The sequence below is a fragment of the Haemaphysalis longicornis genome, unplaced genomic scaffold, assembly GCF_048455015.1.
Source record: "Haemaphysalis longicornis isolate Haplotype H1 unplaced genomic scaffold, Haemaphysalis longicornis Haplotype H1 scaffold_1, whole genome shotgun sequence".
NCBI lineage: Eukaryota > Metazoa > Arthropoda > Arachnida > Ixodida > Ixodidae > Haemaphysalis > Haemaphysalis longicornis.
Window position 1 is genome coordinate 460,987,875 of NW_027526203.1, and position 72,089 is coordinate 461,059,963.

At 45.7% G+C, this 72,089-nt stretch overlaps 1 protein-coding gene across 3 annotated transcripts; it reads left to right on the forward strand.

The window, feature by feature from the left end:
* Nucleotides 1-3,104: 3,104 nt before the first annotated feature.
* On the forward strand, nt 3,105-57,254 carry LOC144173447 (oxytocin-neurophysin 1-like). 3 transcript variants are annotated; one of them, XM_077701876.1, is made up of 4 exons: nt 3,105-3,239; nt 44,767-44,880; nt 48,943-49,144; nt 57,019-57,253. In XM_077701876.1, the coding sequence occupies exons 1-4, from the start codon at nt 3,234-3,236 to the stop codon at nt 57,114-57,116; spliced, it is 420 nt and encodes a 139-aa protein (XP_077558002.1). In that variant the 5' UTR covers nt 3,105-3,233; the 3' UTR covers nt 57,117-57,253. The 3 variants fall into 3 exon arrangements, with proteins under 3 accessions (XP_077558002.1, XP_077557997.1, XP_077558006.1); XM_077701871.1 differs by lacking the exon at nt 3,105-3,239 and adding an exon at nt 6,869-6,998 and having other exon boundaries at nt 57,019-57,254; XM_077701880.1 differs by lacking the exon at nt 3,105-3,239 and adding an exon at nt 40,488-40,599.
* Nucleotides 57,255-72,089: the final 14,835 nt, after the last annotated feature.

Genomic DNA, 72,089 nt, shown 5'->3' on the forward strand with positions numbered 1-72,089 from the left:
TGCGCCTGCCGCAGAGTCTCCTGCCTACGGGGCAGCAGCCGCTTTGGCCACGAAGCGCGATCACGTGCTCGCATCGTCGATGCCAGTCTCGTTTGCCTCGAATCACGCATGTCTGCGCGCCTCGTAAATCGACGTGCGGCCTTCTGCCCCGACCGCCCACCGTCTGTGCTGCACGGCCGCTCACTGATAACGAGTCAAGAATGCATAGGAGACGCAACATGTATGGACGGAACTTGGCAGACAGGCCAAACGACGCGCTGCGGGACTAGTCCGCACTATTGAGCCAATGGAATTCACAATCACGTGACAAAAGAGCTGCGCGGAAGCCACGTCCGGCCTTAAGGTTTCATCAGCTCTTTATTTTTTTTTCGGAACCACTCCACTCTTCCCAGAAGTAAAGAACTCGACCAGCTGGTTCTAGTTATTTGCTAAACCATTGCAACAAGGAAAATGAAATGAAGAGCGGACAACTTGGGCGCGTATGAGCGGTTAAAAGCAAGGGAGTTTTACGGTCTCAATTTGCTACTTAATAAAAATAACGCGCAAGCGCGTTAAATGCGCTTTTACTAGTTCCATAAACGCACCAGCAGTGTAGGAGTGGGAGTGAATATCTGGGAGGATGGGAGTGATAAATCGTTTGTATACCACCACCTGTGTGCTTCCCAGGGGCAAGACACGAATTTGATTATTGAATAGTATAACGTGACGAGTTTCAATTATATTGCAGCTGGCGGCAGCAACTGTTTAGCGAACAAGAATGTGACCAACAAGTAACGATAATTATTTTGAGCTTCCCCTTCATGTGGGAGCGGTGACACGCAACAGCTTACCACTGTGACTGGCGCACGTACTTTAAGAATTATCGTTCAAATTCTGACGCTACCATTAGCGGTGGGCCCGAGGAGGTTAATTTTAAGTCGCGATAGGTGACAGTTGCTGCCTTTTTCTCCGCCAGTATTCGAGTCCTATTTCAGTCACTTTCAAGGCCCTGCCGTTTACTTTGTGATTATTGTCTTTTAATACCATGGCTTCTCTGAATTGGACGTTTACACCACAAAAGACTGGATCGATACTGTCACGGTCTTGAAATATCTCTTGAATAGTTCTAGCTTCGTTTCCACAGACGACAGAAGTGTCGTCATTTTGTGCATAGTTCCTAGTAGAACTCTCCCTTCTTAACCCCCTCGTGGTATTTCTTTCGCCTCCATACCGTTTGGCTTACCTTTCATTTTTAGGTACTTTCGAGATTTCCAGACGTACTTCCTAAATTAATCTGAATGTGTTATTTATTTATTCTTAGTATTTCGTCACGCTGTATTGAAACTACCTCGCTGCGGCGCTGGCTGGTGCCGTGGTATACGCTCGGCTGCAATCGCATTTAATCCATCTCAAGTAATTCCGCCTAAACGGGCCACGAAGACAAAATGCAAGTTTCGTTCATTCCAAAAATTGCCTCGTCGGAATAACACTGACACCACTTTTCACGAAAAGTTCACTGTAATCATCTGCATAATGAGGGAAACAGAGAATAGGCATGAGACACCCTAGCTACTTTAACGCACTGAACTGATGACGTATTATCACCAGCTCGCTGCGATTGGCTGAGGCCGACAAAATCCAACCAAACTAAACAGGGATTAAAATCTTGCGGAACGAGCTATTAGCGCTTAAATTTAGTGCACATTTTTTATAGCAGTAAGAATGGAAGGGAAGTTATGAAATAGCATGTAAGCATAGAAGCACCAGTGCGTACTGCACGAACTGTGCCGGCCGAAGCTGCACAGCCATCCGGCGTGTTGGGCTTGTCTGACACGACACTGGCCAACTGGCATAAGCGACATTGCCCTGTTATTCGAGCAAATCCACTGTTTCACGAAATTATTGCTATCAACCGTTACAAAAATAGGCCAGGAACAAATCCGGACAAGAACAAAGCCAGTGCGGACCGTGGTCTTGAGCTGTATAGCTGCGCCATCTAGGAGGACGGACGTTAAACAAGGCAACAAAACGACATTTCGCCGTTCGCTCGTTCGCTGAAGTCTTAATAAACATACTCATATTAGTTTTAAGTACATCCCTTGGATGGATACGTCATCGCTGACGTCACAAAACACATGATGCAGTGGGAGATTTTGGCTTTAATTGTTGAATTTCTCAGCGAATAAACTATCGTTTCCTGCCGGACAAGCTCTGGGGGTGCTATAAAGCTCCGAATCTTTCAAATAAAACAAACTTGTATTGTGTCTTTATGGACACTTTAAAGGGGATGCGGCTCAGAAACCTAGTAAACCGTTGCACAACAGTGTTATTATAAATACAGCAAAATTTCATCTGAAATACGAACCTTACAAAAGTAATTTGCGGAACGCCAAGTGTTTTTTTTTTCTTTTGGCCACCGAGTTATGGCTGATAGCTCCCAAGACTGTGGAACAATGGCAAAACAATCCCACGAACTGAAAACTGCACACGAAGTCGCCGTCACCTTCAATACCATGTGTACAAAAACACCTCGCTAAAACTCAGAAACTGAAAAGTAACGAGAGCGGAAAAGAATTGTGATGACCCGAAAGATACACGTGGAGTATTTTCGCGGTCATTGTCGTTGTGTATTTGTGCGCATTTTCTGTATTTTTGTGTTCACACTATGCCCTTCTGGCACCATCAACTTCGGTGCGTTGCGCGCAAGAACCTGGAGCCTAGTGGTGCCACCGGGGATGAAGCATGCGATTGATCATCGATGCAAGATTTTGTTGTTTATTACGTCAAATATATAAAAAAACGCATTAATAACTTAGATAGCAAAGCTTATAATGAATAAAGATGCGATTCGCGGGTCTGCAGCAAGAACTTCGGTTGCACGTACAGTGACATAATAGCTCTGACAAAACAGGATAACTCAAAAATCATGGCGACAATTGAGAACAGCGGCAAAGCGGCCCATCGCAACAGCAGGTCAATGCAAGAGCGTAGCAGGCTGCTGCGGCTTTTTGGCCGACTATTTTCGCTGACGCACAATCATATTTCCGTCCGTATCTCGAAACAATCCCTTCGATAACAGGAAATAGCTTCAGGCTCCAGCATGTGGGGCTCATTCTCCCTTTTAACGTGGAACGTCGGACAGTTTGAACCTACCAAGCAATTACTTTTTACCGCCGTAGTCTCTTCATCATTTCTTGCTGCGTTAGTAGTAGAGCAGAAATCATTTTTCGACCGCCGCTTCAGTGCCAGGCCCGATGAATGTGAGTTTTATCAAGCATCTTTATCCGGTCTGGCAAGGTTTTAATTCCGTATGAGAAAGACAGTTTTGCTAATCTAAGGTTAGGATGGCCCGTATGATTCCGTATCAGGTCTTTCGCTATATGAGCGCACCGTTGCAATGACATTTCGGCAGACATTCATTATATGCGCGTTGTTGTAGCTAAACGATAACCTTGCAGTAGAACTTGCGCTGCGACGCGAAGAGAGGTCAGAAACCAACCAATACTTAAATTTAAAAACAAACAAATTTAAAAACAAAAAACAATACTTAAAAACAAACCAATACTTAAACAAACCAATACTTGTTCGCTTAATTGTCCCCATTACCTCAGGGCCGGGATACAAAATTAAGTGATCGATAATTCTTGAGCTGAACCCCACTGATATGATGCAAGCACTGTATGCGTTGTGCTCTAGGACCCCCTTTCTGTAAACGAGTCGAATAGAGCGCAGAGGGACCTCTGACTTCCATTCTTGACAAAACTGGAAAGAGCTATGAGGCAAAATGTCGAGTGGCAATGTAGCGCTTAGCTTATGGCGTCGAGCTTTAAAGAACACAAAGCGTTCTCTTTTATTTACAATGGCGGACACTGCGCTGCACCTAAATAAAAATAAATGTCTAGTCAAAGCACTAAAACATGTACAGTAAAACACAGTGACGAAGAAATAGAACACAGACATAAAACCTACGCGCGAGAGCACAGTAGAACCACAATCGATAAAGGGCGAAGCACCGCAATCGTTGTCCCTGCTCTTTGTTCTTGCAAAGTAGTTGTCATGTGTGCATAGCCAGACCCACCTATCACAGAAATGATTTCAATGAAGGCTTCGCGCACCTTTTATGGATGTTACTCTATGAGGAAAATGTAAAATATATCGCGTGTGAGGAAAATATAAATGAACAAAAACAACAAATAAAGTGGGATGAAGCCTGCTTGGTTCAATATATATAATAACAAAACATACCAGTGAGCCAAATATAAATTCCAAATTATCAGGTCCAGTACAGGTAACTTAGAGGGATCGAATATATGACTAGAAAACATGCCAGTCAGCCAAATATAAATTCCAAATTATCAGGTCCAGTACAGGTAACTTAGAGGGATCGAATATACGACTTTCCAGCATAGAGTCCCCGTGCAAGATGTGGGACTTTGTCCAACATACTTCTGTATTTCTGTATTTCTGGGTTGCCCCTAGAACCCAGGAATGTGTTGGCTGCCTTCGTCGCTACTGATTGGACACTTGTACTTTAGTACGGCGCTGTTAATCCCAGACACTGCGCCCTAATATACCTTTGAATGAATTCTCTTTTCACCACATTGGGGTGATATGAACTAGGCCTACCATGCGCGCGCCTGTTTGCTTGGGGTGGGGGGGGTTACCGTTATTACAAAGGAAAAAGCAGTAAAGTGCCCAAGATAGATTTTTGGGCCACTCTCGCATTATGGAGAGGCTCTCGCTTTATGTTAGTATAATCCTGAAACTCATGAAAGCGTCGGCGGATCTACACCACGGAACATACGTTTTTTTTAGTAGTGACGCATGATGCCTCGTGTTAAAAGAAAGAGAACTGTAGTCCACAAACGAGGCTTATACAACACACACAGCGTCTGCTTTCCGTTGCCTCCGTCGTAAAGGAATTAACTTCGTGTCAGGTGGGGTTAAGTAGTGCGGCCCACTGCGGTATTTGCGGTTGTTAGTGTACCCTATATTGGCTCGGCACACAAATAAAAAATAACAGGCGATCACCCCAAGATGATACACCTACAGCAACAGGGACAAACGGGGAGCTACGTGATTACAATAATTCTCAGACAGTGCGTAATGCGATACATAGTAAAGATGTAGCGCGAAAACGAAAAAAAAAAAAGAAACCAATAGTGGGCTCACACCTGTCAGTACACGCGGGTGTTGGCCTTCGGCGTATGACCCCGGAATGGTATTGGCAATGCCAGTTTTTGCTGTATTCCTCGTATATGCCTCGTGTAATGCGAGGGCGGTCATGGGTCTGGAGCAGCAACGTCATGTGTTTCCTATTAGAGCACTGCACGGGCCTGATTTTAAGGCCCGAGCCCGGCCCGAGCCCGCTTTATGAAGCCCGCGCCCGACCCGGGCCCGTATCACCGAGACCGGGCCCGGCCCGGGCCCGGGCATTCATAAGTGAGCCTAGCCCGGCCCAGGCCCGGGCCCGTCGTCTCAAGCCCAGGCCCGGCCCGGGCCCGGTAATTTATTTTTGAGCCGAGGGAGGGCCCGCGTGTGTGTGACCAGGCCCGGTATTGGACTATGAAGAAAATTTGTTTGTTATATTTGGTTCATTGTCCTTGCAGCGGGAAGTCAGACGGAGCATCTAGTCTGTAGAAGCACGTCCTGGATTGAAACGCAAAAAATCAGTGTTTAAAAGTGCACGTAGTTTAGCTTACATTGTCTGAAGTTCACGCCATATCAGCGTAATAATAGCTCGTATTCTTACACGAGAGACACCACCACCTTTGATGACCAGACTCTTGGAAACTTCACGTAATTATCTCGGTCACAAGTTGGTATTGTTGAAATTTCTTGCTCCCCATTTGAATCCACGAATATGTGCGTGCGTTGAAATGTTTTCCCTGCTGTGGTTGTTAAGCGATGGCGCTTCTCTAGCACACGAGTTTGATTTCCAGCCACGGCATCCGCATTTAGATTGGTTCGACATCTAAACACACGTACATAGACATAGGTGCAAAGCTCCAGGGTGTCTTAATTAATTCCTTCCCCGCTAGGGCATTCCTTGTAACCGTAACTTGTATATGTTATACACCAAAATATAAAATCTTGACGCAGTACATGACATTTTATTAAAATTACAGCATAGTGACTATCAGACCTAGCAAAACACGTTTTTAAAGCAATGTGTACAACTAACATCAAGAAGCGCGTAGAAGAAAACTCAAAATATTCATTTTTATGCTCTTTTCTACACTTCACGTCGGAACTATTAACGGCCGGGCCTATGAATTCAAGCCCGAGTCCGGCCCGGGCCCATGGTGTCGAGCCCGAGCCCGGCCCGGGCCCGCGGCACTGAGCCCGCCGATAATCGACTTCGGGCTGCCCGGCCCGGCCCGCGGGCCAAGTCGGGCCCGGGCTTTCGGCCGGCCCGGGCCCGTGCAGTGCTCTATTTCCTATGTCCCTATTTCCAGTTGCGGCGGAGTCTAGTGGCCATTACAATATTTTTTCTGTCTCCGGATTGTAACGTCTGATGATTGCATGTCCTCTGTCTGTATAAAGCCTCTTCCAGCTCGCCGCTCTCGTATGCACCGATAGTGCTTGGGAGCCATGAGGATCTCAGCGTATGAGGTCGCTCGAGTGTATTTTTAACAGTACATCGCGGGAAACTAACAAGTTGCAGTGGTGGTGGACTGTGTGGGGACCGAATGTATGCTTGCCGTTGTACTTGCGTCTGAACAAAATTGCAGTGGCTTAGCTCGGCTATGCCAGGATATACGTAGCGTGAGCTAAGGTTCAGCTCGTTATTATTAGGTTTCCTGGTTGTCTAGGATTAGCTGATTATCATGCTTACTGCTGCTAAAACGATTTCCAATCCAATCCAGTCCAGTCCAGTCCAGTCCAGTCCAGTCCAGTCCAGTCACTGCTCCTCGCGCATGCGCAGCACGGCTCTCCAGGAGCCACGCGAAACGGCTATCAAGCGGCTCCGGCGCACCGTCAGACTTGGCTACTGCGCAACGGAGGCGCACAGCTGGGTACGTGCCGGCGCCAGTGCGTCTGCCGCGGCTATGACGTCACTCCTCTGAAATGCACAGACCGGCGAATGTACAGACCCAATTCTGTACTCACCCGCACTCCGATTGGATTGGATTTCCAATCAAATCCAATACAATCCAATGCAATCCAATCCAAATCCAACCAATCCAATCCAATGCTCCTCGCGCTTGCGCAGCACGGCCCTTCAAGGTCCACGGGAAACTGCTCAACCTCTGCCGGTGTAGCTTACGGTACAAAAGCTGCCTACTCCCCGGTAGATGTTCATACATGCGGTGTGATGGCGGGGAGGATAATGAAATTGCGATTGTGGGGTTTAACGCGCCGAAGCTACACCCGGGCTGTGAGTCACGCCGTAGTGGAGGGATCCGGATTAAGTTGGACTACCCGAGATCTTTAGCATGCGCCGAAATCTCGACACACGGGCGTTTTTGCCTCCATCAGGAGGAGGAAGAATAAACGTCTCTGTGGAGCAGTTAGCTTTGAGGGGAATATGGTCTTCGCTCCAAGCGGTAGTGCTGCGTGATTTCTTTGAAAGACTAGGGGGGACAGACCTGCAATTGCTCGCCGAACGCCCGGCTTGCCCGCGTCAGCTCTCGGGCATGCTGGTGGGCAGCCTCGTCGTCGGGCACATCGGCATGGGCTGGAGCCCAGATAATTTTACGGATAATAAAATGGTTGTAATGTCCAAATAAGCCCAAGGACGCGGGTTCGATTCTCGAACGAGGCGGCCGCTTTTCTGAAGGAGGCGAAAAGAGAAAGCGCCCGTGTGTCAGAGATTTCGGCGCACGTTAAAGATCCCCAGGTGGTCAAAATTAATCCGGACCCCTCCACTACGGCGCGCCTCATCACCTGTTTAGCGTCGGCGCGTTGAACACTGTAATCAATCAATAAATGACCAAATAAATCCTGCTAGCACGCCGCCTATGAAAACGTTAGAGAGTCATAGCAGGGCGGAGAACCGGTCCCGGTACGGCGCCCGGCACATGGTCGGCACCCCTGCGTCCGCGCCCAGCCGGTCTCTCCCCCTCTGTGGCCGCGCAGTGGCGCCGGTCGGCTACCGGGTACCGTACCGGGACCGGTTCTCTGCTCTGCTATGACTCTCTATTGTTCTATCAAAGCATCAAAGTTTTTATTTTGAGGATTTACCGCGCCAAAGGTTTACACCTGGGCAATGAAGCGCGCCGTAGTGGAGGGCTCGGGATTGAATTGAAATCGTGACGCAGGGGTGCTTTCACTTTGCGCCTCCATCTGAAACGCAGCCACCGTGGCCGGGATCGAACCTGCGCACTTGGGCTTAGTAGCGCAACGCCTTAGCCACTGATCCACCGTGGTGTGTCTATCAAAGCATCGAACGGTGCTTGGAAGCGATAACACAATCATATCTCAACGATCGACCCGTTAATTAATGCTTACTCCTTATTACAGTGACCAACCCGCTAATGATACCGTACGATTTTGTTGAGAACCGATATCAAAATGGGTCATATAATGGAGACATCTGGGCAACAATTTATTCAGATTTTTGTGGTTGAGTTTGCTCGTACTATGATTCCGACCTTAGCTTCAGCGAAGCCCGCACGACGTTTATCACCGCCTTTCCGTAGCCTTCCCATAGACGCATCGAAAGCGAATGCGAGGCGAATGGGTGTCAAACCACTTGCTCCGGCGCTATCTTGACAGCGGCTGAAATTGATGATCGTCTGGCACCAGCACCGGCGACTGAACGCATGCCCCGCTTCTTTCTAGGCCACCTCACCTGTTTTGTACACCCTAATTTAACGCCTCATTCGCGTCCTAATCGCCAACTATTTCGAATCCGCACGCCCCTACTTCTCACTCGCAAAAACATGCTTAGGCGTAACATTTGCGCCACTAACAACTTCTGAATCCTCAGACAGGTAATTTATCGGCCGCACTCCCGCCAACACCAACCTTCTGGCACTAGACAGACGGAAAGCCTTTGCGCAAACCAACAGCTGTCCTCCAAGAATTGTCTGAGGTCTTTCCCACTGAAAAAGCCCAGGCCTGAATTGAAACTTCCCCGAAGTTTCCCTGAACCTACCCCGACTGGTTTCCCCCCGTCTCGTATCTTGCAAGAGATGTACCACAAGGTTCCAAACTCGGCCCAAGTGCCTTTAACCTGGCCATCACGGATTTACAAGGCTGGTCGAAACTGAGTATTGGGGCAGCGGAAGGGTGGTGTGGGGGTGGCGTACGTTGCCGAGGTTGACTGCGGTTGTAGGGAGCCAGGGAAGTGTTGTCACGTGCAACTGGTTGACTTTTCAATTACCCTACAGCCCGGCATCGTTAGTACCCAGTAAATCCTAACGTTTGCTTTGATGTGTTTAAAGAGGCTATGTCGTGTGAGTGGGATGTGATCGGATAGTGTGCGGGTGCATGTTCTGGTGAATCTGTTGTGAATCTGTATTTAAGAGGCCATGAAGACAAAATACAACTTTGTTCATTTCCAAAGAACTGGCCTTTGATAACTCACTCATCTTCACTCGAGCCACCACTGGCGTTTTTTAACCGAAAAAAAAAACGAAAGAATATTGAAAAATTCAAATTTCATGCTACACTGACGAAATATGAGCATGAGTTACGCAGTACGGGTCAGCACTAATTTCACACTTATCAGTGTATAAACTGCGCTTAGCATTCAAGTGATACAATAAAACAGAACTAGAGGCCACACTACAATAGCTCAGTCGTGTTTCTTGGTGGTGGCTTGGGTGCTCGGGCGCCAATCGCACAAACAAGATCTGTACCTGGCTTACTTTCGTTGCGGTTGATAGTAATCGTTCGTGAAAGATTAGGCATGCTCGACAGAAAGGGTCACGCAAGTGGCGATGTGGCTTACGCCCGTAGGGGCAGACAAGCGCAACGACGGATGTGCAGCTTCGGCCGGCAGTGTTCGCGCCGTACGCACCGGTGTTTCCGTGTTTACGTGTTTCTTCGTACCTCCCGTTGTTTACCCCAGCATTGTTACTGCTATAACCAGAATTGCACTAAATCTAAACGCAAATATCTCGTTCTGGAAACTTATAATCCGTGTTTTATTTGCATTGAATTTTGTCGGACTCAGCCAATCGCAATGAGCTGCCCAAATACATCATCAGTTTAGTGCGGGAAAGCAGCTGGGGTGCGCATGCGTACTTTCTGTTTTCCTCATTATGTAGCCTACTTAGGTGAAGTTCGCGTTAAAAGTGGTGTCAGTGTTATCCTAAAGAGGCAATCTTTCGAATGAACCAAACTTGTATTTTGTCTTCATGACCTTTTACCAAATGCATAATTTGTTTGAAGTTCACCCGCCGCGGTGGCTCAGTGGCTATGGCGTTGTGCTGCTGAGCACAAGGGCGCCGGCTCGATTCCCGGGCGCGGCGGCCGCTTTTCTGATGGAGGCGAAAAGCGAAAACGCCCGTGTGTTCGAGATTTCGGCGCACGTTAAAGATCCCCAGGTGGTCAAAATTAATCCGCAGCCCTCCACTCATCGCCTGTGTAGCGTCGGCGCGTTAAACCCTACAATCAATCCATTTGTCTGAAGTTTGAAATAAAACCAGTATAACTGGTATCCGGATTAAGCAGCCTTTTTAATGAACGAGCTGTCGTCACGATCTCTTTAAGGCGAATCTATAGGGCTGCGTATTGTAAAATGGCTTTTCCGGTATTGTGTGTTTCTGGTTCTGCACTGCTCAGGTAGGGTATGTGTGAGGGAAACCTCATTGGATTGGGATCACGTGATCAGCACAGTTATCCAAAGTTTTTGGTGTTGATGGTGGAGTTGATGACGAAGAGCCGAGAGTAAAACTTAACTGCTTTACTGCATGCATCGAGAGATGAACAGCGACTATACAGGAACAGCACCGCTGCAAGCGAGCTTACAGCCTGACTTAGTCATAGCAACGCTCCTTACGGAGGTCCAAAGCGATGTCACGGGGGTCACTGAAAGGGCATAATTTATACACAGAAGTGCCAACGGTTCCACCGCCTTCCAGCGCTTTGGACACTTCCCGAACAAAGTATAAACACACAAGAACTCCCTCCCCCGGTCTCGTGATGGCCGGCACACGTTGAGTCTGAGAGAGGGGGTAAAGGAGACATCAGCGGGTGGAGACTGTTCGCAGAGTCAAGTCTGAACACGACCCCACTAGAACCAGTTTGTTTGATTTTGAAACTTCCGCGAGCGTGAATCGTCGCCAACGAGGACCTGCGCGGCAGACACGCTCCGGCTTGTCGTAACTTGTTTGAGGAGGGAGGGCTTTGCCGCAACGCACGAAAACTTCACTGCCCTTCACCAAGCTTGCATTACGCGCGCACAGGGTAGTGGCGCGCTGAATCGTAACAACCCTCAGAGTTAAGAAGATTAAGGCATTAAGTTATATGCTGCAGTGATCTAAGTAGAACATATTTCCATAAACCTTTCGGGCTCCTTATAAGATTGCTTTCTATGCACGTAATGAATGCAGCCCGATCGCGATCATATGTTTTTTTACAGAGTAACCGGTATTCGTCAAACTTTAACTTCCATTTTACTTCCACACTCTTTTGAGCTGTTCTGTGGGCACGCTCTTCGCCTTTTAGTGACGACCGGAGTTCAATCAATCAATCAATCAATCAATCAATCAATCAATCAATCAATCAATCAATCAATCAATCAATCAATCAATCAATCAATCAATCAATCAATCAATCAATCAATCAATCAATCAATCAATCAATCAATCAATCATGCTTATTTACGTGCCCAGGAACACCCAAAGGCCTGAGTGCTGGCACACGGATAGTTACATAAAAACAAAATACAAGACCCATATTGCAACAAGCAAACGATCGACAAGACACACACAAATTGAAGCAGTGAAAATGACATAAATAAAACACAGGCGGAGTGAAAGGTGGTATAGGTAAAAAAAGAAAAAAGAAAGACGCTTGTGTGGCTCTGCTTGTTTTAAGGATTGCACAACAAGCAGGATTGCACAACAAGCACAACAAGCACAACAAGTTCTGTCAAACAAAGTTTGGCAGAAAAACGACAAAAACAATGGCAAGAGTATAAAGTCAAATGATAAGACGAACAAATCACAGGAAACAGTCTAGAAAATAAGCAAGTGTCAGTTGGTTAAACAGCACCGCGGAGAAACTAAATACCAGCAACCGAGAAAAAAAAGAACGACAGAGACATCATAGAAGCTTAACATACTGTATTGCACAGTTCAGTACAGTGAATTTTAAAGGACTTTGAAAAATGTCAAGGCGCCAATAATAATAATATAAATAATAATAATAATAATAATAATAATAACAATCAATCAATCAATCATGTTTATTTACGTGCCCAGGAACAGCCAGAGGCCTGAGTGCTGGCGCACGGGTAGTTACATGAAAACAAAATACAAGAAACATATAGCAAGAAACAAACAAGCGACAAGACACACACAAGTTGAAGTAGTGAAGATAACAGAAATAAAGCACACGCGGAGCCTGGGTACAGGTAAAAAAAAAAAAGATGCCTATGTTGCTCTGCCTGTGGTAAAGGCCACACGACAGGCAGAGCAACAAAGTTTGACAGTAATACAACAAAAACAATGGCAAGAGTGTAGAGACAAATGATAAGACGAACAAATGACAGTAAACAGTTTCAAAAATAGGCAACTATCAGTTGGATAAACAACCTCAGAGAAACCAAATTCAAGAAAAAAAAGAACGACAGACATATCATAGGTGTTTGACATACTGTATTCAACACCGCTGTACGGTAAATTGTAAAGGATTTCTGAAAGATGTCAAGGCGTTCAAAGAAGTGGTTGTAACAATTCTGTATTCTGCGCATAGGAGAATGACTGGAGTTGCGCGCAGCGGTCAAGAACGGGCGATGCGACCTGGTGGGCCTTTGTGGTACACTAAACTCTAAACAGTTAAGCAGGTCTGCGCAAGAAAGATCACCATGAACAATTTTGTGAAGAAATGTAAGGTCTGCACGCATACGTCTGCAGTTCAAGGAAGGGATGGAAGGGACTATGGGTAAGTAAGAATCAGGATGAAAACTGTGATTGTGATGACGGTGTTTAAATATGGATAAAAACTTTTTCTGCACACGTTCTATTAATTCACTACTAGATTTGGAGATGCCGTTCCAGGCAACAGAAGCATATTCTAACTGGGGGATACATATTGCATTGTATAGCATTAGAAATGGATGCGGAGAAGAGAATTCCTTTGTAATCCGACACACATTTCCAAGGCTTCGGAGTGCTCGCCGGGTGATGAGCCTAATATGAGGAGGAAAAGCGAGGGTACTGTCGAAAAGCACCCCTAGGTCCCTAATCTCCTCAACCCTTTGCAGAGGAGCTCCCTCAATACTGCAGGAAAACAGCAGACGGTGGGTTTTCCGGCTGTAGGTGACAACGTTTGTTTTAGTGGGGTTTAAAATTAGGCAGTTTTTCCTGCACCAGACCGATAATTCCGACACATCCCTCTGCAAGGCACAGCAGTCCTGAACACCGCTAATGTGTCTAAATAGTTTGACATCATCAGCATAGAGAAGAAAAGAAGAGTTTGTTAACACTGTTGAAACATCATTGATAAAGACAGAAAACAATAATGGACCCAGCACGGAACCCTGGGGTACACCACTTGTTGCAGGGTAAACACTAGACTTTTTGTAGTTAACATCTACATAAAAGGACCGGTCAAGGAGATAGTTGGACAACAAGGAAACAAGGCTTGCGTCTACACCGGACTTAGCAAGCTTGGTAATTAATAACTGATGGTTCACTACATCAAACGCCTTACTGAGGTCAAAATAAATAACGTCCAACTGGCCGTTTTCACAAACTGCAGCCGAAGCCTGTGTCATAAAGGTTGCAAGATTTGTGACCGTCGATCGACCCGAGAAAAAGCCGTGCTGATTTGGTATCACAACGTTCTTGACGCAGGCAGCAAGAACTTTGTGCAGAGCTGACTCAAAGAGTTTTGAGGCGACACAAAGGAGTGAGATCGGGCGATAGTTAGAAGCGGCTGACTTATCACCAGACTTAAATATTGGAAAAATTCGAGCGATCTTCCATGCGCGAGGAAATTTACCTAAAATAAGCAGTTATTATAAATGGAAGTTAAGACAGGCAAAAAAATGTTGCCGTAAGCCTTCATGAGGGCTGCTGGAATTCCATCTGCACCACAGGAAAATGATGGTTTCATCCGTTGAAGGCTATCATTGACAATTTTTTCATCGAACCTAAGTGTGTTAAAATTAGAGTTATTAAACGATAGGCGTTCGTCGTTGCCATCTGGCAGTTGAAAGACAGAATGAAAGTACTGAGCAAAACTGGTGGCAACATCCTCAACCTCTTCACCATCGGAATTAAGCAGGCTAACGTGTTCTTTAGACGCCTTAGAACGGCCGCGTACATACCTCCAGAATTCAGCCGGTTTCTGAGACGCAGCAGCCTCTAACGATTCTATATAGAGCTGGTGGTCACGCCGGTAGAGGATTTTACAAAGTGAGCGATACCGACTAAACTCCGCTTTCCACTTGTCAAGCCCAGAACGCTTGGCCTTTTTGTGGGCGCTACTTTTTGTGGGCGCTATCCTTAAGTTTAAGCGAACTTCGAAGTTCTTTAGAAAACCAGTGGGGAAATTTGGAAGGAAGAGGCTTATAACAAGGGATATACTTTTCCATGCCACTTCTGACGATTTCGGTAAAACGTCGAACCTGTTCGTCAACATCATTGACATCCAAAACACTAGACCATTCAGCAGATGAATAAAAGTGATACAGCCCAGCATAATCTCCACGCTTGAAAGCATATCGCGGGACTGCACAATTGTCAACACCGCCAGAGCGATGCTGGGTCGCGACCGAGACAGAGACAATAAGAGGGGGGTGAAACTTGTCGGGGTGCACAAGGGATATTTCGGAGGCACACACTTGTACGTTTTTTAAGTTTGAGAAGCACACATCTATAACATTACCACAAGAGTTTTCTATGCGGCAAAAGTGCTGCATGGAGGTGAACGACTGAAAATCTAATAGCATGCTGCATTTCTGCGCTGCATAATGGTTTTTGTGCTCAAAGGAAAGACTGTTCCAGCGAATACCTGAGGTGTTGAAGTCTCCAAGTATGATGAGCTTATGGTTGGAGTGTGCATGTGAGACATTTTCTATGGATGTGAGTGTTCGATTAAATTCAGAAGGTAATACATCCGGGGATATATAGAATGCACCGATGAGTAGCTTCTCGCCCTTCGTGAGGCCTACCTCAAGCCAGACTGATTCGTCTAGGGTCTCGAGGTCAGCACGCCGCATGCACTGCACTGAATAATCAACGGCAACGAGAACCCCGCCACCTTTTTGTTTAGGTCCAGTTAATTTTCTGTCGCTTCTAAAGATTTGATAGTTAGAAGGGAAATAGTCGGAAGACGAGATATCACCGGAAAGCCAGGTTTCAGTAATGACAACAGCAGAAAATTTAGAGCATACAATATTTCTAATAAATTCAGAGGACTTAGTTCGTAGACCTCGAGTGTTTTGATAGTATATGTCGAAACTCTCGTACTTACTGATCATTTTCAGTTATTTCAGAGCTGTGCAGCATACCAGGGTGGACCTTGCCTTGAAACGGCTTGAAAAGGCAGCCTTTTGGCCACATAGACGGGTCGCTCAGGCGCCTATTATAATAATAATAATAATAATAATAATAATAATAATAATAATAATAATAATCAATCAATCAATCAATCAATCAATCAATCAATCAATCAATCAATCAATCAATCAATCAATCAATCATGTTTATTTAATAATAAATTATTAATAATAATAATAATAATAATAATCAATCAATTAATCAATCAATCAATGTTTATTAGAGTGCCCAGGAACAGCCGAGGCCTTGGTTCTGGCGCACTGAGGAAGACAAAATGCGGCACTAATATACAGCAGAAACTCACAATATAAACAGTCAACAAGAAGAACGAGCGAAGAAAAAAAAAAGCAGTAAAACCCTAAGGATAATAAAAAGGTATTCCAAACACAATTACACGATTAAGAAACTCTAATGGTGGAATCAATGGCAAAAGTATATGGAACAATGGTCACGGCAGTTGGGTGAAGTAAGCAGACATAAAAACGTATTCGCAAATATAGGCGAAAACACAAAGCTTCAATTAAACATGAATGTATGAAACAAAATAGAGGAACTGATTTATGAAAAACAGCAACAGAAGATGGAAAGTACCAGACACATCACAATAAATCGGGTGCGATGGAAAGCAAGTAGCATACCGTAATATATGACAAGTCGATGAAGCAGTTACAGCCACAAAGTCACGAATATATTGGACTTACAAACCAGAAACAAGAACTATGAAGACATTTCATACATAAAAACCATATAAAAAACTTAAAACACAAAACAAAAACAACAACAATAATAATAATAATAATCAATCAATCAATCAATCAATCAATCAATCATGTTTATTTACGTGCCCAGGAACAGCCAGAGGCCTGAGTGCTGGCGCACGGATAGTTACATGAAAACAAAATACAAGAAACACATTGCAAGAAACAAACAAGCGACAAGACGCACACAAATTGAAGTAGCGAAAATTACAGAAATAAAGCACAGGCGGAGCCTGGGTACAGGTAAAAAAGAAAAAGAAGATGCCTTTGTGGCTCAGCTTATTGTAATGAATACACAACAAGCAGAGAACAAAGTTTAACAGTAAGACGACAAAAACAATGACAAAGTATAGAGACAAATGATAAGACAAGCATGATAAGTAAACAGTTTCAAAAACAGGCAACTATATTGGTTAAACAGAACCACAGAGAAACGAAATTTCAGCAATAAAAAAAAGAAAAACGAACGACAGAGATATCATAGATGTTTAACATACTGTGTTCAACAAAGCAGTACGGTAAATTGTAAAGGAGCCTTGAAAGATGTCAAGGCGTTCAGAGAAGCGGTTGTAGCAATTCTGTATTCTGCGCACAGGAGAATGATTGGAGTTGCGCGCAGCGGTCAAGAAAGGGCGATGCGACCTGGTGGGCCTCTGTGGAACACTAAACTCTAAACAGTTAAGCAGGTCTGCGCAAGAAAGGTCACCATGAACAATTTTGTGAAGAAATGTAAGGTCTGCACGCATACGTCTGCAGGTCAACGAAGGAATGGAAGGAACTATGGGTAAGTCAGAATCAGGACCCGGACTGTGATTGTGATGACGGTGCTTAAATATGGATAAAAACTTCTTCTGCACACGTTCTATTAATTCACTACTAGATTTGGAGATGCCGTTCCAGGCAACAGAAGCATATTCTAACTGGGGGATACATATTGCATTGTATAGCATTAGAAATGGATCTGGAGAAGAGAATTCCTTTGTAATCCGACACACATTTCCAAGACTTCGGAGCGCTCGCCGGGTGATGAGCCTAATATGAGAAGAAAAAGAGAGGGTACTGTCGAAAAGAACCCCGAGGTCCCTAATCTCCTCAACCCTTTGCAAAGGAGCTCCCGCTATACTGTAGGAAAACAGTAGACGATGGGTTTTCCGGCTGTACGTGACAACCTTTGTTTTAGCTGGATTTAAAATTAGACAGTTTTTGCTGCACCAGACCGATAATTCCGACACATCCCTCTGCAAGGCACAGCAGTCCTGAAAACTGCTAATGTGCCTAAATAGTTTGACATCATCAGCATAGAGAAGAAATGAAGCTTTTGTTAACACTGTTGACACATCATTGATAAAGATAGAAAACAATAGTGGACCCAGCACAGAACCCTGAGGTACACCACTCGTTGCAGTGTAAACACTAGACCTTTTGAAGTTTACATCTACGTAAAAGGACCGGTCAAGGAGATAGTTGGACAACAAGGCAACAAGACTTGCATCAACACCGGACATAGTAAGCTTGTTAATTAATAATTTATGGTTCACTACATCAAACGCCTTACTGAGGTCAAAATAAATTACATCCAACTGGCCGTTTTCACAAACTGCAGCCGAAGCCTGAGTCATGAAGCTTGCAAGATTTGTAACCGTCGATCGACCCGAGAAAAAGCCGTGCTGGTTTGGTATCAGAACGTTCTTGACGCAGGCAGCAAGAACGTTGTGCAGAGCTGACTCAAAGAGTTTTGAGGCGACACAAAGGAGTGAGATTGGGCGATAGTTGGTAACGGCTGACTTATCACCAGACTTAAATATTGGAAAAATTCGAGCAATCTTCCATGCACGAGGAAATTTGCCGAAAAGCAAACAGTTATTATAAATGGAAGTTAAGACAGGCACAAAAATGTTGCCGTAAGCCTTCATGAGGGCTGCTGGAATTCCGTCTGCACCACAGGAAAATGACGGTTTCATCCGTTTAAGGCTATCATTGACAAGTTTTTCATCGAACATAAGTGTACTAAAATTAGACATATTATTAAACGATAGGCGTTCGTCGGGACCATCTGGCAGTTGAAAGACAGAATGAAAGTACTGAGCAAAGCTCGTGGTGACATCCTCAACCTGTTCCCCATCGGAATAATAATAATAATAATAATAATAATAATCAATCAATCAATCAATCATGTTTATTTACGTGCCCAGGAACAGCCAGAGGCCTGAGTGCTGGCGCACGGGTAGTTACATGAAAACAAAATACAAGAAACATATAGCAAGAAACAAACAAGCGACAAGACACACAAATTGAAGTAGTGAAAATGACAAATAAAGCACAGGCGGAGCCTGGGTACAGGTAAAAAATAAAAAAATAAGATGCCTATGTTGCTCTGCCTGTCGTAAAGGCCACACGACAGGCAGAGCAACAAAGTTTGACAGTAATACAACAAAAACAACGGAGTGTAGAGACAAATGATAATACGAACAAATGACAGTAAACAGTTTCAAAAATAGGCAACTATCAGTTGGATAGACACAACCGCAGAGAAACCAAATTCCAGAAAAAAAAAAGAGCGACAGACATATCATAGGTGTTTAACATACTGTATTCTACAGCGCTGTACGGTAGATTGTAAAGGATTTCTGAAAGATGTCAAGGCGTTCAAAGAAGCGGTTGTAACAATTCTGTATTCTGCGCACAGGAGAATGATTGGAGTTGCGCGCAGCGGTCAAAAACGGGCGATGCGACCTGGTGGGCTTTTGTGGTACACTAAACTCTAAACAGTTAAGCAGGTCTGCGCAAGAAAGGTCGCCATGAACAATTTTGTGAAGAAATGTAAGGTCTGCACGCATACGTCTGCAGTTCAAGGAAGGGATGGAAGGGACTATAATAATAATAATAATAATAATAATAATAATAATAATAATCAATCAATCAATCAATCAATCATGTTTATTTACGTGCCCAGGAACAGCCAGAGGCCTGAGTGCTGGCGCACGGGTAGTTACATGAAAACAAAATACAAGAAACATATAGCAAGAAACAAACAAGCGACAAGACACACACAAATTGAAGTAGTGAAAATGACAGAAATAAAGCACAGGCGGAGCCTGGGTACAGGTAAAAAATAAAAAAAGAAGATGCCTATGTTGCTCTGCCCGTCGTAAAGGCCACACGACAGGCAGAGCAACAAAGTTTGACAGTAATACAACAAAAACAACGGCAAGAGTGTAGAGACAAATGAAAAAACGAACAAATGACAGTAAGCAGTTTCAAAAATAGGCAACTATCAGTTGGATAGACACAACCGCAGAGAAATCAAATTCCGGAAAAAAAAGAACGACAGACATATCATAGGTGTTTAACATACTGTATTCAACAGCGTTGTACGGTAAACTGTAAAGGATTTCTGAAAGATGTCAAGGCGTTCAAAGAAGCGGTTGTAACAATTCTGTATTCTGCGCACAGGAGAATGATTGGAGTTGCGCGCAGCGGTCAAGAACGGGTGATGCGACCTGGTGGGCCTTTGTGGTACACTAAACTCTAAACAGTTAAGCAGGTCTGCGCAAGAAAGGTCACCATGAACAATTTTGTGAAGAAATGTAAGGTCTGCACGCATACGTCTGCAGTTCAAGGAAGGGATGGAAGGGACTATGGATAAGTCAGAATCAGGATGAAAACTGTGATTGTGATGACGGTGCTTAAATATGGATAAAAACTTCTTCTGCACACGTTCTATTAATTCACTACTAGATTTGGAGATGCCGTTCCAGGCAACAGAAGCATATTCTAACTGTGGTATACATATTGCATTGTATAGCTTTAGAAATGGATCTGGAGAAGAGAATTCCTTTGTAATCCGACACACATTTCCAAGGCTTCGGAGTGCTCGCCGGGTGATGAACCTAATATGAGGAGAAAAAGCGAGGGTACTGTCGAAAAGCACCCCTAGGTCCCTAATCTCCTCAACCCTTTGCAGAGGAGCTCCCTCAATACTGTACGAAAACAGCAGACGGTGGGTTTTCCGGCTGTAGGTGACAACCTTTGTTTTAGCGGGGTTTAAAATTAGGCAGTTTTTCCTGCACCAGACCGATAATTCCGACACATCCCTCTGCAAGGCACAGCAGTCCTGAACACCGCTAATGTGCCTAAATAGTTTGACATCATCAGCATAGAGAAGAAAAGAAGAGTTTGTTAACACTGTTGAAACATCATTGATAAAGAAAGAAAACAATAATGGACCCAGCACGGAACCCTGGGGTACACCACTTGTTGCAGGGTAAACACTAGACTTTTTGTAGTTAACATCTACATAAAAGGACCGGTCAAGGAGATAGTTGGACAACAAGGCAACAAGGCTTGCGTCTACACCGGACTTAGCAAGCTTGTTAATTAATAACCGATGGTTCACCACATCAAACGCCTTACTGAGGTCAAAATAAATAACGTCCAACTGGCCGTTTTCACAAACTGCAGCCGAAGCCTGTGTCATAAAGCTTGCAAGATTTGTGACCGTCGATCGACCCGAGAAAAAGCCGTGCTGATTTGGTATCACAACGTTCTTGACGCAGGCAGCAAGAACTTTGTGCAGAGCTGACTCAAAGAGTTTTGAGGCGACACAAAGGAGTGAGATCGGGCGATAGTTAGAAGCGGCTGACTTATCACCAGACTTAAATATTGGAAAAATTCGAGCGATCTTCCATGCACGAGGAAATTTACCTAAAAGTAGGCAGTTATTATAAATGGAAGTTAAGACAGGCACAAAAATGTTGCCGTAAGCCTTCATGAGGGCTGCTGGAATTCCATCTGCACCACAGGAAAATGATGGTTTCATCCGTTGAAGGCTATCATTGACAATTTTTTCATCGAACCTAAGTGTGTTAAAATTAGAGTTATTAAACGATAGGCGTTCGTCGTTGCCATCTGGCAGTTGAAAGACAGAATGAAAGTACTGAGCAAAACTGGTGGCAACATCCTCAACCTCTTCACCATCGGAATTAAGCAGGCTAACGTGTTCTTTAGACGCCTTAGAACGGCCGCGTACATACCTCCAGAATTCAGCCGGTTTCTGAGACGCAGCAGCCTCTAACGATTCTATATAGAGCTGGTGGTCACGCCGGTAGAGGATTTTACAAAGTGAGCGATACCGACTAAACTCCGCTTTCCACTTGTCAAGCCCAGAACGCTTGGCCTTTTTGTGGGCGCTATCCTTAAGTTTAAGCGAACTTCGAAGTTCTTTAGAAAACCAGTGGGGAAATTTGGAAGGAAGAGGCTTATAACAAGGGATATACTTTTCCATGCCACTTCTGACTATTTCGGTAAAACGTCGAACCTGTTCATCAACATCATTGACATCCAAAACACTAGACCATTCAGCAGATGAATAAAAGTGATACAGCCCAGCATAATCTCCACGCTTGAAAGCATATCGCGGGACTGAACAATTGTCAACACCGCCAGAGCGATGCTGGGTCGCGACCGAGACAGAGACAATAAGAGGGGGGTGAAACTTGTCGGGGTGCACAAGGGATATTTCGGAGGCACACACTTGTACGTTTTCTAAGTTTGAGAAGCACACATCTAGAACATTACCACAAGAGTTTTCTATGCGGCAAAAGTGCTGCATGGAGGTGAACGACTGAAAATCTAATAGCATGCTGCATTTCTGCGCTGCATAATGGTTTTTGTGCTCAAAGGAAAGACTGTTCCAGCGAATACCTGGGGTGTTGAAGTCTCCAAGTATGATGAGCTTATGGTTGGAGTGTGCATTTGAGACATTTTCTATGGATGTGAGTGTTCGATTAAATTCAGAAGGTAATACATCCGGGGATATATAGAATGCACCGATGAGTAGCTTCTCGCCCTTCGTGAGGCCTACCTCAAGCCAGACTGATTCGTCTAGGGTCTCGAGGTCAGCACGCCGCATGCAATGCACTGAATGATCAACGGCAACGAGAACCCCGCCACCTTTTTGTTTAGGTCCAGTTAATTTTCTGTCGCTTCTAAAGATTTGATAGTTAGAAGGGAAATAGTCGGCAGACGAGATATCATCGGAAAGCCAGGTTTCAGTAATGACAACAGCAGAAAATTTAGAGCATACAATATTTCTAATAAATTCAGAGGACTTAGTTCGTAGACCTCTAGTGTTTTGATAGTATATGTCGAAACTCTCGTACTTACTGATCATTTTCAGTTATTTCAGAGCTGTGCAGCATACCAGGGTGGACCTTGCCTTGAAACGGCAATAATAATAATAATAATAATAATAATAATAATAATAATAATAATAATAATAATAATAATAATAATAATAATAATATTAATCAATCAATCAATCAATCAATCAATCAATCAATCATTTATTTAACGTGCCCAGGAACAACCGAGAGGTCTTGATGCTGGCGCACAAAAAAAAGAAACAAGAAAACTAAGAATAACACAATAGAACAAGATGACTGTTCAGAAGAAAACTATCAGAGATACAATGCGCACAGAAATATTTGGACGACAGGACAAAAGTAGATTAACACAGTATGAGAAATAGCTAATGATAATGACGAAAAGTCAGATAATATACATACATACATACATACATAGATACATTCAACAATGCGCCAGATAAACTAAAAGAGAAGGATAGAGCAAATTGCACATGTGCTGTTATCTTATAACGGTAGAAACCTTGGAGGAAAACGATGACTGTGACCCATCAAAAACATCAAGATCAAGAAAATAAAAATTATAAAGACTTTGTATCCTGTTGAGGGTTGAGTGCTGAGAGAGGCGGGTAGTTACAAGAAACGGCCTGCTCTCTCTTGTTTGCTTCCGCGGAATCCGAAAATTAATACTATTGAGCAGTATAGGACAGGATATAGTACCGTGAACGAGCTTGAAAAGAAAGTTAATAATCAATAATAATGATAATAATAATAATAATAATAATAATAATAATAATAATAATAATAATAATAATAATAATAATAATAATAATAATAATAATCAATCAATCATGTTTATTTACGTGCCCAGGAACAGCCAGAGGCCTGAGTGCTGGCGCACGGGTAGTTACATGAAAACAAAATACAAGAAACATATAGCAAGAAACAAACAAGCGACAAGACACACACAAATTGAAGTAGTGAAAATGAAAGAAATAAAGCCCAGGCGGAGCCTGGGTACAGGTAAAAATAAAAAAAGAAGATGCCTATGTTGCTCTGCCCGTCGTAAAGGCCACACGACAGGCAGAGCAACAAAGTTTGACAGTAATACAACAAAAACAACGGCAAGAGTGTAGAGACAAATGACAAAACGAACAAATGACAGTAAACAGTTTCAAAAATAGGCAACTATCAGTTGGATAGACACAACCGCAGAGAAATCAAATTCCAGAAAAAAAAAAGAACGACAGACATATCATAGGTGTTTAACATACTGTATTCAACAGCGTTGTACGGTAAACTGTAAAGGATTTCTGAAAGATGTCAAGGCGTTCAAAGAAGCGGTTGTAACAATTCTGTATTCTGCGCACAGGAGAATGATTGGATAATAATAATAATAATAATAATAATCAATCAATCAATCATGTCTATTTACGTGCCCAGGAACAGCCATAGGCCTGAGTGCTGGCGCACGGGTAGTTACATGAAAAACAAAATACAAGAAACATATAGCAAGAAACAAACAAGCGACAAGACACACACAAATTGAAGTAGTGAAAATGACAGAAATAAAGCACAGGCGGAGCCTGGGTACAGGTAAAAAAAATAAAATAATAATAATAATAATAATCAATCAATCAATCATGTTTATTTACGTGCCCAGGAACAGCCAGAGAACCTGAGTGCTGGCGCACGGATAGTTACATGAAAACAAAATACAAGAAACATATTGCAAGAAACAAACAAGCGACAAGACACAGTCAAATTGAAGTAGCGAAAATTACAGAAATAAAGCACAGGCGGAGCCTGGGTACAGGTAAAAAAGAAAAAAAAAGATGCCTTTGTGGCTCAGCTTATTGTAATGAATACACAAGCAGAGAACAAAGTTTGACAGTAAGACGACAAAAACAATGACAAGAGTATAGAGACGAATCATAAGACAAGCATGATAAGTAAACAGTTTCAAAAATGGGCAACTATATTGCTTAAACAGAACCGCAGAGAAACCAAATTTCAGCAATAAAAAAAAGAAAAACGAACCACAGAGATATCATAGATGTTTAACATACTGTGTTCAACAGCGCAGTACGGTAAATTGTAAAGGAGCTTTGAAAGATGTCAAGGCGTTCAGAGAAGCGGTCGTAGCAATTCTGTATTCTGCGCACAGGAGAATGATTGGAGTTGCGCGCAGCGGTCAGGAAAGGGCGATGCGACCTGGTGGGTCTTTGTGGAACACTAAACTCTAAACAGTTAAGCAGGTCCGCGCAAGAAAGGTCACCATGAACAATTTTGTGAAGAAATGTAAGGTCTGCACGCATACGTCTGCAGGTCAACGAAGGGAATGAAGGGACTATGGGTAAGTCAGAATCAGGATGAAAACTGTGATTGTGATGACGGTGCTTAAATATGGATAAAAACTTCTTCTGCACACGTTCTATTAATTCACTACTAGATTTGGAGATGCCGTTCCAGGCAACAGAAGCATATTCTAACTGGGGGATACATATTGCATTGTATAGCATTAGAAATGGATCTGGAGAAGAGAATTCCTTAGTAATCCGACACACATTTCCAAGACTTCGGAGCGCTCGCCGGGTGATGAGCCTAATATGAGAAGAAAAAGAGAGGGTACTGTCGAAAAGAACCCCGAGGTCCCTAATCTCCTCAACCCGTTGCAAAGGAGCTCCCTCGATACTGTAGGAAAACAGTAGACGATGGGTTTTCCGGCTGTACGTGACAACCTTTGTTTTAGCTGGATTTAAAATTAGACAGTTTTTGCTGCACCAGACCGATAATTCCGACACATCCCTCTGGAAGGCACAGCAGTCCTGAAAACTGCTAATGTGCCTAAATAGTTTGACATCATCGGCATAGAGAAGAAATGAAGATTTTGTTAACACTGTTGACACATCATTGATAAAGATAGAAAACAATAGTGGACCCAGCACAGAACCCTGAGGTACACCACTCGTTGCAGTGTAAACACTAGACCTTTTGAAGTTTACACCTACGTAAAAGGACCAGTCAAGGAGATAGTTGGACAACAAGGCAACAAGGCTTGCATCAAGACCGGATATAGTAAGCTTGTTAATTAATAATTTACGGTTCACTACATCAAACGCCTTACTGAGGTCAAAATAGATAACATCCAAATAATAGTAATAATAATCAATCAATCAATCAATCAATCAATCAATCAATCAATCAATCAATCAATTATTTGCGTGCCCAGGAACAGCCGGGGGGGCCTTTGTGCTGGCGCACGGAAACAGAAACACATGAAACATAATGTACACATCTCTCAAATACAAAATAAAATACAAAATACAAAAAAAAACAACTAAAGGATAGCTTATGTTGAAGTTACGGAATGAAAGTCATTTAAGTGCATGAACTCAAGGATAAAAGACAAATGCAGAATAAGAAAAGTTGGCAGTTACGCCAATACAAACTCACAGACATGTTTGCGAAACAGAGTAGGGCAATCATTAAATATATCAAGGTAATCCGAGTACCGATTGTACATGCATTGCAGTCGGAACACAGGGCACAAGACACGCAGACAATTGGGGTTGCAAAAGGTATCATGTTTCCTGGTCCACTTTTGCGGCACATAAAGACGAACATGTTGTAGCAGCTCACCACAAGACACTATGCCGTGCATAATTTTAAAGAGGAAGAGAATATCAGCCTTGTTCCGCCTGGAAGTTTAGCATGATAGCGTCAATGAAGAGGGCGATCCAGGGTTATAATTACTACTATCGCCAAAGCGATGGTTGAAGATAGATATGAACTTATTTTGGACCCTTTCTACAAGCTTACGGTTTGTTTTGCTCGTGCTGTTCCAGACAACAGATGCATATTCAAGCTGAGGACGACATATAGTTGTGTAGAGCTTGAGAAGAGAAAGCGGCTCCTTGAACTCCTTGGACACGCGACAGACAACGCCAAGCGATCGAAGAGCTCTACGAGTAATTACCTGAATATGTGGAGAGAAGCTCAGTTTACTGTCGAAAGTGACGCCTAGGTCATTAACCTCTACCACACGTGGGAGTAATTCACCGTTGATGTTATAGGGAAACAAGATGTTGTCAGTCTTTCTTGTGTATGTCATTACCTTAGTTTTAGGTGTATTAATGAGGAGTTTGTTGCATGAGCACCAATGCGAGAAGGACGAGATTGCTCTCTGGAGAGCGGAACAGCTGGCAGAGTTGGAAACAGATTTAATTATCTTTACATCATCGGCATATAAAAGAAAATTACAATCATTAAATATTGTCGCGACATCATTTATAAAGATTGAGAAGAGAAGTGGCCCGAGCACTGAGCCCTGAGGGACACCACTGGTGACCTCATAGGAAAGAGAAGACTGTCCATTTACATGCACGAAACATGACCTATCACATAGATAATTGCATATAAGAGATATCAGGGATGGTTGTATATCAAGCTCAGATAGTTTTTTGGCTAAGAGCTCGTGGCAGACGACATCAAAAGCCTTGCTTAAATCAAAGTAGACTACATCAAGTTGACCTCTCCCTTGCACAGCTTCCGAAGCATGCAGCATGAAGTTGACGAGATTGGTAGTGGTCGATCGGCCCGCGAAAAAACCATGCTGTTCAGGTATTAATGTGGTATTTATACTGAATGTGAGTAGTTTATGCAGTATTGACTCAAACAATTTAGAAGCAGCTCATAGAATAGATATCGGTCGGTAGTTCATGGGGTCCAATTTTGAACCTGTCTTAAATACAGGAACAACCCTTGCATTCTTCCATCGAGCGGGGAACTTGCCAGACTTGAGAGAAGTTTGAAATATACACGTCAATACTGGAACTAGGATATCACCAAACGCTTTCAGTACGGCAGAAGGAATGCCGTCAGGGCCGCATGAAAATGACGATTTCAATTGTTTCAGAGCTTTCAAAACGAGACTTTCCGAAACCAACACTTCTGAGTTTTTACAGTAACCTAGAGATTGTGGAGGGGGGCAAGCTGCACTGTTGCATAATAATAATAATAATAATAATAATAATAATAATAATAATAATAATCAATCAATCAATCAATCAACCTTTATTTTCGGTGCCCAGGAACAACCCTAGGGTCTTGGTACTGGTACACCATATACAAATCGTACATAAAACAAACTGAAATCAAGACAACACAACACATAAAACCGTATGCATGAAAGAAACAATAAAGTAAAGATAGTTACAGTAATCTCAGAAAGCAAAACAGCAAAAAAAAAAAGAAAAGAAAAGAAACAGGAGACCTAGCGTTGCAAGCCATGACACTCGGACAGCGAAATGATCAAGGCACGTGAAAAACAGGAAATACTCTCTGAACATGACAGAGAATAAGTTATACGCATAACACGAAGGTTTTATAACAAAATGTTTCAACTTTGAAAGAAGTTCAGCATTACAAGCACTGGCACTCAAACCTACAGAAATTCAAGCAACGCAAAACCAGGAAATGTGAAAAACAAACAAGCAAGAACATGATATGCCTAAAATAAATACAGCACATAAATTTGCAATGACTAAAGGCACTTAAGCTACAACAGTTTTCAAGTCGTTTGAGAACAAAGAAAAAGAGCTCTGAAATATATCAAGACGATCAGAATATTCATTATATGCACATTGTATTCTGCAGATGGACGAGCGTCTTCTACTTAAAGCATCTGTTCTAAAAGTTCGAAATGTTCGGAAAAGTTTGTTCGGCAAGTTGACATTGATAAGTGTAACCAAGTCGTCACACAAAATATCCCCATGAAGAAGTTTATAAAGAAAGATAATATCAGCTCGCATTCGTCGACACCGAAGGGAAGGAAGACTTTTCAGAAAAGGCACACTGCCGTTAGCGTCTTCAAGCACATGACGGAAGCGGTGCTTAAAGATAAAGAGGAACTTATTTTGAACTCTTTCGATACGGTCACTATTGGACTTGCAAGTTCCATTCCAAACAATAGAGCCGTATTCGAGAAGAGGTAGGCAGAGAGCCGAATACAACTTTAAAAAAGGAAGAGGACCTTTAAACTCTCTAGAATACCTGCAAACAGCACCCAGACAACGAAGAGACCGACGGGTAATTTGTGCAATGTGGGAAGAGAAAGTCAGAGAAGAATCAAATAGTACTCCCAAGTCTCGAATTTCAGTCACCCTCGGCAATGCAGTGCTTGCAATTTTATAAGAGTATTGCAGCTGTTGAGTTTTTCTACTATAGGAGACAACTTTAGTTTTTGAAGGGTTCAAGATAAGGTCGTTTTTGGTGCACCAACGATGGAATGACGCTATATCAACCTGAAGAGAATTACAGTCCTGAACACTACGCACTTCTCTAAAGATTTTTATATCATCAGCGTACAACAAAAAAGAAGAATTTTGAATGGCAGAAGCAACATCGTTAATGAAAATGGAAAAAAGAAGGGGACCCAGAACGGAGCCTTGGGGTACACCACTGGTTGCTTTGTACCTAAATGATGTTTGACCGTTAACACTTACATAGCAATATCGCTCCTTGAGATAACAACGTATAAGACCCACCAACGAAGCGTGTACATCTAACAGAGTGAGCTTTGCAAGCAATAACGAGTGGTTGACAACATCAAAGGCTTTGCTCATGTCACAGTAGACCACATCCAGTTGGCTTCTACCAACGATCGCTGGGACAGCCTGCTCCATGAAGCATACAAGGTTCGTGGAAGTTGAACGACCACGCATAAATCCATGTTGATTAGGAATGAGGACATGTTTAAATGAGAAAGACAAGACCGTATGAAGAGATAACTCGAAAATTTTAGAGGCAGAACAAAGCAGCGAGACAGGCCTATAGTTTATAGCATCAGTTTTTAGGCCTGACTTGAAAACAGGGAATACGCGAGAGATTTTCCATGAGCGAGGAAACGTTCCCGACCGGAGACAGTTATTAAATATTGAAGTGAACACAGGAACGAATATATTTGCATATGTTTTTAGGATTGCAGCAGGAATACCATCTGGCCCACAAGAAAGCGAGGGCTTGAGCCGCTTGATGCTGGTCCGAATGATGTTCTCGTCCAGTTGTAAACAACCGGAGTTCTCGCCCTGGTGACAAGGGGCGCTGCTGTTGTCACTACCACCGCTAATCCCAAAAACAGAAGAAAATTGACGAGCAAAGCAGTCGGCCACCTTGACAACCTCATCTCCGTTGGAGTCTAGAAGACGAATAGAATCTTTAGTTGTACTAGATCTAGAATTAATGTATTTCCAGAAGGCTCCAGGTTGGTGAGTTGCTTGAGTTTCTACCGACGCCAGGTACGAAGTATGATCACGTTTGTGCAATATTTTACATAGGGCACGTAGGCGCCGGAATTCCTGAGCAAACTGGTTGGCACCAGAGTGCTTCATCTTTCTGTGCGCACGTTCCTTGAGTTTCAGGGCATCCCGCAATTCAGAAGAAAACCAGTGTGGAAACCTGAACCTCCTCGGTAAATATTGCGGGATGTATTCCTTCATACCCGAAAGCACAATCTCTGTGAAACGGTCGACTTGTTCATTGACATCAGTGTGGTCAATGACGGTCGACCAAGGGGCAGCGGAAAAGTAGCCATACAGCCCAGCATAATCTCCCCTGGCGAAAGCGTAATGAGGTTGCGTGTTGTTGGAATTTACGGAACGGTGGAGCAATGAAGGGAGGCAACAGGAAATAGAAAGAGGAGGATGAAATCTGTCCGGTATTACTAAAGAACAATCAGAGTGCAACACACTAACGCCATCAAAGTTCGAAAAGCACAGGTCCAGAATATTTCCACTGCAATTTTTTATGCGATTACACTGTGCCATAGAAGTGAAAGCCAAAAAATCTAGTAGCCTATTACCCTTCTGTTCAATGTGGTGGTTGTAGTGGGAACAAGTTAGCTGGCTCCACTCCACGCCAGGAGCATTAAAATCTCCAAGCAGGAGGACTTTGCGGTTGCCATGAGTGATAAGCACCTGTTCAATGGAGGAGATTAACTTATTGAACGCCTCAGGAGCTACATCAGGAGGAATCAGGAGGAATAATAATAATAATAATAATAATAATAATAATAATAATAATAATAATAATCAATCAATCAATCAATCAACCTTTATTTTTGGTGCCCAGGAACAACCCTAGGGTCTTGGTACTGGTACACCATATACAAGCATTCATAAAAACAAACTAAAATCAAGACAACACAACACAGAAAACCGTATATATGAAAGAAACAATAAGATAAAAATAGTTACAGAGATCCCAGAAAGCAAAACAGCAAAACAGCAAAAAAAAAAGGAGGCCTAGTGTTAGAAGCCATGACACCCGGCCAGCAAAACGTTGAAGGCACGTGAAAAATTGAAAATACACAAGCAAATACTCAATGCACATGACGGAGATAGATTATACACATAAAACAAAGGTTTTGTAACAAAATGTCAGGAAGTTTCAAAATGGAAAAACGAAGTTCAGCGTTACAAGCACTGACACTTAAACTGACAGAAATTCAAGCAACACAAAATCAGGAAAAGTGAAAAACAAACAAGCAAGATGATGATTTGCATAAAATAAATACGGAACAGAAATACGGCACATAAATGACATAAAGGCACTTAAGTTACAACAGTTTTCAATTCATTAGAGAACAAAGACAAAGAGCTCTGGAATATATCAAGACGATCGGAATATTCATTATATGCACATTGTATTCTGCAGATGAACGAGCATCGTTTACTTAAAGCATCTGTTCTGAAAGTTCGAAATCTTCGGAAAAGTTTGTTCGGCAAGTTGACATTGATAAGTGCAACCAAGTCATCACACAAAATATCACCATGAAGAAGTTTATAAAGAAAGATAATGTCAGCTCTCATTCGTCGACACCAAAGGGAAGGAATACTTTTGAGACAAGACGTGCTGCCGTTTGCGTCTTCTTGTACATGACGGAAACGGTGCCTAAAGATAGAAAGGAACTTATTTTGAACCCTTTCGATGCGGTCACTATTGGACTTGCAAGTTCCATTCCAAACAACAGAACCGTATTCGAGAAGAGGTAAGCACAGAGCCGAATACAACTTTAAGAAAGGAAGAGGACTTTTAAACTCTCTAGAATACCTGCAGACAGCACCCAGACATCGAAGAGAGCGTCCGGTAATTTGTGTAACGTGGGAAGAGAAAGTCAGAGAAGAATCAAATAGTACTCCCAAGTCACGAATTTCGGTCACCCTCGGCAGTGCAGTGCTTGCTATTTGATAGGAGTATTGCAGCTGTTGAGTTTTCCTACTATAGGAAACAACTTTCGTTTTTGAGGGGTTCAAAATTAAGTCGTTTTTGGTGCACCAACGATGGAATGACACGATATCAGCCTGAAGAGAATTACAGTCCTGAACATTACGCACTTCTCTGAAGATTTTCACATCATCAGCATACAACAAAAAAGAAGAATTTTTAATGGCAGAAGCAACATCGTTAATGAAAATGGAAAAAAGAAGGGGGCCCAGAACGGAGCCCTGGGGTACACCACTGGTTGCTTTGTACCTAAATGATGTTTGACCATTAACACTTACATAGCAATATCGCTCCTGGAGATAGCAACGTATAAGACCCACTAAGGAAGCGTGAACATCTAACAGAATGAGCTTGGCAAGCAATAACGAGTGGTTGACTACATCAAAGGCCTTGCTCATGTCACAGTAGACCGCATCAAGCTGGCTTCTACCAATGCCTGCTGGGACAGCCTGCTCCATGAAGCATGCGAGGTTTGTGGAAGTTGAGCGACCACGCATGAAGCCATGTTGATTAGGAATGAGGACGTGTTTAAGTGAGAAAGACAAGACCTTATGAAGAGATAACTCGAATATTTTAGAGGCAGAACGAAGAAGCGACACTGGCCTATAGTTCATGGGGTCGGTTTTTGGGCCTGACTTGAAAACAGGGAATACACGACAGATTTTCCATGATCGAGGGTACGTGCCAGCCCGGAGACAGTTATTAAATATTGAGGTGAACACAGGAACAAATATATTTGCATACGTTTTTAGAATTGCAGCAGGAATACCATCTGGCCCAGAAGAAAACGAGGGCTTTAGCCGCTTGATGCTGGCCCGCACGATGTTCTCATCCAGTTGGAAACAAGCGGAGTAACCGTCCTGGTGACAAGAGACGCTGCCGTCATCACTACCACCGCTAAGCCCAAACAAAGAAGAAAACTGACGAGCAAAGCAGTCGGCCGCATCTGCAACCTCATCGCCGTTGGAATCCAGTAGACGAATAGATTCTTTCGTTGTACTAGATCTAGAATGAATGTACTTCCAGAAGGCTCCCGGCTGATGAGTTGCTTTAGCTTCAACTGACGCCAGGTACAAAGCATGATCACGTTTGTGCAATATTTTGCATAGGGCACGTAGGCGCCGGAACTCCTGAACGAACTGATTCGCACCAGAGCGCTTCATCTTTCTGTGCGCGCGTTCTTTGAGTTTCAGGGCATCCCGCAATTCAGAAGAAAACCAGTGTGGGAACTTGAACTTCTTTGGTAAATATTGCGGGATGTATTTCTTCATACCCAAAAGCACAATCTCAGTAAAACGGTCAACTTGTTCATTGACATCAGAGTGGTCAATGACTGTTGACCAAGGGGCAGCAGAAAAGTAGCCATACAGCCCAACGTAATCTCCCCGGGCGAAAGCGTAGCGAGGTTGCGCATTGCTTGAAATTACAGAACGGTGGAGCATTGTAGGAAGGCAACAGGAAATAGAAAGAGGAGGATGATATTTGTCGGGTATTACTAAAGCACAATCAGAGCGCGACACATAATAATAATAATAATAATACTTTATTGCCCTTGGTTGTGACAATACAGAGTAGCGGGCCCGTCAAAGCCGATTTGGCTTGAGGGACTGGGCCCGGCAAGTCGACGAAGCGAAACAAATGAAAGGCAAAGTGGTACATGTAGTCGCCGAAAACTCAGAAGGAACGCATCAGATAAACATAAGCATGTATACACGAAAAACACTTGATAGGTTCAATAATGACATCAAAAGTTTTAAGTAGATTATACAGCATACCCATTCAACGCTTTCTTAAGTTTCATTTTAGAGGATGCATCAAAAATATAATCTGGCAATTCATTAAACATTTTTGGGACATATACACATCTTTGTGCCATACCGTATCGAGTACGAGAACGAGGGACAACAAAACGAGGATGATTTCGTACAACTCGAACAGACTTATGTTCAACCTTAAAATCAGAAACCCAAAAATGATTAATAACGACCGTCCGAATAAAGAGAGCATCAAATGAGGGCAAACACAAATGTTTGAAAATGTCGGTAGAGTTATACATGGGAGAACCGTAGGCTATAGATTTTAGTATGTTTTTTAGTATAGCATCAACTCGCGTTTTCCACCGTGAGGAACAGCTAGCGAAAACAGTGATCCCATACCTTAACACACTGTATGCGAGTGCATGAGCTACACTTTTTTTATATGCATGGGTACAAAAGTTTTCATATTAAACAGCAGTCAAAAAGAATTCCCAGGTATTTTACATATTCAACGTATTCAACAGGGTTACAATTGCAAGGGTGAGTATGACAATGCAAGTACACAGGAATATTAATCAAAGTAGTTTTTAAAGGGTTCCGGAAGCAGATCAATTTAGTTTTATTGGCATTTATAGTAATTCTGTTTTGTGAAAACCAACCTACAGCATTACTTATGTCACTTTGTAGAAATCTTATCGCTGTTCCATAATTAAGATGTTTAGCAAGTAGTACCGTGTCATCGGCGTACTGGAACACCTTGCATTTATAAATTACGGAAGGAAAATCATTCATGTAGATATTGAAAACCAGAGGAGATAAAATTGATCCCTGTGGCACACCAGTTAGTAAAGGAAGAGGACTGCTAAATTCTAGGTTGTTATCTGTAGTTACGACCTGATACCGACCACTAAGATATTGATTCAAAAGATCATAAAATGGCCCCCGGAAACCTAATAGTTGTAGTTTTTGTAACAATATTTTGTGGCAAACAGAGTCGAACGCTTTAGCTACATCTAAAAATAAAACACATGCAAAAAGATTAGAGTCAAAGGCGGAGTATAATTCGTCTGCAAATACTTCCAGCAGTGTCATGGTTCCTCGACCAGCTACAAAACCAAACTGCCTAGGCGAAATGACCGAAAATTTTTCAAGGAAGGAAGACATCGTCATCAATAAGAATTTTTCTAATATTTGGGAAAGGATTGGCAGTATGGATATGGGCCTATATGAATTAACATTATTTTTGGGCCCGGCTTTGTAAAGAGGCCGGACAATGGCGGTTTTTAAAGGTGAAGGAATGTCTGACCCATCGATAAAACCGTTTAGTATGAAAAGGACAACCCCCGATAGAGCCTCAAAATTCCTACGAAGCGTATCAATCGACATTCCGTCGCAACCGGCAGGTTTATTCGAACGAAAGCTGAAGACGATAGATTTCAGGTCAGACTTTGATAACCGCGGCAAAAATGCTGACGAAGGCAAAGATTCCTTAAGCGTGCATGGCCCGTCAACAAGAGCGGAACATTGAGGAACGTTTCTAAAAGCACGATTGAACGCATCTGCGACCTCTACCGGATCTTCACGGAAGGATTGAAAAACTGAATAGTTACTACGTTCCTTGCCGCGTAAACTGTTCACAAGAGACCACGTCTTTCTGGGATTCTTTGAGTGTTGATTGAATTGATTGAAAAAATATCAGCGCTTGGCTGCCCGTAAAAGGGCGACGACTCTGTTTCGCGCAGTTTTATGGTGTAAACGTAAGGCATGGTCTTCGGGTGAACGTTTCACACGCTTCCACAACCAATCTCTGTACGAGATAGCCTGAATTATCTCGGAATCTATCCAACAGCAATCCTTACGGCGTTTTTTCGACACAAAAACCGTGCTGGAGTGCTCAAATTCCTTCAACTTCTGACATAAATGTTCGTATGCGGTACCAGGGGAGCCGTTCAACATTACGGTTGACCAATCGAAACCAGACACCAGACCATCAAACTGTTTTTTGTTGACAAAAGAAAAACGAATTTTAGAATCATCAATACCTTCCTGTTTACGCCCCATAGTTAAACTCTGATTCGCTGAAATGCGGCACGCCACAAAATAATGGTCAGCCAACTTCTTAGTGATGACGTAGGAGGCAAGAGAAAAACTTTCGGCCCTGATAAAGATATGGTCCAAGCATGATGCTACTAGCTTATTGCAAACCACTTCTTCACGTGTGGGAACATTAATAGTGCTCTCAAGACCGTGGGAAGACAGCAACGATAGATAATCAGCAACAATATGCTGGTCAGGACGCAGTATATTTATGTTTAGGTCACCGACCAAACATAACTGATCCGCTGTGCCGAAGCTCTTAAAATTTTCTTCTAATTCAAGCAAAAACCTTGCGATGCTGTATGAAGGAGGACGGTAAATTGCGAAAAGTACCAAAGAAACAACACCATATGCCACTTTAATAGTAACGGATTCCGCGTGCGTGAAAGTAGCATCAATGTACGATACCTCAAAATGGTCGCGGACAAAAATAGCAATACCCCCGCCACGGCGGTTTGGTCGTGTTACAACGCAAGATTGGTAATTCGGCAAGGTGAACAAATGAATTGAAGACTCCGGAATGTTTATTTCTGGGATAACGAACACATCGACGTATCCAGTGGCAGCTTCAGCGATACATTTGAATTCATCCCAATATTTGCGCAGACTACGGATATTAATGTTCACGATGGTAAGATCCCGTCCGAAATTGCTGTTACCCAAGTCATCTCTAAAAGAGGTGAAATTCGCAAACTCTTGCGAAACAGGAGCCATGCAATTTATTGTATCTTAGTAATGTCGGACAGTTTGCTTACTCGGATGAGGGGAGAGTCTTCATTTTTTTTCGCGTAGATTTTGCCTGCTTTCGTCCAAGAAAAAAGATAGCCTTTGTCTTTTGCTGCCATTCTAGTGCGCCAGTAGAGATCGCGGTTAAACTTAGTCAAATTTTCGTTAAAGAACAGTTTTGGCAACGCCCCCGACTGGTGCAACGGTCGCAGTTTACCACGTGAGGCAAACCAAGTCTCCTTGATCGAAACTGACGCGAACTGCACCAGAACTACTGGAGTCGTTTCACGCTTAGCAGAAAGTCTGTGAACTGCCACCACGTCAGTGGTGGAGAAGCTTTGTAGCTTTAGTGCGACTGCTAGTTCTGAAATTTTTTCTCGCAAATCTTCATCTGGTTCAAGCGGCAGTCCATGAATCTCAAGGTTTGCTCTACGGTTATACTGTTCGCTGTCATTGACCTCTTCTTGCAGTCGCTGAATGTGAATGGCTTGCTCGAACACAGTCTTTTTCAAACCATTCAGTTCTTCTTCGCCTTTCGAAATTTTCAGCTGGTTAGCTTTTGCTTGACCTAGTACAGTATCATACTGCTTCGACGTGAAATCCACCGACTCCTGCAATTCCTGAACGTGCCCAGACAACCCTGCGAGTTCCGCTTTGAGAGAGAGCAGAGAATCTACTTTGTCATGCAGCGCTGGTAGAGACTGCAGACTCTTTCTAATCTCGCGAAGTTCGGTAAGCAAGTCAGCCTCAGGGACAGGACACTCGTCAACCTGAGAAATGTCAGACTGAGAGGCCGCCCCCTGACGCTTCTTACTGGTGCGGCAAGTCTTGCACACCCACGCATCCCTTTTTGCTTGTCCCATGGTTGTAAAAGTGTTAGCAGCAATGCCGGAGCAGGTTTGACCGATATGATAACAGTGGCCACATTCGGAACACTTCATAAATCTGCCATCACCCGGCACCGGCACTTGACACACAATACAACTGGCAGGTTCTGTCATTGTGAAAGACAACTTCACAGTTATGCAATACCAGTGCAGTCAGCGGCAAACATCAAGCAGAAAGATGCCAAGTTAACAAAGAACAGTGAGTACCTGTTGGAGTAGAAGGCGTCAGTATCTGGCAAAACTTTCGCCGCCGACTGCGAGGCACCGAAGAAATCCGCCCCCTTTTAACGCCGGTCACATGGTCCAGGTTTCCAATCGCTGCGCCGAAGTGCCGCCAAACGGAGCAGAAAGGTATGGTCCGCCGAAGAGCAGTCACGAAAAATCGCCAGCGAAGAAGCCCCGAAGTGTTGCAGGCGTCAGCAGGTCACCCGGTCAGCGTGATAAGCAGGAGCTCGATCGGACAGCGAAGCCAGCAGGAATAATCTGTTGGAGTAGAAGGCGTCAGTATCTGGCAAAACTTTCGCGTAGAAGGCGTCAGTATCAGTAGAAGGCGTCAGTATCTGGCAAAATAATAATAATAATAATAATAATAATAATAATAATAATAATAATAATAATAATAATAATAATAATAATGACAGGATCGAGTTGCTAACCTTTATTATTAATGGGTTGAGTATAACCTTTAATTTAAGCCCGTATGCAATTGCCGATGTGCAAATGAGAATTAGGAGAGGGGAAGGTCTAGACAGGCCCGAGCTACACCCCCAGTGCAATACTAAACGTGAAGAGTTGTAATTGAGGCAGTAAAGATTTGTCAAATGTACTGGTTCATGTGTTGCCTGTTGGGTGGGGGGAGGGGGTGCGGGAGAGTGCATTGTTCTGATCGATATTTAGAGACACATGAGGACAGTTGTTGCATAAAAGGGGCTGGAGGTCTACCCGGGGGATGGTTGTTTGACAGAATGTACATTAGGGGGAACATGATGTGCAGAACGGGAGGTTGCTAACTAGTTTGTTAATGAAGACAGTAGTGGGGGAAACCGGCGAGAATTTCTCGTGGGCGGACGTCTTGATATTTATTTATTTTTTGGCCATTTTTGTATAAAATGTAGTCGAATCTTACTCATCCCAACTCGAGGAGAACCGAACATTTCTCCGACTTACCTCCGAATATTATTTCTGAATTATCTTCGAATTGAATATGGATAACCTCCGCGTCACTCATTGTTTGACGCCGTGCCAAAGGTTAGAACAAACTACGACAAAACAGCATGGGAAAAAAGAGCCCAGCAACCAAACAGCAGCGCCAGTACAGCACAGCGACAAAACTGCGCGCTTATGAGTAATGCCTAAATTGGCAATTATGTACCGTTTTAATGAGTTACGACCATATTTAGGCGTGTAAAATGATTTCTATCACTCTGTACGTTTAGTTTTTCTTTCTCTCTCAAAAACAATGTTGTGATTTCGTCGCCTTTGGACACTACCTCAGCCTATTCCTCCTGGAACAGATATGTGACGAGCGTTTAAGGAAAAAAATTACCACTATTTGTTTTTTATCCTATTAGATTTTTGCTGTTTCAATAGATAATAGTTGGTGATACTTTTCCTCAAAAGGCACAGCACGTCATATTCATGCTTCTTGAGTGACGTGTCGTAAGCTGACACTATTTTGCTGTAGTTTACTCTAATAAAAAAAACTAAATTTGTTTGCCCACCAAGATATAACCCTCAAAATTTAGGCCATCCGGTAGTGCTGCGCTTAGTTCGCCCTCTGCTGAGAGCATACACATACAGATACGTATACCCATACATATAGTGTTTACGGGACCGCAGCACCAGTTCAAATGAACGAGATTCAACTGCACTTCCACATATCGGATCGCTTCAACGCAACGAAATGACTATACGAATCAGCATCGTACTTCGACACGAGACCGTCTGCCTGCAGTCACTCCGAATGCTCCCACAACGGCTCTTGAGTGTATTCCGGTTCTGCTGCACTGGTTGCACCTACGACGCCCTTTCCTCCAGATACTGATTTAATACAACGACTTCGATTAAAATTACCCAAGTAAGAAGACACGATCTGAGGCACTATAAGGGGTTTAACGTGCCGTGCCATTCATGGTTTCGCCTTATTTCATCACGTACTTAGGCATGTACGACTTAATACATGAAACACGTAAACGATTACTGAAAAGCTCAAGCGGGCAGTCTTCGAATGTGGTCAATGCTCTCCGGGGCCGCTGCCGCCGCTGGAGGAGACCTCTTCAGGCATCCCAAACAGCTAAGCAACATGATACATAAAACTTCAGAAGCAAGAAGGAATAAGGCTATATATAGCTCGAAACACACGCGCTCGGGGTTCGCGACGCCCGCTGTCGGCTGTCGTTTTGTTGATGTCTACGTGCTCAATGCTTTCCTTTAGTTTCTGATACAAGAATAGAAAAAAAAAACATAAGCTGGCCGTCGAACGTCAGAAGGACTGCGGCATAATTCAAATAAAAATATAGAGGAGACAGATGATGCAACGCGCTTATACGGCAACTGCAATAAAACGGAGAGTGGAAGTTCGGGGGCAGCTGGTGCATGACTGGCGACGTTTATCTTTATTCTTTCATTAGCAGTGAACGCGGCTCTTTTTACTTGATCTCGTCTCTTTTTGGCAGCAATAACCATGGCTGCTTCCGCATTGAAACCGGAAGGGCACGACGAGGCAGCGCTCGAAAGCGAAAACGACCACGCACTGGCGCGGGAATGGACGCACGCCGTTTGGTTCCCTACTGTAGAACGCAATGTGTACACTCCACAAAGACACGGAGAGGGGAGTTGGGGCCGGCCTTAAAAAAGAAAAAGAAGCCTGGAAGGGCCGAATTGCAAGGAGACGCTCGCTGTCCTAATCCGAGGTCCTCTGTCGCGCTCGGCGGGGGATAAACGGTGCGAAATGCCGCGGAAAGAAATCAATCACACGAGAAGCATGCCCCACCAGCGACGAGTGGGAGGGCGCATTGAATTTTTCACAGCGATGGTTTGGGAGGCGAGCATGGTGGAAGCTGAGTTGTGGGCCCGAAACGGCGCTGCTGCGACTCGGGGGGCCGTGTGCGCTTGTCACTTGCACGGGCAGCGAAGGGGCCGATTGAGGTGGGCTCTTCGCTGATGGATGCTCCCGATGGGATTTGAGTTCCGAGGGGCCCTATAAAGGATGCTTCTCGGGGACGCCTCCGGTAGAGACACGCACTCGGGTCGCTCGGGGACACATCTGCCACTGCCCAAAGGTGAGCGCTGCGCCCTCGCTCGGTGACCACGGGGAAGCTCGGGATGTCACGCAGCATTAGCCCGCCGGTCAGCATACGGTGTAAACGCGCGTCCCACTACATCGCGCGCTGACAGCCTTGCTGTAAGCACGTTTATGCAGTTAATGGGAAACCCGCTGCAGTCAGGGACGTTGATATGCAAGCAAGGCCCGGAAGGCTAGTTGGAAAATTTAACCTTCAGGAAAATGGATTCCGTATTTTGGTCGAAGTAACGCACTCTAAATCAGCTTTATTTATCATCATCATTAGTATCATCATCCTCATCACAGTCATTATTGGTCATCATTGCAATTGATTTAGGCCCCGGACCATTGTTCCTGCATACTGACATCAAAGCGGGTAGTAGGCCAGTCATCTGAAAGAAACCTTGCAGCGCTTTATACTCACCGTAAGCACCAGCTAAATGGGGATCCCCTCCAGGTCGACCGCCAAACGACATTTCCCGGCATTGAAATAGGGAGAAAACATTTTAATTAACACGATAGCGGGAGTGGAACTCCATGATGTCCCCTTCAAGTCCTCCTGGCTTTCCTTCTCCAGGGTACTTGCCTGTATCTCACTCACCGCCATTTATGCCTCTGGAAACCCTCCCCCACAGAAATAAATATAGCTTGGAGTGTATACGGTGGAGAACCCCGGGATGTTCAGACTTACCGGAGGTATTTAACGCGCCCAGAAATCTCGTGGGCACGTAGTGATTTTTGCTTCCATCAGCGGCACAGCCGCCGAATCGAACTGTAGGCGTCCATCGCAGCAGCATACTACGATAGCCACTGAGCCACCGCTCATGCCGTCATTCCGTTCTGAGATCGCGGGAAATTAAATAGAAGTGACATCACCACGAATTTGACCGAGTTTGACTGGATAACATTACAATGGGGGAGAATGTAACGTATACACTTATACGAAGAATTAAGCATCCTATCCTTCTAGCTCTGAACTTCTCATAAATGTCTACGTGGGAGTTGCCAGTTACACCTTGTTGTTTTCTTGTTAGTTTTGGCAATGCACTGCCTGTATTGCACTTCTTGAGCTGGAGTGTTTTGATCGTGGCAAGTAACAATGGATGAGTGGTTTTCTTCGCGGAAAGATCAGTTTCTAGGCACGTGTTACTTAGCATGGGCTTACACCTACGCAGGAGTTGAGGCCTTGTATATGCAGGTGTCCCGAACGATTGGGTTTCAGTGAGGCTATTGGAATACCAGAGATCTTTGGCCGCTGGTCAAATTTATTAAGCGGTTCACTCGTATGGCTCTGAACTGGCCTTCGCCCGGCCTGATTTCGCGTTTTCATGGCGCGTTCAAGCCATGAAAGCGTGACTCGTGGCAAAGCGTCGGCCAATCCCAAGCCGCAACTACGTGCAAACAGGTTTTGGGAGTGTGGCACCTACCGGTGATATGGGTCTTTTACGCTTAGAACAAGTGCTACTGGCGGTAAAGAGTGCACGGTATTTTAAAGCATGGATGCACAATATGCGACAGGCCGATAGATTTTTCCCCTTGGCTTAAGAGCCGATTTGTAAAGAAAAAAAAGCACAGGCGGTTTGGCTGCGCCCATCATGGAATATATTGCGAAAGAAGCGATACATTCCTGCTAAAAAGCGTCGTCCAATACACCACTGCGGGTATGTGATACTCTGTGGCTACGTAACACTCAGAGTACGCACACAGGAATCAAAGCGAGGTCACAAATTTCTGTTGGTTAACTCCATAGTGCTCGCACTCTAAGTAAGTGATTGATTTATTCGTCGATTGCATGCACCGCTGGAAGCAGTGTCCGTAGCAAAAAATGCTGCGGTAACATACATTACTGCATTGTTCAATAGCGGGTACGTGCTGTTCTACTGGCAATATGTGTCACATCGCAAGAATAACAGCAGCAACTGTTGGGTATGCATGGGAGCTTAGGCCTAAAGTTCCGCTTTCAGGTCATACGATACCGAGCGCTACCGCAGCTTGACGTACGACGAGTACTAGTTCTAGGGGGTAACAGTAGACAACGTTAGGCCTCAACGCGTGGCGTTAGGCTTAACGACCTATCTTAACGTTAGGTAAACTTGAAGTAGAGCCCTACGACGTGCCAAGCGACGTCATAAACATTGTACTTCGAGCTGCGGGCACCGGTTGACGACGAGAAAACCTCAAGGCATCACACTAGGCTTGACGTCGGCCGTCGCATATCCGCGTCGTTCCCTCCCTCTGCTGCGCATCAACCTATGCGCAAGTGGGTTATAAATTGTAAAATACGGGAGGCTTCGGGAATCAGGTTTCATGAACGGGGCTTCAACCCATTCCCGCGAAATCGGCCGGAGCGAGGCAGTGGTGCTTTTCGGAACGAGCACTTGGGTCGTGATTATAATGTCTACTCTGAGCTGAAAAAGTAAAAAAAAAAAAAAAAAAAAAACCTTAACGTGCAGGGGAAAGAAAGGCTCCTTTCGCGTATGATGATAAGTTGATATTGAGTGAGTCAGGCGAGAAGGCCTTTTATTCTGGGAGAAGGGCCCAAACACAAGAAGAGTCTCCGAACTACGGTGGTGATCATGAAGCGCCGCGCGTCTAAACGATGATGTGCTTATTATAAACGTCTGAGGTAGCGAGACGAAGAATATGCATGGATGGGTAAAAAAGGCAGGGACACCATGAATATATTTGGGGAGTAAAAAATATTGTAGCCAAAAAAATCAGAGCCATTCCCCTCTGCGAATCAGGATGACAAGCGAAGCTGGGCGCAGTGCAAGGAGTGCAGGAAACAGAACACGTTTGTTTGTAATTTGCGGTTCAGCATACTTCTAGCTGATTAGCTGAATGAAACTTGGAAAGACTGCAGTTTTAGTCCAGAGGACAAACATGGGGCTGTGCGTTTCCATCCCGCGTCATAGGCATCTTACTGTCTGCGTAACACACCAACCCAAACCTCCACGTTGCAATCACCCCCCCTCCTCCCCCCTCTTCCAACAAAACGGGTATGCCAACGGTGAGCGTGTGCAGCCTGCTGCGACTAGGGAAATGGGCGGCGTCGGTGGAGAGCAGCATTAAGTAGGGTTGTAACCATACCCCCTCCGTAGATGGCCATGGTGTACTACGCAAAGCACAATGTGGGAAAGTCAGCTTACAAAGATCAAGGTTTCATGGAATCTTTCAAAATCGGCTTCACCTCCAAACACGTACGCATTGCTAGAAAGACAGTGTTCCAGGGTAAATATAAGACATCAAAATATTCAGGCCCTAAAGCATTCCTTTTGTTTTTATAAATTTTTCCATACGCAGAACACAAGTCCCCAGGTTTTTCTTCCACAAGCAGAGTATTCGTTCCACAGGGGCGCGATACTGGGGGGATTAGGCATATACAGCTTCCTTGTAAGAATATTATAGTTGGGTTTTATCTTGCGCCAGATAACGCCTGGCCTCCGCGAATCGCACCTGCGGGTCGTGGAAAGCGACACCAGATAACGCTGGCCTCTAGGTACCGTACCTGAAGGGCCGGCTGAGGAAGCCACAGTTTTTGCGTTTATCAGCTGTTCACCGTTCGGAAAAATCAGCAACGATGCGAGGCTCAAAAATACTCGCAAAAAATGCCCCACGCTAGTTCATTCCAACCTAGGTAAGCCAGGATGAAAGCTTCGCGTTACGTAGATTCCCGAATACCTATCTGTGGGATCGGCCATATTTTTCCCAACAAATTTAAAAAGATTGCAAATAATTCATCAATTTACTCCTCAAACAGCTCTCCGCTATTTTAATTCAATAATCAAAACCGTTATCCCGCACTGGATCATTTTCTCATGACATCGTCTACCCAGAATTAAAAGGTAGTAAGCCATATTTGCTACATTTTCCTAGTCTTAATCCAAATGCCAACTTTTTTGCGTTTGTCTCCAAACACCAAATTCTAAAATCACGCCTGATTTCGTTTCCGCACGTGTTCCACAACAGCGGTCGTAAGAGAAGGGGGCTGTAGAGTCGGCCACCCCAATGACACAATGTACTTTCTACTCGGCCGTGCTTTGTTGGTAGGGAGTCGCATACGGCGCGACGTTGGCGACGGACTACAACATGCATGTGCCTCAAGCCTCTCTTGGGGGAGCACATTTTGTGACCATCACTGCCTTTTCCCGCACCGTCTGCGCAGATGGCACCTCTGGGCTTCTTGTTGCTGAGTTTGGCAGGAGTGACCAGTGCGTGTTTCATCACAAACTGCCCGCCCGGAGGCAAGAGATCTGCCGAACCATCAGCTGCCCGGATGGTGAGTTGTACCAAGGCATCAAACAGGCCTGAAGCCGTCGTTGCTTTGCTGCCATTTTGTTTTGCCCGCCGTCTGAAAGTTCTTGCACCCTACCCCGGACCTTCGTTTCCCTTGCTGTAAACACTAAGGCGTTACTTGATAGGATATCACAACTACTTAGTATCATCATCATAATAATCATCATCATCATCATTGTCGTCGTCATCATCACCAGTACCTACGCCCACTGCAGGGCAAAGGCATCTCCTATTAATCTCCAATTACATCGGTCCTGTGCCAACTGTGACCAATTTATCCCCGCAAACTTCTTGATCTCATCTGCCCATCTAACTTTTTGCCGCCCCCTGCCACGCTTGCCTTCTCTAGGGATCCACTCTGTTACCCTTAATGACAACCGTTATCTTGCCTCCGCATTACATGCCCTCCCCACGCCCATTTCTTCTTCTGAATTTGTACTAATATGTCCTTAACACGCGTTTGTTCCCTGACCCACTCCGCTCTCTTCTTGTCCCTTAATGTTACACCTATCATCTTCCGTTTCATTGCGCGCTGAGTCGACCTCAATTTAAGTTGAACCCTCTTAGTGAGCCTCCAAGTTTCTGCCCCGTAGGTGAGTACCGGTAAGATGTAGCTGTCATACACTTTCTTCTTAAGGGACAACGGTAGGCTGCCATTTATTATCTGAGAATGCCTGCCGAATGCAGTCCACCCCATTCTTATCCTTCTAATTATCTCTGCCTCATGGTTGGGATGCCGGGTCACAACTTGGCCTAAGCTTCGCTTATCACTTCGCTTATCACATTATTCATATTATCATTCGCTTATCATAATATTAGCTTATCACTTCCACTGCCTCGCCACCTATCTCAAACCGCTGTGCTGCCTCGAGGTTATTGATCATTACTTTAGTTTTCTGCATATTAATTTTCAGGCCCACGGTTCTATTCGGTTTGTCCAGTGTGGTAAGCATGCTTTGCCGCATAGTAGTGCAGGTATGTAGGTATAGGTATAGTAGTATAGGTATAGTAGTATAGGTAGGTACTATACTTAGTGGTATAGGTAGCTGGAATAGTTGATGAAATGTGCTCGTTCAATTTGCGGATAGAAATCACCTGGGGGTAACGAATACATTCTTCTTCCAAGGAATGAACACGAAATGAACATGGGAAAAAAAAATGGTGAAACTAAAAAGGGAATTGACTTCATTACAAGCGCCAATCTCAGTATTGTGCGGGACATCAAAGCACTAGGCACGGTAAACACATTAATCTCTGTCTGATGAGATGAAGAATTAGGATAGATCTAAGATAAGAGGGTACAAAATCAGTTAAAAGAAAGAAACCAAACCTCAATCAGTAAGAGACAAGGTGAACTAGTTTGGAGTAAGGCCTTGGAACAAATTTGCGATCCTAACCGAAGAGGACAAAAGCGTATAGACACTAAATGACAACCTAACTACGGTAAACACCGATTCAGCACTAGCCGTAGGATGGCGGGAGCATGGGCGGCAAACTAGTAAACTGTCTAAAAAAACGAAGCAACAGATTAAAAAACTAAGGAAAATGAAGCAGTCAGGAACGAAAGAGTGAATCGAATTGGTGAATTGTCTAAATTGATTAATCACGTTTCTTAACGTTTAATGTTTAACGTTCATTTATATTAACGTTTCTTAGTGGGTTTATTTCTAATAAGCACATTATTTAGTTCGTTTCTGACTATCATCTTCCAGTTCAGCTTAGAGCCCTATGTTCATTTTTTTTTACCTTTTTAGGCCCTGTACCAGCTGCATGGGGGCACACGCTCCCCGGTGTCGCCGTTGTAGTTTCCACTTGACAGTGATGACTCGTTTCCGCAGACGCGTGATAAGCACGGCTCATAAGTACGGCTGAGGCCCACGACCGCAGCGTATGCCTAGCGCCCACGGAAAATCGCTTAATGAGCGTAGGAATTCCCTCGCGTTAATATAGATCTAGACGACCCTATTACAGGTTTTCAGCGTCCTGTAGTCACTCTGAGTGACATTAGAAATAGTTGCTCCTAGTAGAAAGTGGCCACTGTTAGCCAAACCTGGGCAGGTGTATACAGTACATGGTATTAGCTGAGGTATTCCCACAATGCATAGAGTGTCGAATCTCAATTGCTTTTATAGATAAAGCATGCGACCTATAGTTATCAGGTGGGTGGTGTTAGTCTTTGGTCGTCTTAACAGGGCTGCTTTGCTTCTGTACGTATTTGGGTGATAGAAAATAAACATTTGTCTTAGCAGTTTGGGTCGCTGCAAAGTGCTAGGATTTGTGGTGTTTCGTTCTGATTTCCGGCGCCCGGATTCTTGTTACTCGGGCGTTCCCACAATTCCTTACCCTACCCAAACGCTTGAGCACAGCCAGGCGGGTTAGCATCTTTTGGATCGTGCGTTAGCTTTCATGGTGACATGTACCACTTCTACAGAATTTTCGCTGAGAACGTGGACTACTGCGGTGCTCTTGAAAGTACTAGGCCGCTCTGCTGACATCCACGCCATGAATTGCCTTGCGAGTGGGTGGAAGTTTCTCCGAAAATGCAGAGCTTTGTTCTTTCTAGGTCCGTTCCTGGTAGGGTTCATGTTTCTCCGGTGAAACGTGCATTCTAGTTGTCGAGCCTGGTTACAGAGACATACACCTCTTACCCTGGTATTCTGAGTCCTTCCTTTACCTGACCCTCCAGTGGAGGGGATCCTTGAAATCTATTTGCCCATGCATTAGCATTGCGGAATCCTCTCCTCAGCCGAGTGGAGGGAGCAAATGGAGTGGAGGAGGGACTCAGAATACGGCCCTTAGTCCTCCTACCATACCCTTGCTAGGTTGCAAGTCCAGGGGAAGGGGGGGGGGGGAGAGAAAGATAGATAGATAGATAGATAGATAGATAGAGAGAGAGAGAGAGAGAGAGAGAGAGAGAGAGAGAGGGAGGGAGGGAGGGAGGGAGAGAGAGAGAGAGAGAGAGAGAGAGAGAGAGAGAGAGAGAGAGAGAGAGAGAGAGAGAGAGAGAGAGAGAGAGAGAGGGAGGGAGGGAGGGAGGGAGGGAGGGAGGGAGGGAGGGAGGGAGGGAGGGAGGGAGGGAGAGCAAATTCTAAGTAAAAAAGCAGATAGGTCGCCCCCATGGCACAAGCTCGCAGCTACTTTATGTGTGGAAAGGGGAAGGGGAAAAAAGCTTGTATATATGATGGCAGAGGTGAAAATGAGGGGTAAATGAGGGCTTAGCTATGCACAAAAACATGAATGCCTACACACCACACACAGCTCCCATACACGTAGACGGGGCCTGAGCTCCAATCTAGCTGCCTTGAAGCCACTGCCTAGCAAAAATGTCAGCACTGCCTCGAGAGCTCGCAGCGAGTACAGCCAGGGGCCAAGCGAGAAAGATTACGCAGCCAGGATCAGTCTGCAGTTCATCGTGGACCGCAGCCTCTGCGGCTGATTGGCCAGAAGAACAGTGACTCTGGGAACTATCGTCTTAACAGTTCCTGTCTGTGACAGTCCTCCAATTGTGGTAGCGATTGAAAGTACAAGAGTAACACTCGTGGGTTTTATAATTAGGCCACGAACGTTGAACGAGGCCACGTTTGAAGCTTTAATAATGATTTTGCTTTCGTAAGTTCTCTATTAGATGGGTGATTCCTCAGCATTTTAATATCGCTAATTAGATAAACCACGAATGGGGCAATTGGACTTTTGCCATCACTAGTACTGAAGGCCTGTTAGACCAGCAGCACGTATATTAAGAGCTGGGCGTTATTCATTGGCAGTGACCAACGCAGATTTAATTTTTTACTGATAACGAATACCGAGCATTCCTCACTTGTGGAATTCACTGCATTTTTGCCGTTGTGATTCACCATTCAGGTGCACTGTGACGAAGCCACAGCACAGAGTTGGTCTCTATAATGTTCAATTTCGGGTTTATAGCAATTTGTTCCGTAAATCGGGACATTCTACCAATTAGGTGTTATTGAGTTTGAAGTGTAAATTGTGAGCGTTGGCCTCCTGCCAGCCGCGACCAGCACTGAGGAAGCGCGCGTGCGCGCAGTGCCCTCGGTGCGGTCCAAGTGGCCGGGGCGTCTGCTACAGCGCGGACGTGTGCTGCACCAGCAGTAGCTGCGTCATCAACGACCCCCTGCACGTGCTGCCGTGTCGTGCTGAAAGTCTGCGAAGCCACCTCTGCCAGGTTCCCGGAAAACCGTGTGGAAATTACGGACACTGTGCCAAGACAGGATTCTGCTGCGGAGCAGGTACTGCACCTTTCGCTGGTCTGCCGTTGAACCGGTGGAAATGGGCGAGTCGTGTTGAGTAGCAGTTTTCATGTGTTGCGGCACTTCGGCTTCCAAAGGCAAAAAAAAAACAAAAAAAAAACAGGGACTATTTAAGATTCATTAGCCAGGGTGGCTCAGGGGCTAAAACGTCGCGCTCTAGAGCGCGAGGTCGCGGGTTCGATTCTGCAACGTGGCTTCTTTTTCTTTTATGGCGGCAAAAAAAAAAAAAAACGTGGGTGTGTCGACAATATCCACAGGTATATAAATTAGTCTTCAGCTATTCCCTACAAAGCTGTCCCCTTCAAAAACGAGGCCGGTATGTCTTGCAGTCAGTGTTAGAACGTTTGCAATTTTGCCGCAATCCCACTTTTATTACTTGAGACATCCAATGCTATATAAAGAAGCGTGGTGTTTCGCTCCCACTCTTAGCGAGTTACTTATAGCCCATTTTGACCGTGGCATACGCCCATGAATAGCAAGGTGGCGTGGTGAAAAAAAAAATTGGTTAAGTCGCTGAATTCTTAATTTTTATTGACTACCTTTGATTACCTATTCATTGACTACAGCCCGCGAAGTACACTAAAAAGCGCTGGATAAAGTTTTCTGAGTGTGCTGAACGTGTGCTCTACAGCCTCCCGCTTCTGTGTGCGAACAATACATCTTGGGCAAACCAGGTGTTGCCTCAAGGAACGGTTACGTGAGCACAACACTGGCAGCTGCAGTTTCTTGGCCATTAATTGTGATAAATGCGACTGTAAACGTAAATGTTCTGATAATTGCACTATTCTGCCTCGTAGTACAGAGCACAGCTTATTTGTGATATCACGGAAGTCGATGTGATTGCATGACTCAGCGATAAGTTCGTTAGTTTCCTCCTAACTGGCACTCACTGACAAGGAACTTTCTTGGAGCCAGCATTATTAGTCTCATAAACGGTCATCTTGCGTACGCATGCGCAGTCCACTCTCTTTCAACACATGCAGCGGCAGAGACACAAAAAGGTTATGTAGGCGTTTGCGCTGCGTGTGTCTATTTCTCGCGCGCACGTGTCTTTGTTGCTCAATCATGCTCAAACCTTCCCTACGGTATGCCTCGAAAACTCAGGTGTAGCTCTATCGTGTAAAGCCACAAGTCTGAATTTTTCAGGTTCCTAGGCTACATACAGATGCAAATTATTGACGCAAAAATGTAAACGTTTTGCCCCGCAACCTTACACACAGATTCTCAACGACTTCAGGAGTTATTAAATTTGTGCCAAGGTAGGATGGGGTGTTCGAAGAAATCTTACGAGTAGTTTTTCGGGCCAACATTAGGCACTAACAAGAGAAGTGAAGGAAGGGAGATTTTATCTCTGTATTGAACCAAATAAACGAAAGACGCAGTTTTGAATAATAAAAAAAAAACCCAAGTCCGACGTCCATATCCCCAACGCGTTGTCGTTTTCTCCAAAAAATTTAAGAAAGAGAAACCGCCGCTTGGTTCAGTTTAAAGTACCGATCACAAGTTATCGATAATCATAGTAGTTTTGATACAAGTGCATTTTTTGTCAGTCATTCAAAACACCGATACAAGGTACTTCCACTTGTGCACCTTTTATACAAGGTAGTAGGTGGCGCTCACAGCGTATAAGGTGCATATATCGCCAATACTTGCACACTTCAGTTACAAGTGCCGGTCATCAGTGTACAAAACATGGAAAATTGATCTGTTTTTTCTTGTGAGCTTGTACACCGTATAGGGGCCGTTATCACTGCCAGATACGTCGCTCCGACGTTTTTACAGAGATAGAGATAGAGAGAGAGAACGTGCGTGCTCGACTGAATGAATGACATTTATTAAGATTGGGGAGGCCACATGGCCGTAATTGGGGAAGGGGAAGAAGGGAGGAGAGGGAGAGGGGATCACTCAATCGTTAGAGATGACTCGTTGGAGATAGATGATCAGTGATTTCTTTGGGAAGGGGGGGGGGGGGGGATGTGGACCCCATCTCACACTACCCTTGTCAGGCCACTCTTAATGGGAAAAACACCTAGAGCATGCAGAAAATGTGGGTCGTCGTACGGGGGTCATCAGTGGTCGAGTTGGGGGGAAGAGCACTAAGCAAAGAATCGCGTGAAGATGCGAAATCTGCACAGTGCCAAGTGAGGTGCTTGAGGTCTGAAAAAAGATTCTGCTGGCAACGGGGACAGTACGGAGAGGCTGAAGAGTTCAAGTGAAACCATTTCTGCAGTGTGGAGGGTGTAAGGACAGCATTAGCGATTGTCTTATTAACAAAGACTTCTGCGGAACGGGGTAGAGTGGGGACACCATGCAGGTAGCCCTGCAGAGTCTTCTCAGCGAGCCGCTTTCTGCAAGAATGTTTAGCATGATCCAGTTGGAGGCGCGGATGTAGACCTGGATCAGGTGCAAGATCGGGAGCAATCAAGGGAGGTGTAGAATGAAGGCTCTCCCGCGCTGCATTATGAGCAGCGTGATTACCGACCCCCTGGCTCACATGCCCCGGAATCCAGGCTACGCGGACTTGTGCTCCGTTTCGGGCCAGTAGGTTTACCATGGCCTGGGTATGATGAACGGTAGGGTGATCAGAGTAAGCCTTATTGAATTCTCTGATGGCGGCGTGGGAATCAGTAAGGAGGCGGACCCTGGGTGGTGGTCGTGCACGAGCCATGTAGGTCACGGGATCCAGGGCTCCTAGGAGACCATGGAGCTCGGCTTGGAGAGGTGACGGGGCGATGCCGCTAAGGTCCGGGCGTTCTTCGCAGTGCCACGCCAAACCGATAGAGTTGTCTTGTAGGCTGGCGTCTGTAAATATGTCCACCTCGTTTGGTAGCCTCTGTGCCATGCATCGGCGGAGAGCGCGCAGACGTGGAATGACGCTAGCTCGAGGGATAGCCGACGGCTGCGAAGAAACCACGGTACCTCGAGCCCAAGGTGGAGGGGGAGGAGATGGCATGGGTCTGACTGGGTGCGTTTGAGAGTCCTATGCAGTAATAGCAGCACCCTGGATAGTGAGCGTGAGCCGGAGGTGATGGTGCTTCCGGGTCTCTTCAAGAATGTCTGGCAGGGGAGGCAGAGCAGCAGCTTTCTCTAAAGCGCAGATCCTAATGTGCCGTGGGAGGCCTGTGATCGTCCGCAGGGACGCACGATGAAGAATTTGTAGTTGCTTCATGTTAGTTGGACGGAGGTCCTACGCAGGGGCGCCGTACAGAATTCGACCAAGTGCAGCTGCTCGAGTCAGCGCGAGGCAAGCAGCCTCGCTAGCTCCACCATACTTATTAGACATCCTGGTGATCAAATGCAGCATTGGTTTCCAGTTGCGTCTAAGTTGAGTGATCCAACGTCTGGCACTGTTGTGGCTGCCCAACGGGATTCCCAAGATGCGAACCTGGTCGCACTTCGTTTGGATTGGCGTTCCGGCCAGGTAAATAACATAATGGAAGTGAGATGGCGGGTTATGTAGCCCATGAACGAGTAAAAACTCTGTCTTGTCAGGAGCCAACTCTAACCCAAGTGAAGGGAGGCTTTGGGCTAGACTAGCAGCCGCTACTTGTAGTTCAATAATCATACTTTAGACGTCTGGATAGTCAGCTGCCTCAGTCCACACCGTGAGGTCATCAGCGTAGATTGCAAAACGTGATGTGGTATCGGTCTCTAGCTGACGAGTGATTCGAGTCATTGCCAAAATAAAAAGCACGGGCCTGAGGATGGAACCCTGGGGCACCTCCCTAGCCAAGAAATAGGTTCTGGGGCGCTATCCCGGCTGCGTGCCACTAAGCTGAATACGCCGATTTTCCAGAAAGGATTTTATCCAATTTTGAGCCCGTTGGCTTGGATATGCAGCAGCCAGTTCGGTAAGAATGGCGGCTTGACTGACATTATCAAACGCCTTTCGCATGTCGATGGCTAGAACATAGTCCGGGTTACCGGCACGCGATTCACGGGGAATAACTCTGCGTAGGAGCCAAAGGCAGTCGTGGGTGCTGAGATGCGGACGAAAGCCAGTTTGGGATGGATGAAACCAGGGCTATACGTACTCGAGATAGTGTTGCATTCTGTTGTTGATTATTCTTTCGGTAAGTTTACACAGAGTTGGTGTGAGGGAGATGGGGCGCAGGTTAGAGAGCTGAGCCGGATCCTTGTTGGGTTTGGGAATAGTGCTAACCAAGGTCAACTTGAGCGTGTCGGGAACAGTCCCTGTCGCCCAGTGGTCATTAATGATCTCAAGGAGTACCAGCTGGGTGTTCTCGTCCAGGTTACGGAGGTTCTGCCATTTAAGACCATCATGGCCAGGCTCAGAATGGAGTTTTCCTTGGTGAAGAGCGGCCTGAAGTTCAGGAAGAGTGAAAGGGCTGTCTAAGTCCTCATCAGGGGATGAAATTATATTGGCAGGAAGCGGGGGGTGCGTGGGGGAAGAACGTAGTGATGAGGTTATGTTCCACAATGTCAGGCGGATTTTGTAGGGCGGCATTGATCGCGCAACACAACTTTTGATTCAATATTTCCGCGCTCCCATTCATCCCGATCGACAGTACTGCTAATGGCTTTGTAGTGCATGCACTGAGGCAGTCGCGATTCTTCAAATGGGTTCACAATTGGGCACGAAGTCAGAAGTTGTTTTTAACGGGCCGAAAGTGTCGCACGGCATATTTGGCAATATTAAAAGGAGAAAAGTACCACAAAACCGGCGTTTTTTTACTTCAACGAATTCGGCAATTTCGTCTGCGCCCCATGTTTCCTGGTTAACACGGAAAAAAATATAAAGAAAATTCATTACCGAGGTGTATACAACACAGTTCAACACAGAAGGCAACAACACAGTTCACGATTGTGATGGGAGACTTTAATGCAAAGGTCGGTAAGAAGCAAATGGGAGAAAGGTCATTGGGAAACTTCGGAATAGACCACCGCAGCAGTTGAAGAGATATCCTGGTGGGATTTGAAGAAAGAAATAATCTGAGGTTGATCAACATATTCTTTTACAAACGAAAGAATAGGAAATGGACATGGAAAAGTCCCGATGGTACAACAAAAAACGAAATTAACTTCATTTTTAGTGACAACCCAGGTGTTGTTTAAGACGTAGAGGTACCAAGTAAGATTCGGAGAAGCGACCATAGGATGGTTAAATGCAAGGTAAGGCTGAATCTCAAAAGAGAAAGGAGGAAACTCTCGGTCAAAGCCAGTTCGCAGGAGTTTCAAATAACTCTTCAAAACAAATTCGCGCCTCTTAAAAAGCAGAACGAGGCCAGCGTAGACAGGTTAAAATACAACCTAACATCGACAATCAGGGAATCAGAATCAGCTGTGGGGGAAGCAACATGTAGAGAACAAACTGGAGAACTAGCTAAGAAAACGAAGCAACGAATTTTCAAACGTAAGAACATGAAAGTGTCAAGTACGGCAGCTCAGACTGAGTTAGCCGAGCTGTAGAAACTGATTAACAGAAGTAAAACAAACAACATTCGTGCATATAACATGGCAGTGATCGAGGAAACGCTGCGGGTATGGGGAAGCTTGAAAAAACAACCAAGAGAAAGCTAGCCTTCGGCAAAGACAAAATGTACGCACTCAGAGACGAAAAGAGTAGCATAACGCACAATTTGGACGAGATAATTATGGTAGCAGAACGATTCTACACCAGGCTGTATGCGAATGACGTTAGATGAGGGGAAACCCCTGAGAGTACAATCTCGACTTGCGATGTCCCACTAGTAATAAAGAGGAGGTAGAAAAGGCTCTCAAAGGCATAGAAAGAGGAAAAGCTGCAAGTGACGATGGCATAACCGTAGATCACTTTAAGGAGGGAGGAGATATTGCACTATAAAAGCTTTATGTACTCTTTTCGGAATGCTTGAAGACTCAAAAAGTGACCATAGCCTGGAAAAACGCCAACATTATTCTGATCCATAAGAAGGGAAATAGTTCCTAAGGGCCTCAAGAATTACAGACCCATCAGCCTGCTCTCGGTCGGTTACAATATTTTTACCAATGTTATAGTCACACGCATAGGTTACACGCTGAATTTCCACAACCCCCCAAAAAAAGGCTGGGTTTAAGAAAGGGTACTCAACCATGAATAACACCCATGTTGTCAATCAAGTGAAAGAAAAATCCGCAGAATAAAAATACATACGTTTACATGGCATTTATAGACTATAAGAAAGCATTTTATTCTGTATTCACTGCAGCCGTTATAGAAGCAATGAAAGACCAAGGAACATAGGAAACCTACATAAGACTTCTAGAAGGCATATATAAGGAATGCACGGGCAGGATAACCCTCCACAAGCAAAGCGATAAATTCCCGATCCGAAAGGTAGTAATCCAGGGAGGTACCATCTCGCCAACACTGTTCACAGGATCTCTGGGGCGGATGTTTAGAAAGCTTGACTGGAAAAACATAGGATTAAGAATAAACAGGGAATACTTGAGCCATTTGAGGTTTGCAGGTGACATAGTATTGCTGAGTGAGATCGCAGAACACCTGAAAAAAATGCTTGAGGAACTGCAACCAGAAAGAAAGCGCACGGCTGTAGGGCTAAAAATAAATACGAATAAATCTAAAGTAGTGAGGAATAAGCACGCCAAAAACGTGCTCTTCAGCTTTGGAAACGAAAGGCTAGAAGTAGTAAAAGAATATAACTACCTCGGGTGGATGGTTAGTGCTGACCCCAACCACGAGAGAGAAATCTGCGAAGAATAGGTATGGGTTGGGGAGCACTCGGAGAGCACTCCTTAATAATGAAAAGTAAGCTACCTCTGTCACTCAAAAGAAAAATCTGCAACCAGTGCATAATGCCGGTAATGACATATGGAGCTGAAACTTGGCGCCATAAACAACTAGAAAGCAATCCTAGGTCGACTCAATGGGCCATGGAACGAATAATGCTAGCAGCAACACTCACGGTCAGGAAACGAGCTACCTGGATGAGAGAACGAACACGAGTAGGAAATACGATAGTTCGAATAAAGAAACGAAATGGGCTTGTAATGAGACGAACCGACAACCGGTGGACAGTTAGGGTAACAGAGTGGATACCAAGACATGGGTCTAGAAGAAGGGGAAGGGCAATAACACGATGGAGGGATGAAATAAAGAAACTCGGGCATTGCGCTGCGGACTCGAGCAGCGCGGGACAGGAGCGGCTGGAGGTCAGTGCGAGAGGCCTTCGTCCTGCAGTGGACCTGAATAGGCTGATGATGACGATGAAGATGTGTATGGCTTCAGTGACAAAAAGCGAGATTTCATTATTTGTTCAAACGTGTGATAGCTTTTCAGCAATGTGCTTTATGTGTACTCCACTAAATACTCCGCGCAATATTTCCTGTAAGGTTTCCGCAGTTTCCGCACCAACACATCTCAAGATGTTGGTGCACCTTATGCAACCCGTAACAACTGCTTTAAATATGCCTTCTTTCCACGAACTATAAACGACTGGAACAAACTAACCAACTCCGAAGTTTTACAGCGATCCTTAGCATTGTTTTATTCTAGCCTCAACAACAGTGTTTAAACTAACGTGCCAATTAATCTCTGTCCCCACAAACGTTGGAATTTTTTGTATATTTTGAGTTGCTTTGTGCGTACTTTTGTTTCTGTGTGTTTTTTATCTGCCTGCTTTGAAAATTTGTTTGTTTGCATATTGAGCATTCATGTAATTCATGTAACCCACTCTGCGAAAATCCCTAGTAGGGATTGCAGTATTCATAAATCAAAAAATAATAAAAAAAAATTGCGAGGCTATATATACTGGATCATCCATTTAGGAAAATGACAGCGCGGTGCATTTCACCGGAACAGTATAGACGTGTGACCCGCGAAGCTAACGCTGTATAACGCTAACTTTGCGCAGATGGATGCAAGAGGGACGATTCGTGCTCAAGGGACGTAGGCACCGACCAGTTTGGGACGGGCGTCGACATTCTCGGGTACGGAGTATCCAGGAGGTAACCAACCGACCTGCCGGCCGCCGGACACCTTCGGTGCGGGAACATCGACGCCGTTGCCACAATGTGGCCGCTACTATTCCATTTTAAACAATGAGAGTAATAAAGTTCGCTACCACCTTTCCATGTATTTTTTCTTCGAAGCGCGGCTCGGCCGTAGGTAAGCAATTTGGCCCAGAACTGTTCACTGGGTGGAGGCGCGTTTTACCCCATCTCTGCACGGATGTTAATTCTTGTCAGTTTGAAGTTTCATGTCTCCAGCTTTATTTGAAATGAACTTTCATATGCAAAAAGGACAGAAGTTATCCAGAAGGACAAACAGAAGTTATCACCCCCCCCCCCCCCTACGTTAATTACGTTCATTTGAAAAACTGGCTTTAGGCTGATAACTATAAATACTGCGTGCGAGGAGACCCGCATTTTGTTTGCCTTATTCTTCGCTCAACCATACACATGCGCGAAAAAGAACTGCCATCTGCATAGCCCAGTGAACTGACTGTACGCTAACACAAGAAACAAATCGATGAAAAATGCTGCTTACGAGGTCTTAACCTCCCCAGAAGGCGATATTGAAGCATTATATTGCCTCCAACTATACTCTCCAGTTTGTTTATTATTGTGTTTTGTTTCCAGCGTCTGGTCGCGCCCAGCTGCCTTATCTAAGTTAGTTCTGAAGTGGGTGTTTCCGTCTTTTGTATTCTGCGCTGGCTATCTGATTTGATAAGAAGAGCATATTGCCTGTCGTTACTAAAATTGAACGTTCGTCTTTGATCGTAAATGTTCTGGATCTTATTCGATAGTTCTCGAAGGGTTAACGCCGAAGGACGAATGAATGAATGAATTTATTAGACGAGAGAGGTCGAACGCCTCGTGCGGGGGAAGGGGAGGGGGAGGAGGGGAAGTAAACCAGCGGTGGGATGCGATTCAATCACAACGCGTGTCCGCCCCGCACACGGAACACTTGATTTAGGTCATTTTCACAAGACCTGTACGCCAGCAAATTGTCCACAGGGTCAATGAATGAATGAAACTTTATTAACGATACGGGGGGCTTGGTAGCCTAGTTGGGGAAGAGGGGAGAAGGGAAAGGGAGTGGGGCGGCCGTCAGAGTCGTCCGGTCAGGTCTGCCGCTCGCACGAACTCCCACAAAGAAAGGATCGTGCTCGCGGCGTCCAAGTGAGGGGGCGGGGTTGTCCATTCTTCCAATGATGTAACGCCGGCGCCCTTGTGCCTGTTCCTCAGCGGCGAAAGGCCGGGGCAGTCCCACAGTAGGTGCCTTAACGTTGGAGAGGCACCGGTACTGCACGTGCAGCACGTCGCAGTGGCTGCCTGGTCGCCCTCCTCGTTCTGGGTCAATAAAGTTTCTCTCACATCGCTCGAAGATGTTATCCATTCTTGAAGGGACGTGACGTGAGGAGGTAGTCACCTACGGCGTTCCTCAGAGAGTACGGCACAGTCCCAGAGAAGGTGGTGTATGGGGGGGTCGGTCGGCATTGCACAGGGAGCAGGGAATGTTAGGAGGGGGAACAGGTGTGGAGCGATCTGGTCTCTTTCTGCCGAAACGTCGTTACCAGGTCCGTCGGTCGCGGACCTCAGGAGTAACCTCTGTGCCGGAGCGGGAGGACCTGGAGTGCTCTTCTCTTCTCTCTCACCCCAGCCTAGCGTGAAATATACACTCCATTTCCGGCACCCGTCTCGAGGAGGTCCGGAGCAGTCAAGTTCGGAATTTGTCGGATACCCACCTCAGTAGGGCTGCCCCCTGTCCCCCGCCCTGTATGTCCTCGAGATCGAGCACCTGCTGCAGCGGCTGGCCAAAGATCCCCAGATTGGTCGTTTCCTGCTACCTAGAGGGGTCGTGAGCGGCGTCCCGCTGTTTGCCTGCGCGGAAGACCTGACCACGGCAGTCTCAGACGAGACCTCTCTCGATAGGGTTCTGACTGTTATGGAGGTGTACTGCCGGGCCAGCGGGGCGCGAATCTCTCAAAGACCAAAGTCCTCTGCCTGGGGGGAACACTTCCGTTGGAACAGGTAGCGGTGCTCCAGGTTGTCCCTCAGATGAAGGTCCTGGGTTATCATTTTCACCGCCAGGGCGCTGCAGCATCGAAGTGGGCGATGGCGGCGAACACTCTGGACAGCAGAGTGGCGGAGTATGGAAAACCCAGGTGAACATCGTCCGGTCGCTTCTGATCTCGGTGCTGAAGTACGTGGCCACTGTCATGTCCGTCCCCACCGCCCCGCAGAAGCGGCTTAACTCCGTCATCTTCCGCTTCCTCTGGAGCCGGAAGGGTGAGCGGATCAAGCGCGATGTCCTGAGACTTCCAAGAGACAAGAAGTCTGGGAATTCACAACCCCTCCATCATGGCCGCCGCACTCCACATTCGCTGGACGCAGGTGGCCATTAACTGCGATGTAGCCCTCACATAGCTTTTCACGTCCTTTTTCCTCAGCACCCGCCTTAAAGTTTTCTCTCAGAGCACAATGTCCAATAATATCGCCAGGGCAGGGTCACCGCTGCCGTTCTATGGAGAGGCTGCGAGGACGCTGGAGGCTTTGCTTCGTGCGCAGCCCCAGTTTGACCTGCTCGGCACTCCCCTGAAGGACCTGGGGGAAGCCCTTACCCCCAGCCTTCCCCCCTCCACCTCAGCCAGTATAAACTTTCCTTTGCAAGGCCCTCCTGGCCCATGATAACCGCTGCTTTCCTCGACAGCAGCCGTGTCACGTTCACGTACCGGTTTGTGAGAGGGGCTGTCCCTTTTCGCAGCCGGGCATTCAGGCGCACCGCTTGCGGCCGCCCTGCGTGTCCTCTGTGCAACTGCGTGAAGGACACCCCGCACACCTTTCACTCCTGCCGCTTCCCACGTACCCTGCTCTCCCGCTTGGCCGATCTCTTCGGCATGCGGGAAACTGAATACCGAACGGCCCGCTATCTGAAGCCTTTGCCTAGAGAGGCTACTGACCAGGTTGGGCTGTGCCTGGTTGAGATTTCTTTCCAGGTATGGCAAAGGCGGTAAGCAGCAGCCCACGGAGGCGATCTTCCAGCGGGGAAAGTCCTGACGGAAAGAGTGCGCATTGAGCTGTTGCTGCACCTGCAGAGGGAGCAGCAGATATTGCATAAGATTGAGTTTACCTGCAAGTGGTGCAGCCCTAACACGATCTTTTCCATTGCAGGCTCTAAACTCACTGTCTTCTAGGCGCAAGAACCAAAGACGACGGGTCGTGTGGCGAGCACACCTCTCTCGGGACTCTGATTAGCCCATCGTACACCCTTGCCCGGGTAGGGCCGCCACCCCGAACCAAAAAGCACTCGAGAGCCTTCGGGCTTCTTGGAGGAAGCTGCCTGGGGTTGCCGTCAGTGACATGATGATGGACACATAGCGCAAGCTATTAAGACACCAGCCCAGTCTGACAAGGCGGCACCCAAGCCTTTCTCGGGCGATAAGGTTCGAACCAAGCGCGGGCACGATTTAGCGATAGCAGCATCCGTGCGCAAAGAACGGATTAGGCGCTCATGCGGGTCGTTTAACCAGCTGCAGTACATCCTCTACATCTTACCGTTTCCTTTCAGGGTTATTGCTTGCAGACACTAGGGTACTCACCATGGTAGGTTATTGACTTCGCGAATTGTGCAACAATGCTGTTACAAAACTAAATCGAAATAACGCAGGCCGGACGACCGTTCGGCCGATCGGTATTGTGGGCGTCTTCGGTCAGCGAGCCATGCAGTCACACCGCGCAGACTTTCGATCGGCCGAAGTGTTCGTGCGCCCTCGGCGTTGTATGGTACAATGCGGTCTGCCGACTCTGAAGTCGGCGTCGCCGTCGTGTCGTCGTGCCGGCCTATCCAACGCGGCTTAACGGGAAGCGTGGTAATAGAGAGAAACAAGATAAATATGGACGAGTACGGTAACGGTATTGTGCTGCCTGAAGCGCTAAGGCGCCGCCGCGAGCCGTCGACGCTGAGCATGACGACGCTTCTCTTCGCCGGAAGTGCGAGAAACAGTCGCCCAATGCAAGATTTCTGCTGCGTGACGTGCATGAAAGAATCGATGAACTACGTGCGGGAAGATGGCACAGCCCAAAAACACGCAGGAAAGGGTGGGAACGTGGCACGAACTTCGCAATGAAATTGTGACCTTTCCGCTGCACGTAAAAAGGTTATACTTGGCACAGATGACGTTGACCACCCAACCTAACGATTGCGCTAATTATTTTAGTGTTCTTAAAACGCTTTTCAGCACCCCTTTAATGTGCTTTTTTTGCGGCCAGGGCACGGAAGTGGAATGTCTAACATGCGGCTTCAAGTTGGTGAACCACTGTACGTGCATGCTATCCATCCATATGTTGTCAGATTACAGTGCGCTTTTCGCTTCGGGAGAACAGCTAAGCAGTTCATTGTGCGGAAGCTGGCTAGTTTTTTTCTAAGGTCAGGTGTGCCTTTGTGCTCTGTACCTCTTCCGCGACACGCAGGGAAGTGTAACAGCGAAGTTGGTAGGGGTTAAAATGCCACTGTCTTGTGGATATCATAAGTAAAAATAAAAAACCCACTGAACCAGCACAAAATGGACAAGTTTAGCCCAGTGCTGCTGCCTGAGCTGGCAGACTTTACCGGCATAAACTGTGTGTTTTGTCTTGATTTTTTATCAAAAATGAGAGTCGCCATTACCCTGGTCACCGATTTAGAGTCGGGCACTCTAGCGCTAAGAAATTATGTTATACAAGAGACATGTGCGGGCACGTTCGATGAGCTCAGAAAAGAAAACATGAAAGCACCGAAAGCAAGTCGGGATTGAGTCATTAGAGGGTTTTAGAAAAATCCTTTTTTACCAAACCAAAATTTTAACCAAACTTCCTTTTTTTTGGGGGGGGTGGAGGGGGGGGGGTCGTTGCAACATAGACGGAACACATATTTGCATTACCAAGCCAGCTAAGTCGGGTCCCATCGGTCATAATTATAAATTATACATCATAATTGTTCTTACCGTTCTAGATGCCAATTCTAAATTTATCGACATTGACGTTGTAGTGCCTTTCTCACAAGGAGTATGTCAGAGAACATCCCAGCCTGGAGAACGGAATACCGAAACACAGCCCAACAAACTTGCTAGATCGTGTGGAGATAAGAAAAGGTGTATACTGCCGGCTGGGCTGGTGGCCGGAGGCGCATTTCCTATCGGGGACAACCCAATGAAACCATATGAAGGCGTTAACAGTCCGTTGAGCGAGCAGGGGATGTTCAATAACAGGCTTGCATTTTATGACTAAGAAAGCGGCAGCAGTGCCTGTGTCCGTGTTGTTCACTGAGCATAAAGAAATCTTGGTGGCTTTGTGCCACCTTGTGAACGACCGGCGGAGCGCAGCGATCGGCAACGAAAACCGCGAACCGCTCCGTAGGCTGCTCTACTGGCGTTGTTTATCAGATTAAATTGTCATGCGACCGGTCTTACACAGACCAAAGATACGGTGCGCCAATGATCGTCACGGGCTGTGCATTGTTCTAAGTGGAGCAGTTGCTCACCGGCTTTCATACACTCGTTATTCTGAGCAGATAGCGCGATCAACGCGATCGAGAGATACCTGAGGCTTCAGTTATACTACAAATTGTAAAAACAATGCCTCAGCCTCCCATATTTGAAAATGGAGATAGAGTGTCTAAAAACTTACTCATTCAACCTGCAGTCGTGCTTATATACAGTCCTTTTTGCGTTGCTGCCTAGTAAGCGATTATTGCAACACCCTCTTCCTGCAACAAACTTACAAATGCCAGTCAGCTCTATGTGGTTCGCTTTACAATTCATGTCACTTTCAGGCAGAGCTTATATGGCTAGGATTTCATATATTGTTCGAAAAGTCACGTGCCTTGAAAAAGGCATTGAAAAACGAACGCCCCGGCCTTTGCGCAATTCGCACGTGGTCACCATCAAAATTCCATGTCGTTCAAAACGTTGATTTGGACCTCAAGCCTATAAATCTTATTATCCTGATGAACGTATAGATTTCGAGTACATTTTAACACGCAAATTAAAGCCGTTCCCCTTAATGTGAAAGCTGTTGGCAGAGCAGTGATTCGCCATAATGGGCTGTACCGCCGTTATCCGGTTACAGCTACCACCCCATGCGATTCAAATTTCCCGCCTTCGCAGTGCTCGCGCGCCCCCTGCCTGAAACTGCGGCAGCGGGAGTTCTGTTCTCTTTGTGCTTTTCTCCCCGCACGGGCCGACGTTGCATTGCCACATTTTGTGTTCGTAAAAACCAACCCAACGAGCGTCCTTAACTAAAGGAACCCGGGCGCTGCCGGTTAATTACGTATGTTTTTCCTCAAATGTACCTATAGTTTTCTTTGCGCTAAATAACGGGAAGATGTATCACAAGCGCGAGCATTTCACGAGTTTCGAACGCTTATGACTATACAGGGTGTCCCAGCTATCATGCACCAAGATTAAAAAAAAGAGTAATTGGCGCAACTCGAAGAAAACCTAGTGCATAATGTTTGCAGTACTGTGGGGAAGCGGGCAGTATTTTTTTCGTTAATGAGACAATTAATTATTTGTAATTAATTATCTAACTCGAGAAGTACTGTCCTAATCACTGAAGTGTCAATGAGGCACTTGTAGGTACCCACGAGGGGCATCCAACTGCGATATTTTCAGCGACGAACTAATTGCGTACACATTTATTCTGACTGATAAAGAAAACCCGCGAAATATGAAAAATACCACGTAACGGCGCATCCGCGCGCACCGTCAAGCAACGCCCTCAAACAGGCTGGCTCTGGGTTAGCCAGAATGAAATAAACAAAAGAAAGAAAGAAGAAATCGCGACCGAGTTTGTGCCTTATCTGCACAGGCGCCCCGCGAATCTTGCTGTTGCTGCTCCTTCCATGCATGCCATCACCAAGGTGATGCTCTGTCTCTTCGGGCGGGTAACACGCGAAGCAGTTGCTTTCAATCAGCTTATTTGGGGACGCTGCTTTACAACGCGCGCGGAAGCGCCGTCACGGGGTATTTTTCATGTTTCGCGGTTTTTTTATCAGTCAGAATAAATGAGTACGCAATTAGTTCGTCGCTGAAAATACCGCAGTTAGATGACCCTCGTGGGTACCTTCAAATGCCTCATTGGCACTTCAGTGATTAGGACAGTAATTCTCGAGTTAGATAATTAATTACAATTAATTATTTCAGTCTCATTAACGAAAAAATTATTGTCCGCTTCTTCAAAGTACTGCAAACATTATGCCCTAGGTTTTCTTCGAGTTACGCCATTTCTCTTTTTTAAATCTTGGTGCATGATATCTGGGACACTGTATAAACCGCTTGGCTTTCGAAGCCTCTGGGGTACGCCGCGAACAACAGCGTTACCCCAGGACGCTGCCTTGGTGCTCTATATAGTTGGGTCGATCGAGCGAGCTAGGACGACAAGGCGAGCGCCTAAAGTGCTCTGCACTTAAAAGTGTTTTATTCCGGGATTCACGAATTTTTCACTTGCGTCATATTCGTCACGGAAGTGACGCCAGTACAACGAAGCAAGTGTCCTGTAAAAGGTGCACCCCTGCACACAGGGTCTTCTTGCGGGGAAGCAACCGTTAGTACTAAAGAGTATGTTGTTCGTTTTCCGGTTTTATATTTTAGCACGAAAGTGTTTTATGCCGGGATACACCAAGATTTCACTGACGTCATATCCGTCACGGAAATGACGCCAGTACACCTTTGCCGAAGCGACCCGCCAGCAAGACGTCGCTCGCCAAGCACACCCACAAGACATCCGCCGACCCGCAAATCATGTTCAGCTGCAGATTTCACTGCGCAGTTCACCTTCGTATTTTACCGATTCCTATTACAGAGGATTCAACCACAGTTTTTTTTTATTAACAGGCTCTATCAGTAGAGTCCCACGTGGATACTCAAGGTTCCTCAAAGGTTTGCCGTAGTTCGACCTGCGCCGGCCATGTCTGCGTTCTCACCGCCCTCTCTGTCGGCGTTCTAAGCGCTTGCGTGCATGGAGGAAAGCTCGAGTGTCTAGTTTCCTCCGGCTCCATGGGCACTGGAGGGCACTTGACGGCACTACTGTCGTCGAGGCAAGTTTCCGCTCTCCGTAAGCGCTTTCACTCTTCTCCTTTCGTGAGGCTTCACTGGTCCTTCATTTTCACGAAGTGGGAGGGTACTGGAGTGAGAAGAGGTTTGGAGGGATAGTCAGAGAACACGTTTTATCCACTCAGCTGGTTTGGCCGGAGGCGATGACAGATGCCGCCAGAAGCTCATAACCGGTTCAACATTTTCCATCTGGCTGCGATGTCAGCATGCCCACCCACAATTCTCACGTACCCGCTCTAGGGAATTGTCCAGTGAAGAGGGGACCGGTCACAAGAAGCTCACGGTCGATTCACCAATTCCCACTGGCAGCGGCGACGGGACATTCCGTTTCTAAATCAGTGCAGGATAGGCACTTCCGGTGGGATGCAGAACCTTAATTAAATGAGGGGATAGATTCTTACTCGAACCAAAATCGATCTAAGAGATACTAAACCTCCCTTATGTACAAAAAAGAATGAGTAGAAGATCTAAATGAGCCTTTTTTCCAATAAAAAAAACGGAATAAAGAAACTAAAATTGCTGGGCTAGAACCCAGGAATTTAAGCGCTAGCAGCAACGACGGTACCCCCTACGCCTCAGGGGGCGAACATTAGGCGCATTTTAGCAGTTCACCGAGAAAAGCTAACCAGTAGACGGCGCTACAGGACACAAAAAGTGCCCGGCCTGCACTGACTTGGAAACCTGAGAGGCAGTTATTGGCAATCGAGGGAATTGACCAGTGATAATGACCGCTGCAGACAAAATCTCACGGCCTATTCTTGTGGATGTAACATTGCATAAGGTTGCATATAACACAATTTTCGGTCACATATGGTAGTCTCGCTACCAACGCATTTTTGCAGAATGAGCCATACAGCTCTACCTCACAAATAAACAATGACGGCGAAAATGAAAATCTGCTCACGCGAAATACTAGAATCGAATTTAAATGCCCTTTGTAGCTCACAAATGCATTCCACCCCTTTTGTTTTAATTTGACTGGAACAGAATTCACGCTACTGGGCCGATATTTATTCATTCTCGTGTAGTTAATGGCCGAGCGAAAGTTCGCCCTGAAATCACAGAGGTTGTTAGCATATCAAACAGCGGATATCAAGAAACAGTACCCACTTTCTGCTATGAAAACACAAGTTTATTAGTATTTCACGAATGTCAACTATGAAGAGACACGATATAGGTATTTGAATTACGGAAATTGCTCTGACTGGACATACAGAGGAAGGAAGACAAACCATGCGCATAAATGATCCCCTCAGAGAACACGGTTTACCAATCAAGAACGGCACTGGATCACACTTTCCCATTCATTGTCGTGATTGTGGTTGTACGCGGCGCCTCAAAGAAACTATTATCATTGCCAGAAGCCGTGACAGTGTGGCGCGTGAGCTTTCAGAAGCGTACTTCATTTAAAAAAAAACGCGGGGGTTGCATCAGTAAACCGTCATTGTCACTTTTTAGCAATGCATTTCCCTTTTTAGACTGCATGCGGTAGGCGAGCTCTTAGTATTGTGGTGTCGTTATCGCTTTTACCATCTGCTTTTATGGTTTTATGTTATGTAGAAGTCTATTAAAGGCAACTTGATTGATTGATTGTAGGGTTTAACGCACCGACGCAACGCAGGCGATGAGGCGCGCCGTAGTGGAGGGCTCCGGATTAATTTTGACCACCTGGGGATCTTTAACGTGCGCCGAAATCTCGTACACACGGGCGTTTTTGCTTTTCGCCTCCATCAGAAAAGCGGCCGCCGCGGCCGGGAATCGAACCCGAAACCTATTAAAGGCAGCTTACTTTCCTGCAAATAAATAGTTGTGATACGCATTGTTTGTCTTCCTTCCTCTGTACAGTCAAACCCGGTTATAGCGAACTGCGCTAGTTCGATATATCCCATAGTTCTAAATAGCCGAAACCCGCCTATAACGAGTTTTTTGTTACGAGTTTGCGATACGCGGGGCCCCCTCACCACCACCTCCTTCCTCCTGCCATCCCCGCATGCAGAAACGAACACAATAAAGAACGACATTACCATACACAAAACTATCTATTTATTGCAAGCAATAAAGCTACATTCCGCTCGAATAAACCTACTTTTCCAAAAAGCGGTGATTCTCGTTTTCACTTTCGTTTTGGTGGCGTCAACTAGCACAGCATTCTCTACATGAGAAAACATTTGCATCAGTTGCACTCCGTGCCCTTAAATATCGAAGCAATATTGGTGGAGCACATTGACTGCCGAAAGCGGACGGCTTTCACTGGCGACATCCTCCGCCTCTTCGGTGCCTCCAGCAGCGCCAGCAACCATGACATCGCTGACGGTGTCGGCGTCCGAGGGGCTCACAGTGAAGGCAACGTCGTCGACGACACTCAGGCAATCCTCGAAGGGCACTCTTTTCAGCACAACATCGGGAACATTGGCAAGCTCTTCTAACAGTTAATCGATGCTTCCGTCTTGGTCCGGACTCGCTGACTGGGAGGGTTTAATCGTGAGTCAGGCACGTCGGAAACAGTTACGGAAAGTGCCGGGAGTCACGTCGCTCCATGGGGGGCTCAACATCTCTATCGCAGCCAATCAACATCTCAATCGCCGCTCCGAGACCTTGCATTTTGGCGGCAATTCTAGGCGCACCGAGTTCGATATGTCAGATGTGAACTTCTTTATAAGGAATATGTTTCGCGTGTATTTTCGTAACTGATCTTTCTTTGTTTGATATATAGCATAATTTTTCTCTATCCGGGTTTGTTATAATTTGGTTTGATTGTATTGCCAGGCACCTCAATTTTTGTAATTAATAACGCACCAACTATCCCAACAGCACATTTTAGTGAAGTATAGGTAAATGAATACGCGCGCAGAAGAAGCGCTACATCGGTAAAAAAAGATATAATTCTGTTTTATGCGCTGTGGGATCGTGTCAAATGCGAGAGGCGAGATTTCGCACAGTACTCCGACACTGCCATCGTTTTCCAGAGAGAGAGAGAGAGAGAGAGAGAGAGAGAACCATTTTATTGTATAACTGGGATTTAGGGGGGAGGGATGGCCGAAGCCCACACGGCTTCGGCGACCGAAAGGGCCCGTGCGGTGAGAGTTTCCTGAACCGCCAGGTCCGAGCTCCCCAAGGCCTGTTCCCAGTGGTGGGGCGTGGGGTAGGAGGGAAATGGGTCGTGTGGACACTCACACAGCGAATGAAAGTGGGTATCACGTTGGTGGCAATAAGGGCAGTGTGGTGTTGGAAACTTGTGTGGGTGCGTGTGTGTGAGCGTGGTTCTGTGGGGGAAGCAGTGAGTTTGTAGGATGCGCCACATGTTGGCGGCAGCGTGCTTTAGTGACGGGTGCGGTGGGGGATAGTGCCTGCGGAGGAGTCGGTAGTGCTGGGCGACTTCTCGATATGTTAGAAGTGCATACCGAGAAGCCGTCGGGACATCGTTGTTAGGCGGAAAAGAGAGGCCTGCTCGGGTGGTCAGTGCTCGAGCTTGATGGTGGGCCGCCTCATTACCACCTATTCCAGTGTGGGCCGGGGTCCACAGCAGCGACACGGGTTGGGTGGGGGGCTTCTTCCGCAAGATTTGCAGTGCTACTTTAGATATGGTGCCTTTGGCAAAGTTGCGAAGTGCTTGTTGGGAATCCGTGAGAATTTTCATGGGGGTGGGGGTTTGTGTGAGGGCGAGGGCGACTGCCGATTCTTCCGCTGTCACCGGGGAGTTAGTGAAAATGGTTATGCAGTTGGTTGGTGCATCTGTGAGTGAGGTAAGCACTACTGCAGTGAAGGCTTCCTTGGAGTGATACTGTGCTGCGTCCACGTACAGCGTGTTCTCCGAGGGTGGGTAGTGGGTGTTGTGGTGTCTTGCTCTAGCTTGTCGTCTCGCCGAATGGAAGGTTGTGTGCATGTTTCGAGGAATTGGCCTGATCTTGATAAGTTGACGTAGGTCGTTTGGTATGACCTGAGGTGGGTCGAGGGGTACTGGTGGGTTGAGGTTAATCCGCTGGAGGATCCTTCGTCCCGGGAGGGATTGAGACAGTCTGTTTATTTGAGCTGTTCTGTGGGCCTCGACAAGTTCGTCAATGGTGTTATGGACACCCAGGGCGAGTAGTCTTGCAGTCTGGGCGTGGGGGGGCAGTAGCAGCGCGGCTCTGTAGGCTTTGCGGAGTAGTGCGTCCAAGTCGTTTTTGTTGGCTTTCGGTAGATTCGCGTATGGTAGATGGTAGCAGAAACAGCTTATTATGAAGCTTTGCACAAGTCTGAGCCGTTCCATTTCGGATATTCCATGGTGTCTGTCTGTTATTCGTTTTATGAGTCCGATGGTCTGTAGAGTGTGATTTCGAAGGGCGCGTTGTGTGAGGGTTGTGCTTCTATTTGCTTGAATCGTAAGGCCTAGGATGCGTAAGTTACTTACATGCGGAATGGGGTGATTATTAATTGATATATGGATGTTGTGGTTGGCGGGGGATTTTGTTCGCGGAGGGCGCAGGATTAAGAGTTCGGATTTGTGCACCGAGCATGTGAGACCGGCTTGCTGTGTTGTGTGTGCGACTGCCGTGGTTCCCAGTTGGAGAACTTCCTCGATATGTGCGTCGCTACCGTGGGGTACCCATAGTGTAATGTCGTCTGCGTATATTGTAGATCTGAGTTCGGGTATGTTTTCCAGGCTGCGTGCAGTGGGTATCATTGCCAGATTGAAAAGCAGGGGTGAGAGGACAGCGCCTTGAGGAGTGCCTCTCGCTGGCATTGGGAAGGTTGGAGAAATGAGGGGGCCTAATATGAGTGTGGCAGTCCTGTCAGTGAGAAAAGTGAGCACGTACTTGTGTGTGCGTTGCCCTAGGTTGAGAAATGTGATCGCTTGTAGTATTGCTGCGTGGGAGATGTGATCAAAGGCATTGTGTAGGTCTAAGGCGAGGATCGCGGCATTGTCTTTTTTGGAAGGAGCTTGAATGATGTCGTGGTAAATTTGAATTTGTGCGTCTTGAGTTGATAGCCCTGCGCGAAACCCTATGAGGTTGGGTGGGAGGAGGTCTTGTTCTTCGAGGTATCTCGTTATTCTGTTATGTATTATGTGCTCGAGAAGTTTTCCTAAGCAAGACGTGAGGGAAATTGGACGGAGGTTTTCTAGTTCGATTGGGTTTGAAGGTTTAGGGATTAGCGAGATGTTGGAATGTTTCCATGTGGTTGGAAGAGTCTCTGCCATCCAGTGGTGGTTGAAGAGTGTCGTGATTGCGTCGAGGGCTTGATCGTCTAGGTGTCTTAGTATCTTGTTGGTGATTTTGTCGGAGCCGGGAGCTGTTCCGCATCGGAGCTTTAAAATTGCGCTATGTACCTCTGCAGTTGTGATTTCTGTGTCTAGTGTGGGGTTTGGATTGCCTCGATATATTGGGTCGGGTGGGGAGGTATTCGCTGCTGAGGGGATGTACATGTTTCGTAGTGTCTGCATGAGTTGTTGTCCCGTGGTGGCCTGCTTATGCAGTAGTTGGGTTATGCGCTGCGTAGTGCGTGATTTAGAAGCTGCGGGGTCCATGAGTTGGCGCAGGAGGGCCCAGGTGCGCTTCATGGACAGTCCTCCCCTCATTTCGTCGCATACTTGGTGCCACTGTGCTCGGGTTAGTTGCGCGGCATGTTCAATGATGTCCCTGTGTAATTGGGCAAGGCGTTTTTTGAGGGCCTTTCTGTGTTTGCGGGTTCTCCACCGGCGTTCTATGCTGCGGTACGCCTCCCACAAATGCTGTATGCGTGAATCGGCGTAGGGAACTGGTAGTTCGGGATCAACGAGCTTTTCGTTCTCTTTCTTTGCCTGCATTATTTGGTTGAGCCACCGTTCTAGCTCTTCGTCCGTTTGGTTGGATGGCGGTGAAACATTTAGGGTCGAGGTTCGGAAACCGTCCCAATCAGTGATGTGTTTTTGTTCCGGTTTTTTTATTAGGGAAGATTTGTACGCGAAGGTTGTTTCAAGAATGTAATGGTCACTGCCAAGTGTGTTTAGTGTGGGTGTCCAGGTTATGCCATGTAGGCGATGGGAAAATACGAGAACAGGTGCTGTGTCCCTTTGTGCGCTGTTGCCTATGCGCGTGGGTATGTCCGGTTCGTTGTGTAGAGTCAGCTGTAGTTCTTGTATTGTTTCTCAGAGGATCCGGCCTTTTTTGTTGTTCGCGTGTAGCCCCATGCCACGTGTGGGACATTGAAATCCCCCATGACCAGGAGGGGTTGACTGCCTGCTTCTCGTAGTGCTTCCATGAGAACGTGTTTGAAGTTGTGTTGGGTGTTTTTTGGGGAGCTGTATAGATTTAGCACGTGTAATTTGGTGTGGTCGGGTTGAAGAGGATATAGTGTGACGAAGTTATGTGGAATATTAATATTTCAAAAGACCCGATGTTCTGCGCTTATATTGCGTTGTACGAGTGTTGCTATTTGGGGGTATTCGAGCGTTTGAAAGGTCTGGTATCCTGTTAGTTTCACAATAGTACCTGTTTCTTGCAGTGCTATAACCGTGGGGGGGTTTTGAATGGTTGACAGGTGTGTTTGGAGCGCGGGGCGTTTGGCGCGATAGCCTCTACAATTCCATTGCCAGGCAGTGTGTGTTTTATAGGTCGGCATCTGCTTCCATTTCGATTGGTAGGGGGGTACTGGCAGATGGGTCGGGTGTTGGCATTGCTAGTCGTTGTGGTGCTTCCCGTTTTTCAGAGGTTTGCAATCAGATGAAATCGCAGTGGTAAGATGTTCTTAAGAGCTTCCAGCAAGCGTTCACGCGCTGCCGTGACCACGTGGGCAACCATCTAACGGTAAAGGTTCTCAACAGCCACAAATAAACCTTAGACACTGCATGCAACATGCTAAACATCCCTTCCCTTCCCCCGCACTGGGTTGTATGCAGTTGAGCTGCATACAACCCTATACAAACTATCCCC

Bases quoted from the DNA above. Each gene is read 5' to 3' on its own strand.
- LOC144173447 (XM_077701871.1), top strand. From the start codon at position 6,900: ATGCGCAGCACGGCTCTCCAGGAGCCACGCGAAACGGCTATCAAGCGG. The intron at 6,999-44,766 runs GTACGTGCCGGC...CCGTCTGCGCAG, and splicing joins CAACGGAGGCGCACAGCTGG to ATGGCACCTCTGGGCTTCTT. The intron at 49,145-57,018 runs GTACTGCACCTT...AACTTTGCGCAG, and splicing joins AGGATTCTGCTGCGGAGCAG to ATGGATGCAAGAGGGACGAT.